Below are 50,776 nucleotides of genomic sequence, written 5' to 3'. Positions count from 1 at the left end.
AGATGGGAACTGCAAATACTACACGACTGGAGTGAAGGGTGAGTTTGTGGAAGGGGCAGGAAATGAGGCTAATGAGAGGTAGACAGGGACCAGAAAGTACAGAGCTTTACGTGCTAATATAAAGAATTTTCATTGTGAAAGTTATTGGAGGATTTTCAGGTTCAGGATGGAGTGTCATGATTAGGTTTGTATTTTAGAAAGATCACACTACAAAGAGTACAGAATGACTTTGAAGGTTTCTGACTGGACGGTGGTGTCATTCGCTAAGGGAACACGCAAACAGCAGATTGGAGGGAAAGATTTTAAGTCCAATTTTTTTTCTTACAGATTTTATTTGACAGAGACAGCGAGAGAGGGAACACAAGCAAGGGGAGTGTGAGAGGGAGAAGCAGGCTTCCCACCAAGCAGGGAGCCCGATGTGGGACTCGATCCCAGGACTCTGGGATCATGACCTGAGCCGAAGGCAGATGCCTAACGGCTGAGCCACCCAGGCACCCCAATTTTAAGTCCAATTTTTTGATGTGTAGGGCTTGAAGTGTGTGTTAGTTTCCTAAGGGCTACTCTAACAAATTTGATGACTTAAAACAACAGAAATTTATTTTCTCACAGTTCTGGGGGTTAGAATTCAGAAAATCAGCAGAGCTGGTTCCTTCTGGAAGCTCTGAGGGAGAATCTGATCCATGCCTCTCTCCTAGCTTCTGGTAACAGGTCTTGGCATTTCTTGTCTTACAGAAACATTACTCCAAACCCTGCCTCTGTCTTTACATTGTCTTCTCCTCTGTGTGTTTCTTTGTCCTCTCCTCCTCTTTTAAGGACACCAGTCACGAGATTTAGAGCCCAACCCAAATCCAGGGTGATCTCTCTTGAGATCCTTAACTTATTTATATCTGCAAAGGCCCTATTTCCAAATAACATCACATTCACAGGTACTGGTGATTAGGACTTGGATATATTTTTGTCGGGGGACACTATTCAATGTATTATAAAGTGAAAGAAGGGATAACTGTCTTCATAATCTGACTAGTCCTCTAGCCTTTGTTTGCACTTCTATAGGCAAAAGGAAATACAGAATTAAAGACCGTGTTATGTTGTAGAAAGAGCAAAAACTTTAGTCAGAAGGATCTAGGTTCAATCCAGGCTTTATATTAGTTGAAAACTTGGTTAGCCTTTTAACCTCTATGAGTCTTGATTTCTTTATTTGTAAAATGGGGATAATATGACCTATTATAAAAGTGGCAGGGAAGTTAAAGACATTCCCAGGCATATGGTAGACTCTATTATTTCAAAAAAAAAATAGGGGTGAAGATAACAGATTTGGGAATAACCCACATTAAAGATGGGGTTATGTGAGTATACTGGGTGTTTAGACTATAGCAACTGGCATCAAGAAGAATTGAGAGGCGTCCTGTCAGAGAGATGGAGGTCAGCAATGAGGACGCCAAGAGAAGGTGACTTTTCAGACAGTCAAAGGGGCACTTGGCATCAAGAAAATTAACTACCAAGTATCTTACCACCTAAGTCAAAGAGAAGTTAACAAAATAAAGGCAAGGCTTCTAGTCTTAAAAACTGGGGTATCAGGCAGATTTCTAAGACATTTATGAAGTTTCTGTGCTATGCTAGGCATTCCAGGTAAAAGGATGAGTAAGACAAGGACCTTCCAGACAGAGCTCACCATCTTTCAGGTGACATCAGACAGGTAAACAAGAGAAAATACAATGCAACGTGATGTGCTACAAAAGAGAGCAGAGTTAAGAGACAGACCAGCCAAAAACTGCCTGTGGGAGCCTGGGAAGGCTTTAGAGAGAATGTGACATTTGGATGGATTCTAGGAGGATGAATAAGAGTGTGCTCGCCAGAGAGAAAAAGAGAAGCTCTTCCCAAGCAGAGGAAAAAGAGGCAAAGCATAGGAAGGAAGGACTATGGCACCAGAACTGGAGACGGGAACTGAGGATCCATCAAAAGCCTAGTTATCTGAGCTGATAAATGGAACCACAGTCAGGCTATTAACAGACTTACTGCTGACTCCCAACGCTTTGGGCTACAACTTACAGTTGTCCTGGTTAAGACGCAGGTTTGTCCTAGAGATCCTAGCAGGACTGGGCATAGAGATGTGAGTCAGTGGTTCTAGCATCTGGGGAAGAAAATATAGAGATTGATGACCAGGGAGCTACGGACATTAGCCAAAATCAGAGAGAAGGGAAAAGTTGGTGAGGGATTTCTTATGCACCAGATGATCTTAATTTACACTTTACAGCAATGTTCCCATGTAAAGCAGGCAGAGCAGTGAAATAACAGCTCCAGTCACCAAAAAGCAAAATTGACCTGGTTCCTAGAGAAAGCAAGCTTGTGCCAGCTGGTCTCTTTGCTGTTTCCTGCTGTGAGGCAGCCCTGGGGCCCAAAGATGCTTTCTGGAAGTGGTTTCAGCTACTTGAGGAACAGTGCTTCCACCTCGGTTTCACTGCACTGAAAGCAAAAAACAAAAAGCTAAGAGGAGCGTTGGATTCTACTGACAACGAGGAACAAGGAATGCGTGCTCACATTACTTTTACCTTTGGTGGCACATTCCCAGTGTGCAGTGAGTATCTGTTAGGTTGGGTTCCCCCACCATGTATATCAACAACACTGTCTCCAATACTAAATGGAAAATCCACCCCCAATGCCATCAGACTTCACAGGCCCTCCAAAGTTAAGAAGCATCCCTAAAGGAGGAGTTAAGATGGCGGAGGAGTAGGAGACACCGTTTTCAGCCGGTCCTCCGAGTCGAGCTGGATAGGTACCAGACCAGCCTAAACAACCACGGAACCAGCCTGAGACGCAGGAAGACGCATCTGGATCTCTACAAATGAACATCTCCAGCGCTGAGTATTAAGGTACGAAGCGGGGAGCCATGAAACCGTGCACAGATATCGGAAGATAAACGGAAGGGGGAGGGAGCCGCCGCGTTCGGGCGCCGGGAAGCGGTAGCCACCTGCACGGGAGAGCGGGCGGGGCTCACGGTCGGCACCCGCAAAACAGCAGACTGAGACCGTGAGCTGGGTGCGCGCCACCAGGCATCTCGCGGAACCCCGGAATCCCGGTGCGCTCACTGGATCCAGACTGAGACCGGGAGATCCGGGAGCACGCGCGGGGCGGCTGGCGGCGTTAGAAACACAAAGGACAGAGACGCGCCGGCCCTGGAAGTGAGGGCTGGGACGCCGGGTGTGGGGCGCACATCCTGGGACGCTGCAGGGTTGAGCAGCACCAACAGAAACAGAGTTAAAGTGGCCAGAACATTAGTAGAGAACAGGCCGCAATCCCTCTGTTCTGTGACAGAGGCTGAAATTTGGCCGCTGCTGCTCTGACTCTCAGAAGAGGCACAGCAAACCGCCAGGGAAAGCCGCCAGAGAACAAAAGCCTGGAAATACTGGCTCAGGGAGTGCCCATCCCCATCCCCCTCGCAGGGGACACGGAGACTCTACCCAAACAGGGCTGCCTGAGTATCGGCGCGGCAGGCCCCTCCCCCAGAAGGCAGGCTGAAAAATCAAGAAGCCCACAACCCGGGCGCCTGGGTGGCGCAGTCATTGAGCGCCTGCCTTCGGCTTAGGGCGTGATCCCAGCGTTCCGGAAAGGAGTCCCTCATCGGGCTCCTCCGCTGGGAGCCTGCTTCTTCCTCTCCCACTCCCCTGCTTCTGTTCCCTCTCTCGCTGGTTGGCTGCCACATAAATAAATAAAATCTTTAAAGAAGAAGCCCACATCCCTAAGATCCCTATAAAACAAGGGGCACGGCCTGGGACCCAGTCAATAATTTGGGCTCTGGAAACCCCGCAACCTCTCTTCATCAGAATGACAAGAAGGAGAAGCCCCCCCCAGCAAAGAAAAGACAGTGAGACTGTGGCCTCTGCCACAGAAATAATGGATATGGATGTAACCAAATTATCAGAAATGGAATTCAGAGTAACGATGGTCAAAATGATGAGTAGAATTGAAAAAAGTATAAACGAAAAGGTTACTGAGAATATAGAATCCCTAAGGACAGAAATGAGAGCGAATCTGACAGAAATTAAAAATTCTATGAGCCAAATGCAGGCAAAACTAGAGGCTCTGACAGCCAGGGTCGCAGAAGCAGAGGAACGGGTTAGTGAATTGGAGGATGGGTTAATAGAGGAAAAAATGAAAATAGAAGATGGTCTTAAAAAAATCCACGCCCACGAATGTAGGTTACGGGAGATTACTGAGTCAATGAAACGATCCAATGTTAGAATCATCGGCATCCCGAGGGGGTGGAGAAAAACAGAGGTCTAGAAGAGATATTTGAACAAATTGTAGCTGAAAACTTCCCTAATCTAGCAAGGGAAACAAACATTCGTGTCCAAGAGGCAGAGAGGACCCCTCCCAAGCTCAACCACGACAAACCTACGCCACGTCACGTCATAGTGCATTTCGCAAATATTAGATGCAAGGATACAGTATTGAAAGCGGCCAGGGCAAAGAAATTTCTCACGTACCAAGGCAAAAGCATCAGAATTACGTCAGACCTGTCTACACAGACCTGGAATGAGAGAAAGGGTTGGGGGAGCATATTTAAAGCTCTTTCAGAGAAAAACATGCAGCCAAGGATCCTTTATCCAGCAAGACTGTCATTCAGAATTGATGGAGAAATAAAGACATTTCAGAATCGCCAGTCACTAACCAATTTTGTAACTACGAAACCAGCCCTACAGGAGATATTACGGGGGGTTCTATAAAACTAAAAAGGCCCCAAGAGTGATACAGAACAGAAAGTCACAGCCAATACAAAAAAAGACTTTACTGGCAACATGGCAACATTAAAATCATATCTATCAGTAATCAGTCTTAATGTAAATGGTTTGAACCATCCCATAAATGCCACAGGGTTGCAGATTGGATAAAAAGAAATGACCCATCCATTTGCTGTCTACAAGAGACTCATTTCAAACCCAAAGATGCATTCAGACTGAGAGTAAGGGGATGGAGTACCATCTTTCACGCAAATGGTCCTCAAAAGAAAGCTGGGGTAGCAATTCTCATATCAGATAAATTGGATTTTAAACTACAGACTATAGTTAGAGACGCAGAAGGGCACTATATTATTCTTAAGGGAAGTATTCAACAAGTGGATATGACAATTATAAATATATATGCCCCCAACAGGGGAGCAGCAAGATACACAAGCCAACTCTTATCCAGAATAAAGAGACATATAAATGAAAATACATTAATAGTAGGGGACCTCAACACTCCACTATCAGAAATAGACAGAACACCCTGGCAAAAACTAAGCAAAGAATCAAAGGCTTTGAATGCCATACTCGACGAGTTGGACCTCATAGATATATATAGAACACTACACCCCAGAACCAAAGAATACTCATTCTATTCTAATGCCCATGGAACATTCTCAAGAATAGACCATGTTCTGGGACACAAAACAGGTCTCAACCGATACCAAAAGATTGAAATTATCCCCTGCATATTCTCAGACCACAACGCTCTGAAATTGGAACTCAACCACAAGGAAAAATTTGGAAGAAACTCAAACACTTGGAGACTAAGAACCATCCTGCTCAGGAATGACTCGATAAACCAGGAAATCAAAAATCAAATTAAACAATTTATGGAGACCAATGAGAATGAAAATACAACAGTCCAAAACCTATGGGATACTGCAAAGGCAGTCCTAAGGGGGAAATACATAGCCATCCAAGCCACACTCAAAAGAATAGAAAAATCTAAAATGCAGTTTTTATATTCTCACCTCAAGAAGCTGGAACAGCAACAGAGGGACAGGCCTAATCCACGCACGAGGAAGCAGTTGACCAAAATTAGAGCTGAAATCAATCAAGCAGAAACCAGAAGTACAGTAGAGCAGATCAACAGGACTAGAAGCTGGTTCTTTGAGAGAATCAATAAAATTGACAGACCACTGGCAAGACTTATCCAAAAGAAAAGAGAAAGGACCCAGATTATTAAAATTATGAATGAAAAAGGAGAGGTCACGACGAGCACCATTGAAATTGGAAGGATTATTAGAAATTTTTATCAACAGCTATATGCCAATAAACTAAGCAATCTGGAAGAGATGGAATCCTTCCTGGAAACCTATAAACTACCAAGATTGAAACCGGAAGAAATTGATTCCTTAAACAGGCCAATTAATTATGAAGAAATTGAGTCAGTGATAAACAACCTTCCAAATAACAAAACTCCAGGCCCGGACGGTTTTCCTGGGGAATTCTACCAAACATTCAAAGAAGAAATAATACCTATTCTCCTAAAGCTATTTCAAAAAATAGAAACAGAAGGAAAGCTACCAAACTCATTCTATGAGGCCAATATTACCTTGATCCCCAAACCAGGCAAAGACCCCCTCAAAAAGGAGAATTACAGACCGATTTCCCTAATGAATATGGACGCCAAAATCCTCAACAAGATACTTGCTAATAGAATCCAACAGTACATTAAAAGGATTATCCATCACGATCAAGTGGGATTCATACCTGGGATGCAAGCGTGGTTCAATATTCGCAAATCAATCAGCGTGATACATCATATCAACAAGAAAAGACTCAGGAACCATATGATCCTCTCAATCGATGCCGAAAAAGCATTTGACAAAATACAGCATCCTTTCCTGATTAAAACCCTTCAGAGTGTAGGAATAGAAGGTACATTTCTCAATCTCATAAAAGCCATCTATGAAAAGCCTACTGCAAATATTATTCTCAATGGAGAAAAGCTGGAAGCCTTTCCCTTAAGATCAGGAACTCGACAAGGATGCCCACTCTCGCCACTATTATTCAACATAGTACTAGAAGTCCTTGCAACAGCAATCAGACAACAAAAAGGGATCAAAGGTATTCAAATTGGCAAAGAAGAAGTCAAAATGTCTCTCTTTGCAGATGACATGATACTCTATATGGAAAACCCAAAAGAAGCCACTCCCAAATTATTAGAAGTTATAGAGCAATTCAGTAACGTGGCAGGATACAAAATAAATGCTCAGAAATCAGTTGCATTTCTATACACGAATAATGAGACCGAAGAAAGAGAAATTAGGGAATCCATCCCATTTACAATAGCACCAAAAACCATACATTACCTTGGAATTAACTTAACCAGAGACGTAAAGGACCTATATTCTAGAAACTATAAATCACTCTTGAAAGACATTGAGGAAGACATAAAAAGATGGAAAGATATTCCATGCTCATGGATCGGAAGAATTAACATAGTTAAAATGTCCATGCTACCCAGAGCAATCTACACTTTCAATGCTATCCCGATCAAAATACCAAGGACATTTTTCAAAGAACTGGAACAAACAGTCCTTAAATTTGTATGGAAACAGAAAAGGCCCCGAATCTCCAAGGAACTGTTGAAAAGGAAAAACAAAGCTGGGGGCATCACAATGCTGGATTTCGAGCTGTACTACAAAGCTGTGATCACAAAGACAGCATGGTACTGGCACAAAAACAGACACATAGACCAATGGAACAGAATAGAGAGCCCAGAAATGGACCCTCAGCTCTTTGGGCAACTAATATTTGATAAAGCAGGAAAAAACATCCGGTGGGAAAAAGACAGTCTCTTCAATAAATGGTGCTGGGAAAATTGGACAGCTACATGCAAAAGAATGAAACTTGACCACTATCTCACACCATACACAAAAATAAACTCCAAATGGATGAAAGACCTCGATGTGAGACAGGAATCCATCAAAATTCTAGAGGAGAACATAGGCAGCAACCTCTACGACATCGGCCAAAGCAACCTTTTTCATGATACATCCCCAAAGGCAAGAGAAACAAAAGACAAAATGAATTTATGGGACTTCATCAAGATTAAAAGTTTCTGCACAGCCAAGGAAACAGTCAGAAAAACTAAGAGGCAGCCCACGGAATGGGAGAATATATTTGCAAATGACACTACAGATAAAGGACTGGTATCCAAGATCTACAAAGAACTTCTCAAACTCAATACACGAGAAACAAATAAACAAATCAAAAAATGGGCAGAAGATATGAACAGACACTTTTCCAATGAAGACATACAAATGGCTAACAGACACATGAAAAAATGTTCAAAATCATTAGCCATCAAGGAAATTAAAATCAAAACCACACTGAGATACCACCTTACGCCAGTTAGAATGGCAAAAATAGACAAGGCAAGAAACAACAATTGTTGGAGAGGATGTGGAGAAAGGGGATCCCTCCTACATTGTTGGTGGGAATGCAAGTTGGTACAGCCACTCTGGAAAACAGTGTGGAGGTCCCTTAAAAAGTTAAAAATTGAGCTACCCTATGATCCAGCCATTGCACTACTGGGTATTTACCCCAAAGATACAGACGTAGTGAAGAGAAGGGCCATATGCACCCCAATGTTCATAGCAGCAATGTCCACAATAGCTAAATCGTGGAAGGAGCCGAGATGCCCTTCAACAGATGACTGGATTAAGAAGTTGTGGTCCATATATACAATGGAATATTACTCAGCTATCAGAAAGAACGAGTTCTCAACATTTGCTACAACATGGACAGCACTGGAGGAGATAATGCTAAGTGAAATAAGTCAAGCAGAGAAAGACAACTATCATATGATTTCTCTCATCTATGGAACATAAGAACTAGGATGATCAGTAGGGGAAGAAAGGGATAAAGAAAGGGGGGGTAATCAGAAGGGGGAATGAAACATGAGAGACTATGGACTATGAGAAACAAACTGAGGACTTCAGAGGGGAGGGGGGTGGGGGAATGGGATAGACCGGTGATGGGTAGTAAGGAGGGCACGTATTGCATGGTGCACTGGGTGTTATACACAACTAATGAATCATCGAGCCTTACATCGGAAACCGGGGATGTACTGTATGGTGACTAACATAATATAATAAAAAATCATTAAAAAAAAAAAAAAAAAAAAAAGAAGCATCCCTAAAGCGCTTTTACGTCCTCCTTGACGCCTCTCAAGTTTCCAAGATTTTAGCTGGCTAATCGGCAACTTGTTAACGTCCATGCACACTGTCACAACTCCTCCCTCCCCGTCCCTATGTGCTCCCCAAAACGCCCCTCCCCACCTTGGCCAGGGAGACCCCGGCCCATGATGCAAGAGAGACGTCACAGCTCGGGACCGCACCAGCCCACCGTGATGGGAACGGAGGGCGAAGGGAGAGGCGAAATCCTCTTTTGAAGCGCCCTTTCGGCAAAGTCCAGAGGCTGCCCGAGTTCGCGTGAACACCCGTGCGCGGGAAGGCGCGCCCCGAGGCCAAAGCGCTGGATACAGGGGCGGCGAACCTCCCTCCCACCGGGCGGGGCTGCAGCGCGCGGCGCCCCCCACCCCCTCAGCCAGGGCGCAGGCGCGGGCGTGCGGGGTGCGGCCGCGGTGCGGAGGGCGGTGGCGCTGGGCGTGGGAAGATGGCGGCAGCGGCGGCGGCAGCGGCGGCCGAGCAGGTCTGGGAGCCCCGCCGCGGCCCGGGGCAGGAGGGGCCGGGGAGGACGGGGTCCTGCCGGTGGGGTCCGTCGTGGGGCCGGCCGGCAGAGACCGAGACGCGAGGGCGTGCGGGGGGCGCGGGCCGGGCTCCGGGGGGCGGAGCGAGCGGGAGGAGCTGTCCGCAGCCCGCGATGCTGGCGAGGGCCGGGCGGGACTGCGGGCTTGGGCGCCGGGTCGCTGAGGGGAAGCAGGGGGGCGGCCCTTGGCCTGGCCGGCTGCTCTTTGGCCGGGCTGAGGAGGGGTTGCCGGCTGAGGGGCGGGGAGGCGGCCGTGGCAGCCGGGAGCCTGCGCCAGGACGTGCCGGGGACGTGCCCGGTTAGGTAGCCAGCGAAGATGCGGGTAAAAATAGCCTCAGCCCCTGAGCGGGGAGGCTCCCCTGACACCAGCCAAGAACCAGTCAGCTGTTGCCTGGATGTCTGCTTGGGGCCAGTGCTTGTGTCTGCCATCCCCGGTATGCAGGCATCAGGTTTCTCCTCCCGCTTTGGTTTTGGAGATGTGGTCACCAGTTTAAAACTGCCTCCTGTCCAGTTGGTTTAAAATTATTTTTTTAGTGCTTTATCAAGTATTTACTGATCTGCATTGTAAAGTTGTACCTTAGAGTAGTTTAAAAGACTATTCCCCCCCAAAGCAAGCTATACATATGCGTACACATACATGCGTGGATGTGTTACATATACATACCTACAGTTGCTAGGATATTTTTTGTAATAAAAATAATTTTCATAGTCACTTTTTTCCTTAACTGTTATTTCCCTTTACAAAACTATGATACGATAGTTTCCTTTGAAAAAGTCTCATTCTCCAACATTATTGAAAAAATAAATGCAAGTCAAGTTGCCAGCATTCTGTTCTCAGAAAAGACTTTAACTACTTAACTGATTTTGGAGAACTGTTAGATATATATCACTGGAACAGTCATTCTGAAGGACATAAAAAAATAGAAAACATGAATCCACCTTCAAGGAGCTTAAAGTCAAACTGCCAAATAAATGCAGAAAAATCAGCTAAGTGGGCAAGCTACAGACCAAAACAGTAAAATAAAATCTAAAGGAATGAGTGAAAGTAAAAGGAGACAAAGCTTCTTGGATTTGTTAAGATTAAAATTGTTCTTTGGCTTTCCTGATTTCCCTTCTGACTTATCAGCTCTTGTTTTAGATGGTTCTTTTTTTCATCCACATTACCTACTGATGCTCTGGAGGTTCCAACAAGGTTCTGTTCTTGCTTTACACATAAACTGGGCAGTCTGGTCCATTCCTTAGTTTCCACTTCAGAGTTAAACATTTATGTCTCCAGCCTGAACTGAATTTTCCACAGGCACCCCAAACTCAAAAATGTACAAAATTGGATTGCATCCTGTTTACCATTAAAAGGGCTACAACCATCCATTCACTTGATTATCCTAGCTAGAAACTTGACAGTCGGACCAGCCTAAGGGAGCTCAGAAGGGACACACATGTGGTTTCATGCTCTCCCGTCCTAGGTGTGATATTTGAACACAGGACCCCACGTTTTCTTTTTCCTTCAGACTCCACATATTATGTACCAGGTCTCTACATGAGAGTCATCTTAGATTCCCCAATCAATCACCAGGTTCTGTGGTTCTTCCTCTTCATCTAAGGCTCAGTCAAGCCCTCCTTTGGACTAATATCAACAGTGTTTATCTAACAGTTGATATCTTCATCTCTAAACTCTTCTGTTCCAGCTTATCTCTTTTTGGTACATGACTTTGATTTTGCTGTAATGCAAATCTGATTGTATCACTAACCCATTTTACATTTTTAGTAGTTCCCCATCACCTTCGGGATAAAGTCCATTGTTCTTGACACAGTACTTATGTCCATTCATTTGCTGGCCCCTAACCATACATCTGACCCTATTTTTTGCCCCATTTCTATACTCATCCTTTTACCATCCACAGAAACTACCAAAATTAGTTCACCCTGAGATGACTTGTATTCAAAGTTTCCATGCTGCTCCCTCTGACTGGAATGCCTTTCTCTGTGCTCTTGCCTGGCTAACTCCTATTTATCCTTCCAAGATTCAAATGAAATCTCAGCCTTTCTTAAAAACCTTCCCCTTGATGCACCTGCTTGCTGGTAGAGCTACCTTCCTCTTCTGTACCTTTCAATATCCTTGCTACCACTGCATTTGCCACATTGAATTGCCATTGTTAGTGACCCGGTCTGTCTACTCTCCTGGCTGGTAAGCAAGTTTATTGAGGGTAGGTGCTATGTCTGGCTTGTCTTAGTGATCTGCAACATTTGGCATATAGTAACTCTTCAAAAAATCGTAAATGTATCAAATTGAATATAATAATATGCGTGAACTGGCAGAAAAGAGTAAAGAATGCATCCCAGGAGGGATTAGTTTTGTCTTCTCTTTTATGTAGACCTTTATTCAAGCCCTGACTTTTAAATTGCTGTGTCTGTGAAAATTAGAAGAAAGCATACCTCCTTTAAGGTATTCTATGCGTTCAGCCAAAAAGTATCAAAATGCTTATTCCACTCTAAGATGTCTGCAGTATCCTTGTACCCTCATAGATGTTGTACCCCATGCAGACACACCACCCACACAATACTCAACCGCCTGTCCTGTGAAGAAATCTGGTGAGTAGATTATCTTCTATAGAGCCTTCCTTACTGCTTTGTGGAATTACAAAAATTATATCTGCTGCATTACTCACATGATTATTCCCGTCTTTTTCTATTTTCCATAAGCCCTTAACCAGCCTGCTACCTCTGCCGCCATGCTAAGATTCCAGTAGCCTTCTCCACTCTTTCTTGGCAGATGACCTTGCCTTTCACATCCCCAAGAAAACAAAGAATGCTTTCTCTCCTGGGTGTGAACTGCTTCATCTAAGTGGGAGCCTATCCTTTTCTCATGTACTCTGTATCACTTTCTTTCCTGCCTCCTAGAGGGTTTCGTTTCCTGCATTATCCTGCCCTGCTGTGAGAGCTTTGGTCTTTGCCCCTCTTGGCTTCTTTCCCTCTGCCATCAAACATACAGGTCTTTCCCCAAATTGGGGGGGGGGGGGGGGTTACTAACAGCAATAACAAAAGCACAGTTTTCCTCTGATAGTACATAATTCTTTAGCTAGAATCTTCTCTTTTTCCTCTTTTCTCTTTCTGGACTGGAAAATACATGTATACATGTGGCATCTTTTCAGACTGTGTCCAGCTTGCCAGTTTGCTACTCCAAGTTCACCTTTGAAGATTATAGAAGCACTTCTTGACAAAGCAAGTTCAGCAACACTGCACATTCTTGGTTTTCTTACTATTCATTGTATTTCTCATTTTCTACTACAGCTGCACATTTAAATTTTCCCAAGACTGTGTCCTTGGCCCTTTGTTCTCTTTCCTGTATGCTGTTTTTCAAGTAAACTGATGCACTCTGGTGGATTTAATTTACCTCAAGGCTAGGACTCTCTCAGATCTGTATCTCTAGTCCTGACTGATCTAATACCCGGTTGCATCCTTCCCCTTGCCTTTGAGTCCTGTGGCTATTTCTCATTTAGTTTAAGTGCAACATATGCAGAATCTTCTCCCTCCTCCATTCCCCATATTTAGCTAGTCACCATTCAGTAAACATGAGATTCTTTGAAGTTGGCTGCAAATTCAGTCAGCTCCTCTCACGAAGTATGTTTTTAATCTATCCTTTTTCGTCCCACCTTAGTTTAGGCCCTCATTACCTCATTCCTTCAAACCTCCATTACAACAACATCCCCAACAGCCTACTCACTGGTAGTCCTGTGTCCTCTCTACCCTACAAACACCCACATATTTAGCATCCTGAAATATATGTCATTCGTGCTCAGAAACCTCCAGGGACTCCTAGTTAAACAGACAGAAAGACCAGAATTTGTACCCAGCAGCCCAAGAATTTTCTCAACATGCCCTACTTTTCAACTTTATTCTCCCTACTCTGCCAGCTCTAACCCACCTGCTTTCTGTTTCCTTGAAAACAAATGCAGAGCCGTTCTGTGTCTCCACCCATTGAACTCCATAGCATGAATTAGCCACACTATTGATTCTGGCACCTGAACATACAGAATATTTTGTTGCACTGCTAACTACTTTATACCCAAATCACATTTGTAATATCTAGAGAATAAGGGTCCTGCCCTATATTTCTTTAGTATTCCTATTTGTGGTATTAGTGTTTAAACATAAAATATTTAATAAATGCCTATTCAATAAATAAGTTTTCTCAGAGCTCTAAAATATATGTAAGTTGGGCAGTATCCATTTCTACCCATTTTGTGTTCATGATGTGTTACCAAAAATGTTATTCAACCATAGTCTAAGTTAGAGGTTCTCAAACTTTTCAGTCTCAAGTTATTTTTATGCCCTTAAAAGTTACTGAGGATCCCAAAGAACTTTTGTTTATGTGGGTTATATTCATTGATATTTACCATATTAAAAATTAAACCTGAGAAAATTTGAAACACAGGAATACGCAAGCACACATTCCATTAGCTGTTAAAGCATTGATGTCATCACATAGTCATTTAACCTCTGGAAAAGTCCACTGAACATTCATGAGAAAAGGAGAGTAAAAAAGGTAAATAACGTTTGGTGTTATTTTGAACATAGTTTTTATGCTCTGGGCTCCTGTAAGAATTCAGGGGACTCCTCCCAGTCTCCCCTGCCCATACTTTTGAAAACTGCTGATCTAGGATAATGTTAGCTTTAGCCAATTGGGGTGATAAATAGCAAAGTATCTCAGCCTTTCCAAATTCTTTTCTTATACGTGAAAAAAATATATATATGTGTATATATATATATATATATATATATATATATATGTAAAATGAAACAAATCACTATAAATCATTAGCTTAAAAAAGTTGACCCACTGTGGAATGTATATATCAATTCTTCCCCCAGATGAGCTAGCTGTGCACTTTAGGGACACTAGGTCTATTCAAAGCAGAGGGTAGAAACATGTTTTCAAAGAGTCATACTAAAGGTTCTTCTCTGCTACCCCTCTAAGCATAGGAACGTCCTGACTTGGAGCCTGCAATTCAACATGACTTAAAGTTTATTCATGGAAAATATATCACTAACCAGTTCAGCTTTCTTTCGTTAGGAATTTGCACTTCATAAATTCATTGAAAAGAATGAGTATGGCTGTTCCATTGTGTTGTATTTTGTTTTTAGCAAAGTTCCAATGGTCCTGTAAAGAAGTCCATGCGTGAGAAGGCTGTCGAGAGAAGGAATGTCAATAAGGAGCACAATAGTAATTTCAAAGCCGGTTATATTCCAATCGATGAAGATCGTCTCCATAAAACGGGACTGAGAGGGAGAAAGGGCAATTTAGCCATCTGTGTCATTATCCTCTTGTTTATCCTGGCTGTCATCAATTTAATTGTAAGTATGTGGTACAGAATTTTCTTTTTTTAATTACCATGGGGAACATTTTAGTGAAATCATGGACTTTGTTTCTATAATTTCTTTTGAAGCCCTCTTTCTCCTTTTCTATATGTGTTTTATCTCTTATTAAGTTTTTTTAGATGCACAATTACCCTTCATAGTGTATACAAAGAGCCCCTGACTTGCTTATTCTCCAAAATATTGTCTAACAGAATCCTGTCTTCCTAATTTCACAACCAAGAGTACATTTTATCAAATGTTTTTTTCTCCTGATACAGACTTTGAAAAACAACAGGAGATTCCAGCTTTTACACACGTACAGAAAAGAACCACTGGCATTTTTTAAATGTATTATTAAAGTGTAGTTAACTTATGATGTTATGTTAGTTTCACATGTACAACATGGGCATTGGACAGTTCTATACATTACTCAGTGCTCCTTAAGTGTAGTCACCGTCTGGCACCATACAACATTACTACAGTGTTATTGACTATATTCTCTATGCTGTACTTTTCATCTCTGTGGCTTACTTATTTTATAACTGTAAGTCTGTACTTCTTATTGAGTTGTCATTAATATGTTACATATTTTAAAAAACTAGTATGCTAATATTGCCATGTATTATTTTTATTTAGAAGAAAGTATGCATGGAATATTCCCTTTAAAGGACTTAACTTTTGGAAGGATAAAGTCAACTCGGTAGAAGAGACCTTTGCCGTCATGACTTTACTGCCTTCACCTCTCCTAAAAAATATAATCCTTTCTGTTTTCATTCAGCTTTTCCTAAATTTAGTCTTACCTCCTCAACCAGATTTTAAAATTGTAAACCTTGTTTGACAGCAGAGGATTATATTTTGAGGTCTTAAGTCTCTGTTGTCAAAGAATGAAAGGATCTGGTAGACCAGTTTACATTAACGTGCTGAAGACCTAGTATGTTGTCTTTTCCAAAGATACTTGCTTTTCTAAAGAAGACTTAATCCAAGGTTGTAAGTACCTGAGGGTTAAACTTGAACCCCTCTAGCACACATATAGATGACGTATTCAGAGGATGGTTACTGGTCTACCAATGACTGATGTACATGGGCTACAGTTGTTCTAAAGTGATTCCATTTATCTTTATTTTTGACTTCTAGTGCTTTCAAGCCAGTCCTTTATATTTTATGTATATCCAAAACGTTCGTGTCTAATTCTTCCCTTACATTGGTAAGAGCTGGTACTGTAAATAGCTTTACTAGGAGCACATGTTCTGAATTTATTTTATCTAAAAAAATTTTTTGTTGGAAACTTCTGGTTAAGATGGCAGAATGAAGACATTTTCATCTCCTTCCTCTTTAAAAAGCTCATCCCAAGGTGACAATGTCAAGAAACCGAAATATCTTGAAAGAACATGGGAAGCAACCGAAATCCTAAACCATAATATATGAAGACAAAAAAGCAGGAGGAGAAATGGCAGATAACTTACCAGAGAAGAGAAACTGCTCCTGTGTGTTGGAGAAAATGCCTCACAGAATCATCAGAAATTGGAAATACAAGTACCGTGAAAAGCAGGAGTGAGGCAGGAACTGAAGACAGCTTTTTGAAAACCCTGTAGAAAGAGCCATGAGATCCCTCGCCTTCCTCTCCCTTCCAGCCAACAGTTAGGCAGCCTCGCCTCTCAACCCCACACAGCATGTTATGGAAGGGAGAGGATTCTTCCTGAGGATACTGCGCAGAGGAGGGTAGGGATGGGTTTCCATGCTGCAGGTGGGGAAGTCTGAGTCCTGAGCACTGAGACTCCGTTTCTCAGCTCTCCAGCTCTCTTCTCAGTCTCTGTCCCAGCTCTCTGGCACCAGGCTTCTGCCCCACAGGCGAGAGACGAAATAGCCTGTTCTGGTGAAACCGAAGCCTCTGGAGAAAAATCCTCTAGATACTGACACTTGTCAGGTCCCCACGAAAAAGCCACCTAATCTCCTGCCGGGAAGCCTGTCTGTCACAAACCCTACCCCACTCAGAAAACTTTTCCATGCACTTTTTTAAACCTCGCTGTTAAATATGAACACGGAGCCACCAGGGGTCAAGGGAAAGCTTTTGGAAAGCTCCCAGAATTGAAAAATGATGGAGACTAAAAACACAAAACATGGGGAAAATAGGAATTCAGGGAGATAAAGAAAATAAAATGAATGACAGAAAACTTAAAAAACTAAAACCAGTATCTCCAGAGAAATGAGAGGATATTACATCCATGAAACAAGGATAACATGTGATTAAAGAATAAGGAAGAACTTGCAGAAGTACATAGGGATGGGTGGATGGACAGATGGGTAGAATGGAGAAAGAGATTAGAAGATAAAAGGAACCCTTCCAGAAAGCTCAACAAAATTAAAGAATCAATCCAGGAAGTGTAACATTCTGTTAATAGGAGTTTCAGAAAGAGATAAGAAAGAACACTGGGGAAGACGTTATCAAATAAATAAACCAAGAAAATTTCCTAGAACAGATTGAAAACTACCATTCTGGGTCCAGTGTCATGCATAAAAAAGACTCACACCAAGGCCATGACTGTGAAATTTAAGAAAACCAGGGATAAAGAGAAGATCCTAAAATCTTGAAGAAAAATAAAAACAGGTTATGTATGAAGAATACAAAATCAGAGGCATCAGACCTCTCAAATGCAGCCCTGCAAACCAGACAGCAAGACAGCAAAGGCCTTGAAAATTCAGAGAGAAAATAACACGAAATGTAGAAATGTCTGTCAAGCTAGACTATTAATCAAATGTGAGGGCTTATAAGGATGTTTTTTAACTATGCACACTCTCAAAATTTCCTTCACATATATTCTTTCTAAGGAGGCCACTGGAGGAAGTGCTCACTGCAAGAAGGCACTAACTGGCAGAGAGCTGGAGGGAGGGATGCAGGACACGGGGTGTCCAGCACCGGACAAAGACGGAAGGAAGTTCCAGCATGAGAGTGAATGGAAAGTTCGCAAGTTACGGCTGCGTTGCATACCCCAGGGGAATAGGCCAGATTGGAGCAAGAGGATCAGAGTTCCAGCAAGCTTTCCTGAGAGAGGAAAATAGGACTCCTAGAATAAATTCTCCAAGAGGTTTGGACTTCGAGAACCTTTGACTGACTGACGTTTTACAGAAACATTGGAGGTTTTGAAAAGATCCAGTCAGGTTTTCAAAGAAACGAAGCAAATGTGGTCCAGTGCTGGAGAAAGACAAATAGGAAATTCCAAGTGACACGGAGTACAAGAAAGGAACTGCTCTCTTAGCTACAGTGTTTGGCTTAGCAGTGAACAGTACTTACACTCTTACTTAAAATTTGTACTTACGGTACTAAAAATATGGAACCTGGGTCTAGCCAGCACTCGAAATGGGAGCAGGGGAAAAGAAATATAAATGAGATAAATTCCTATCTGCTAAAGTAGGATATTAATAGATAAAACTTCAAATTGATGAGTGAAGATAATGTATCCGTTAAAAATCTGGAATAAATTCTAGATGAAATACCTAGAATTGGTGAAAGTGACTGTTCTAGGCGAGATGTGGAGGGAGCAGAAGAAATAAGAAACTGCTCTTTTTTTTTTTTTTCTGAGATTTTATTTATTTATTTGACAGAGAGCACAAGCAGGGGGAGCGGCAGAGGGAGAGGGAGAAGCAGGCTTCCTGCTGAGCAAGGAGCCCAATGTGGGGCTCGATCCCAGAACCCCAGGATCATGACCTGAGCCGAAGGCAGACACTTAACCAACTGAGCCACCCAGGTGCCCCAAGAAACTGCTCTTTTAGCACTTTTTGACTTTTAGCTATTTGCCTGTAATACCTTGATAAAAATAAAATTGGTTTTGTTTATAAGTGGAAAACCAATTGATGTGTTCATTATCACTGGTGAGACATCTTAGGAAGTTTAATCCTTTGGCAATTACCTTTTCTGTTTGTTTTCTAATTATGTTAAATGTGTGCTGCCTATTAACAGGGGGCTTGTGTTCTGTTTTAGATAACACTTGTTATCTGGGCTGTGATTCGCATTGGACCAAATGGCTGTGACAGCATGGAGTTTCATGAGAGTGGCCTGCTCCGGTTTAAGCAAGTATCTGACATGGGAGTTATACATCCTCTTTATAAAAGCACAGTAGGAGGAAGACGAAATGAAAACTTGGTTATCACCGGCAACAACCAGCCTGTAAGTTACCATATCAGTTGAGGGACATTAGAGAAAAATTCTTTGTAAAAACCTAGAGTTGATTATTGGAAATGGATATTTTCCTCAAGAGAATATTCATAAGCATATTTAATAATATTGTTGGTCTTATAACCTGTTAATATTACATGCTTTCTTAATATCTTAATATGGTAGCGTTTTCTGTAATAGATTAATTACTCTAGGAATAGTGTGTTCTCTTTCTCCTCCATGCAAAGTAACCAGCAAACAAAGCACCTTCCCAGATTGGAATACTTTGTACTTTCTGGGAGTCTAGAAGGGAATATGCCAGTAGAGTCCATGGAAGCCCATGCCAAGTGGCTACTGTAACACAGGTTTTCAATGGAATAGAACCTCAAGGAGGTATTCTTACCACCCCCTGCGCATCTTAGGCCCAGATCCGTCTATATGCCCTGTGACCCATGGATTTGTGCAGAGCAGTGTAAGCAAACAAGCATATAAACCCTTATTTTAAAGAACTCTTTTCCCAAGTGGATAGAGACAGGACAGACAGATACAATTAAAATTATGTGAAGTTAGTCTGTTATTATCAAGTGTTTGATAATGTTCGTGATGAATTTTGGATGCAGTCTCCTTTGAAAACATATTCATGATAAAGTGTTTCTCTGAAGATTGTTTTTCAGCAAGGGACAACAAAGCTCAGTGTAGAAAAGAACAAAACTTCTATTACAAGTGACATTGGTATGCAGTTTTTTGACCCGAGGACTCAGAATATCTTATTCAGCACAGACTATGAAACACATGAGTTTCATTTGCCAAGTGGAGTGAAAAGTCTGAATGTTCAAAAAGCATCTACTGAAAGGGTATGATTTATTTTGTTTGCTTTATTAATGGAAGAGAATTACTGTCTAAAGTTACAAAGCGGGAGGGGAGTTTTGCTGTTTTATAGTGATGTGAAAGAATAAATTCTAGAACAGTGGGAAGGATTGGTTAGTTCTAGATTTGTCATCTGATCATTATCAAGTCACATCTCTCTCTCTCAACACCTATAAAACGTGACTGAAAACTCTTGCCTTTCATATTCCGTGGTTGAAACTCCTGTTCCTCTGTCTCTGATAATAATTCTCACTTTAATTTAGAAATGCTTTTTATTACTTTTTTTTTTATTTTATTTTCAGATTACCAGCAATGCTACTAGTGACTTAAATATAAAAGTTGACGGGCGTGCTATCGTGCGTGGAAATGAAGGTGTATTCATTATGGGCAAAACCATTGAATTTCACATGGGTGGTAATATGGAGTTAAAGGCAGTGAGTATTTCTTAAGAGTTTTAGAGAATTATTAGATTCTTGGGCACATAAATCTATTTGTGGAATAGTATACAATTATTAAAAATGGTAATGTAGTTGTATATTTTTTGACATGGAAGGATGTTCAAAATGCACTTTAAAGTGAAAGAAAGTTACAGTTTGTGAAATATCTCATTTTCATTTTTTAATACATATGTACATTTATAAAAACTTGGAAGGGTATGCCAAAATGTCAACAATGGTTGGCTATGGGTAGCAGGATAACAGACGACTTTACTTTTATTTTTCTTTCTGCTTGCCTCTTGTTTTCTAAAAAAAATTTTCACAACATGACACCTATATTACTTTAAAAGGTAAAAATAAACTTCCAAAATTCTGAAAGAATTCTCAAAGTAAGAATTATCATAGTAAGTATCCATTCCCTGAAGTTGTTGGGTATTTTTTTAATTAAAGATATTTCATGCCCTTTCCTGAGTTTCATATCCAGTGGTGTGAAAATCAGTTAGCAAATGTACAAAATGTATTTTATTTACCCATCTATTATTAACTGCAAAGGAAAGAGATTTTGCCTTTATTATAGCTATTGAAAAGTGAAGTTTTGTCCTTCACAGATTATATCTGAACTTCAGCGGGTAACATATCTCATATAAGGGAGCCAGAAGTCCAAAAACGGTTTACCTGCTTTGATCAAAGCATATTTATTCAAAATGTCTTTGGCCACCTGCTGTATGCTACTTAACCAAAGCTAATTAAATTTATTTTACCAAGCATCATATATGACAAAAATAAACTTAAACCTAAGGACACATAAAATAATTATTTCCTTTTATTTAAATTTAATTTAGAAAAAATAAGCTCTAAAAAATTAAGTTTTCCATTTTCATAAATAGCTTTCTCCTCTAAAACACATACTACAATTTCTAAATAATAAAGATAAACATAAATGTGTTTCTTGCTAGAAACTCAATAGCAATACTGAGTGTTTTTTGCATGTGCTGTAGTAAGAAGCCATTCCTCTAAGAGAATAGTGTTGAAGAACGGTCACAGTGGGACTGTTATTGTCAGCACTGGAAATTCAAAGAAGCAAGAGGTGTGATAGATCTGCATATAGCCATTAGCAAGTTATCTAAATCTTTTCTTTTTTTCTACCTGAAAAGTCTTTGTGTTGTTGATATGGGAAATATTAAGATACTTTGAAATACATATATATACATACCAGTTTCTCCACAGTTAAAGAAAAACAAGCCCCCAGTACTGAAAAGATAATTAGCTTTATAATCCAGTTAATATCAGTGGTTAGTTTTTAAGTGTATAGCTAATTATAAGGAAAAATTTTTTTAAAAAAAAAAGAATTTTATCAATTAAACTGCGTTTAAAGAAATAACTGCTCTCGCAATTTAAAGAAGGTAAAATTAAATGACCACAAGATGGCAACATTGGAACAAAATTTCAAAATTAATCATTTCAGGCTTCCGTTTATTCCATATGCATACTAACACTACATAGTCAATTAGCTATTTCCATTTCTTCAAACACAACTTTGTCTTATTGCTTCGAATGCCGTCTATGACCTGATGACTCTCAAATCTGGAACTCCTGCTTTAATCTCTCCTCCGATCTAAGACTCACACACCCAGCTGACTTCTTACCATCTCACTCCAGTGCATAATCGCCATCTCAAATTCAACAAGTCTAAAATCTTCATACCCTCCCTCTCTCCCCAAATATGCCTTTCTTTCAGTGTTCCCATCTTGTTAAATGGTGCCCATCGGTCCATCAGCAAAGCCTTCTGGCTCTGCCTTCAAAAACGAGAGTCTGGCTGCTTCTCATTGCCTCCACCACCTCCACCCCCACCCCCCATGGAATGAACTGCCACCACCTCCTGCTGCACTGTTGGAACGGCCTCCTAAATGGTCTGGCCGCTTTCTCAGTCACCCTGTGGTCAGCTGTCTGTACAGCAGCCACAGTGATCCTTCCTCAGAGATCACATAACTTTCACGTCCACATCCCTCCAAATGGCTTCTCATCTAACTCGGGATACAGCTCAAAGTCCATTCCCTTCCCTAACGTGTCTGGCCCCAAGTTATTTCTTTGACTCATCTCCTACCAGTTGACTCTCTTGTGCTGTCTGCTTTAGCCACACTGGCTTCCACCTGTTCCTCGAACACCTAGCACATCTTCACACTGGGGCCTTTGCATGTATTGGGTCCTCTGCCTGAAGGGCCCTTCCCCCATTGCCCACATGGCTTATGCATGTCACCCAGTTTCTGCTGCTTTTGTGACCTTATCAGAGAGGCCTTCCCTGACCACCCTTTGTAAACAGAGCCCCTGCTTGGTCTCTCTCTGCTTACCTTTTTTCCTCCAGTGATGTTTTATTTATTTTACCTGTTCACATGTTTATTGTCTGCCCCTCCTCGTTAAAATGTCAGCTGCATGAGAACTTGGCTGTCTGTTGATTGCTGTATGGTTAGCACCTAGAATAATATCTAACTCATAGTAGACACTTAATAATTATTTGTTGAATGAATGAAAAGAAGGAAAGAGGGAGGAAAAAGGGAGAGAGAGGCTTAGGAGTTCCCAAAAAGAAAGGGCCTACAGTACAAGAATGTTTCTGAAACAGTAGGCTTGAAGAAGAGAACCTCGAGGCAGTTTTCTTTGAGTGCCTGGTCTTCAAAATTATCGGGTTTGAACTTTCATATGTGGTGTTGCAAAAACATTAGAAATTAAAATAATTTTCTGTAGGAGAAAAAGTGTTTTTCTTCTCATCATCAGAAACGTACCAGTCAGTAACTTTGTAAAAACTCTCTTAGGAAATAAAAAATGAAAATTACCTGTATCAGTCTTATGCACTTAGGAATTTTGATATAATTTTAATAACGTGTGTTATAACTGTATTGTTACGCATTATGAACTAAAGAGGTCACTAGTTGAATCTTGACATTGGTTTTGTTTTCTTTGTTGTTGTGTTGGTCATGACTTTACTGTTTTTTACTACCTCTTTTTCTTGTTAATACTCTAAGTTTTGTTTATTAATTTTGTCCTGTCACCACTTGTGGAGGTAAATAAATCATACTGTTGTTCTCCTAATAGGAAAACAGCATCATCCTAAATGGAACTGTGATGGTTAGCACGACTCGCCTACCTAGTTCCTCCAGTGGAGACCAGTTTGGGACTGGCGACTGGGTGCGCTACAAGCTCTGTATGTGTGCGGACGGAACGCTCTTCAAAGTACAAGTAACGGGCCGGAACATGGGCTGCCAGATCTCAGACAACCCCTGCGGAAACACTCACTAGAAGAACCTGAGAGGTCACCCACGTGTTCATATCTCGACTCGATTTTTTTTAAGAGTGTGCATGCAAGTCATGTTTTTAGAGAGTTTGCGATAACTCTTCTTTCATCTACAGAGCACTACTGTATCTATTATGTAATCTCCATATTTAAAAGATTGTCTCAGAGAGCCTAAATTTTAATACAGTTCATTAAGTTGCACTGATCTTCAAATTACAGTTCTAAAGTAATTATCAGAAGTGAATACAAGCAAAATTAATCTTTAAAGAAGTGTTTTTAAAATCCCACTGTTCCTTGTTTAAAGGATAAAGGGCTGAAGCAACTGTTTAGACTCACTGTAAGTAAATTTTGGTAACTAATGGGGATACACCATGAATAAATGTTACATGCTCTGTCTTTTGGCCTCTAAGAGAAAAGACAGATTTTTAGTGCGTTAATTTTCAGCCGTATTCTCAATGCAAGTGAAGTCATTAAAGAACTTCACATATGTGAGCTGGTAAGAAACTGTGGTTTCTTAGTTTTGCACTAGGATGAAAATACTCTGTAATAGAATGTTTACTTTTTAAATATTGATGAGGACGAAGTGTTCACAATGTGGTAGAAATGGAAACACCATCTCAGCTTTAACTGTTAAATCCTGATGACAGCTGTCATTTACTGAGCATCTAACACATGCTAGGCACTGTCCCAGGCACTGCATCTGTAACATCGCTCATTCTCACCACAGCTCTGGATGTCGGTGTTATCATCCCAGTTTTATCCATCAGGAAACTGAGGATCAGAGAAGTTAAGAAACTTAAGAAATGTCACATAAGAAATAGCCGGCCAGGTTGGGATTGGAACTCGCATGTGATTCAAATCTAAATGTACCTGCTTCCAAATACCGTGTTCTTTTCACTATCTTCATTGAAGGCTTAATATTTAAAACTCTAGAAAAATGAAGACAGATTAATTCAAACTTACCTAAGCAGATAAGAATCAAATAAAACAGCCATGCTTACTCTAGTTTGAAAAGAAAAATAAATAAATCTCGTGTCAAAAAAAAAAAAAAAGGCCAACTGCTATCAGGTTTTAAACTAGCTTAAGCCAATTCCAAAATAGTATACTATAGGGAAGTCAGATTAGCCTAGTTGTAGGTTACTGCAGTTTCCTAACTGATGGGCCTGGGCACCTGGTAGTACCTGAATTGGGTAAAAGGGTTACTAAGATATTTATACCCTCAGGCCTCAGGGCAACACAGTGAGAAGTGGGAGGCCGTGGCCCCAGGCAAGTCCGAGGGGCTGGGAATGGCTGGTGAGTTCACCCCGGTGTGGCATTCAGATAGCACCCAGTGCAATGTGCACTAGGCCTTGAACAAGATCGGGCCGCACTGGTGTAAAGGGTGCGAATACAGAAAATGAATCTTTAAGTAACTTTTGAGTAAGTATGAGAACTGATCTCTGCTCCTCATATCACAATCCCATTGTAATGATTTACAACCCTCAAGGCAGTTGATTTTTAATGTATTTTATATTTGACTTAAAAGGAACTCTCTGTTATTATTAATCACATACACAGCATCAGGGGCCTAGTTTTCAGAATAGTTTGCTGTGCAATAAGCAGTAGAGATAAATCCTAAGCCCTGCACTGCATTCAAGTATAACAGTATTCTGTCATGGTCACTTTGAACTGTGTAGATAAGAAAATCAATACAAAAAACAATTTGCATTCAGTATAGTCACAGTTCTCTCTGATAGAACAACCAAATGCCTTAGAGATTATGAATAGTCATTAAAATGTACTAAAAGAGATTGACTTACTATATAATACTGAGTGCAGTTTTTAAATGAAGGAAAAAGTGAACTTTATTTTTTTTATTTAAATTCAATTAGCCAACTTATAGTACATCATTAGTTTCTGATGTAGTGTTCAATAAAATTTATAACACCCAGTGCTCATCACATCACGTGCCCTCCTTAATGCCCATCACCCAAAACGTGAACTTTATGACCTCTGAGTGTTATTAATTGTTGTGATATTCAGATCTTTGAATATATTCAGTGTCATTTCATATTTGAATGATGTTCAGAAGAATCCATTGGAATTTTCATTCAGATGCTTAGTATATTTTAAATTTTACATTCTTTACTTGTCTGCTCTATTTAGATTTGTTTTGAAAGTCTCTTTAAATATTTTTGCAAAAACCACAAAACACTACGTTACAAAGTATTTATTGAGTATAATTCACGAAGCAATCTATTTTTACTCCTCTTTGAGAAATACTTGTGTTTTTGATACATTTCCATTAAGTGCTTTTAACATGAGAGGATATTTTGATGTTTTTATAGAACTGATTGTAAAGGTAACAGGTATATAGTATTTTAGGACACTTTGCAGGTAGCCCTTGCCTTTTCACTGAGATGTAGACCTGGAAAGCTCACTGGAAATGAGATCAAGAACAAACCGTCCATTTCACTTGTGATCTACTTTGCGTAAGGGTAAAGCTTCAGCTCCTCATTCTCACCACCAGATGGTATTTTTCAAAAACTGAAATGTTAACTTTGCCTGTTTCTGCTAGTTGTTCGTCCACTGCATTGAGCACTGATACGAAAAGCAGCAGACTCGGGGAAAGTAGACCGACAGACAGGATCCCAGAAAAGGGGCGTAGATACATGCTTGTTTAAATAACTGCAGTACTTCAGAGATAGGTTGCAATGACAAGGGAGACAAACGAAATAAAAGCAAAGTATTTCAGAAACCATCCAGTGGGCAGCTAGGAAAATGCAAAACAACACAAGTGTCTGCCTATATATGGTCTGCAATATTTTAAAATATCCTTATTTGTATTCTTTTTGCATTACGAAAAGTAATAAATTTTGTGCGATAGTTTTAATGATGAAAGGTGGAAGTTTTATTTAGCTTTGAGCGAATTTTTTTTAAGAGGAAAGTAATGTTACGGTGCTAAACTTGACAAAAAAGAGACCACTGAAATGCTGATAATTTTAGTAGTCTTTTAAAAAGTGTTGAGGGGGCAAAGACTACAAATTATACCATACAAAAATAAACCTATAACTCTGTTTCGGATTGCTAACCTGAGTTTCAGTTAATTCAGTTTGTAATAACTATTAATGATCTCTATTTACAATAAAGATTCTGTAAATTGTTTGCTGTTGATTTTTTAATGGTTAAAATTCTGGCAGGTTTCTACTTAATCATACAAACATGATGGATTGAACTATAGCTTGATAATACTTAAATACATTAGTGTTTATGTAATCTCTCTGGAATCCTGGAGCTCATAGCTCCAAGCTGTACAGTTCCTGTTCGGATAGACCTACCCTCTGTGCATTGCAGACTGTCTCTCTCTAGTGGCTCCTCCCTCCGTGTCCCAGGGGAATGTGCACACTGTCACTGTGGCAAGAGGCCAGAGCCTGGAAGACGAAAGGGCGAAGGTTTGCCAGGGCCAGGCAGGCTCCACGCGTGGATGGGTGGAGCCTCAAAGGCTCAGGTCTAAATCCCCACCTGGCTAGATCCAGACAGAGACCCGTTTGACCACTTAAGGACCATAAGGTATGCCTTAGAAACTGTTACTGTTGTTGTGTTCTTCCTACATCTTACCAAACATACTTTCTTCTGCGTTCTTCTAATTGTTTTAACTTCTCTTTTATATAAGAATGGCCTCTTGGTTTCCGTTGTCCTTTGTTTCCTTCTCCCTATGTCTCCCACTCTCTGACACACACACCTCTAACTGCTTCCTCATACTTAGGCTTGAACGTGTCCATTTAAAGACTGACATTTTACTTGTTTCCAATTCCCTTAGAAAGTTTTCAGGGGTTCTTTACCTCATAAATAAAAGTCTCTATGTAGTATACATAATTTTTCTTTACAAATCGGTGTCTTTCATTTTAAGATGTAAAATTATCCTTATCTAGCTTTTTGAACTCAAATAATCTCTTCAACTTAAAAAGAGCAAGGTCAATGAAAATCTTTAACTTCTGCCCCCGTAAGTATTTTCCAATCATATGTTTCTCTTCAATACTGCAAAGTAACGTCCCTGTGAATGACTATATTTTTTGGTTGTCACATTGTTACATTAACTTGGTATACAGTTGTATTTATAATGATTGCAGCTTTGAATACAGAAACAAATATCTTTCTGGCTGGACAAATTAATTCATTCAACTTTTGGTATTTGGTAAGAGGCACGCTTTAAAAACAAATCACTCCTCCATGCTGTAGGGCACCTTTACTGTTCATGGCCATGTGTACCTGGATTTAGGTGCCCTGCAAAATGTGGAGTATTGACCTTGTATAAAACCACAGTTTAAAAGTTGCATGTTAAATTTCATTCACTCCATGCATTTAGTCATCCAAACAGCATAGCCCTGGGACAGACTGCAGACTATTGAAAATAGAAAACATGGGGAGGAGGGGGAGGAATTATATATGTATTTTATTACATGTATATGTGTGTATATATACATATATATATATACACACACACATATATGGTTCTAGTCATTAAAAACAAGCAAGAGTCTCTTGTGACTGGAACTCTCTCTCTCCCTCTGTCTATATGTATCTATAGATATATAGATATTTGGAAAACATGGCCCTTCTGGGAGCTTACAGTCTTTTGGGGAGTTTAGTATCCACTTTCTTTTAAATTTTATGTGTATACATTTAGCCATTGTAGATAATTATTTAAAAATTTTTAATTGCTTCTCAATCTTTGATGAAAAGATACTTGATGTTTATGTATCTTATTACATCTTCATGGGGCTGATGCAGAGCATCCTTTTATAACCCAGTTTGTGTATGTTGTATATATCTCAATAATTTCAAAATTTAAAGTCACAAAAAAATGTAAATTTAATTTAATTTTAAAAAATCAAGAGTCTCCTGTGTGAGTTGAACTTTCCCTTCACATAGTTCACGGTTTAGTGTAACTGGATGGCTTGTCACTCACATAATAAACCGCGTAGCTGATTACCGGTTGTAGATAAGCATAATAGACTTTGCTCAGTACTAATGACCAGCAAGAAAACTTACATCTTTAATCTTGGTAGGTTTCCCTCCGAAGCAGACTGCATGGTGAGTGTTCCCGGAACAACAGACACAGAGGTGAGGCCCAAGTGAATATGTATTTTCTGAAAAATCAGGGGAGTTATTTCTTTAAAATGTAACATAAGTGTAACTGTATACTATAGCTTTGCCACTTTTTAAAAGACTTTGTCTGAGAGAGAGAGAAAGAGAGAGCACGTGTGGGGTGGCGGGCAGAGGGAGAGGGAGAAGCAGACTCCCGGCTGGGATCAGGACCTGAGCCGAAGGCAGACACAACCGACTGAGCCACCCAGACGCCCCATAGCTTTACCATTTTCAGCTACATTTTAATGCCCCAACTTCTAAGAAATCAAACACGCACTTAAACTGACAATCAAGGCAAGATAATTTTCTTAAATCTTAAATTGAAATTTGAATTTTCTGCTTATTTGCTGTTAATTTTCACATACGTTATTTTGAATAAGTCCATTTTTCTTTCTCTAGGCATTATGGAAAACCTACATTTCCGAGTCCTAACAATGCTAATAGGTCTTTATTTTACTGGAACAATGACAAACCCATCCAGAAAAGGCAGGATTTTATTCAATTCTGGGTGCCAATGGAATGGGTATCTTCTGACAAACTGTTCTTTTCCTGGAAAGCACGATGCCCGTGTGGACGTACCACAGTCAGCAGCCACCGCGGATCCAGGCGCCAGTTTCCTTAGGGACCTATTAAAGTCTCACGTGCAAAAAGAAGACTGGAATATAAAACATCTGGACCTCAGCAACCATCGCATTTCGAACATCACCTTAAGCCCTCTTGCACACTTCCACGCTTTGCAAGTACTAAACCTCAGCAACAATTCCATCTGCTCCATCTCACTGGATCTACCCAGTGCTAAGTCCTCGTGGGGCGAACGCCGCAGAAGCAGCTTGAGGCGCGGGCTTCCATTTCTAAAGGTGTTGATTCTTCAAAGAAACAAGCTCGCTGACATTCCCAAGGGTAAGTACAATTTTAACACACGGACTAGACCAAGAAACAATGAGATGTTTTATGCCCGGAAGAATTCCATGTTTGTTTTCAGTTTTGAGGAAGTCGCTGAAAGTAAAGCAATTTTATCAGGACAAATAAATGAGTTTCTTAGTGGACTTTCAAGTTAACAATATATGGCATTCATAGCCAATGCAATTTAATCTCCCATTACTATAACTTACATTAATGTAATATAGATTTGTCGAGAGACACTAGGAAGTATTTAAGTGCTAAATAATAATGCATGATGTCCGATTACCTACTTTGATTATCATATATTTGTTACTAAATATAGAAAGCACTAAGAACTAATTAGTTCGTGTACTTTCAATGTGTAGCACAATTCAAATTAAGTATGTTGCCATATTTATAATTTTTGCTTCCTTAGAATACATTTTGCATCTGCTTGTCGAGTTGTCCTCCAAACGTAGACTAGAGATACGCTAGTGTTGCAGCATCAATATGTAAACTTTCTTGTTATCAAATCAAAATCAGAACTCTTTATCCTGGTTTCTAACAGGATACTCTACATATCCTGTTGTTCAACAAATTCTCATCTCTTCAGTAATCTACATGTCGGAGCTCCTTAACTAATCACCAATATTTTATTAAGAAAATAGATTCATAATCCACAACACTTCCTTTGCCTTTTTTAATATTCAGGAGTGCTAGACAATTTCCTTTCCTTGTTTGTTTTTAGTTTAGGTCACTATTTGCTAAGTACTTACTTTACATAAGACAGTCTGCTAAAAAAGAAAATGTAAGAATATTGTCTTTTTTTCCTCCATCCCAAATTATGCATATTTAGTTTTTCTTCTTTTCCATTCTTTCTTTTCATATTTTTATCATTTGGCTTTTTCTCCAGCTTTTGGTTTTGTTTTAAGCATCATTTTGACATATCCTACCAGGTGAAGGAATGACTATCCCAGTCATCAAATCAACAGAATTGTGTGAGAAGGGGAGGAGTCTTCTCTCCCTAAGCTTTTCCATAAAAGCAATGAGCAGGATTTTCAGTGTAAAGTATAAACTAGTTGCATCTTCTTTTATAATTTTTTATTGTATTATTCTTATTTTTTTAAACCTGTTATTTGTAGAACATTAGTAATTTTTAAAAATTTAAAGCAAAAAACTGAAGTCCCTCATGTACTACAGTTGACCGCGGTACATGTCTACTTATATATGGATTTCTTTTCATAAATACCGTAGAGCACTGTAAATATATTTTCTCTTCCTTATGAGTTTCTTAATAACATCTTTTCTCTAGCTTATTTTGTTGTAGGAATACAGTATATAATACATATAACATACAACGTATTTGTTCATTGACTTTCTGCTATGGGTAAGGCTTCCAGTCAACAGTAGGCTTTTGGTAGTTAAGTTTTGGGGAACCTAAAGTTTTCCTAAATTTTTTACCACGTGGGGGATCAGCACCCCTCAACCCTGTGTTGTTCAAGGATCAATGTATATATTCTTGAAGTTTATTCCTCATGCCTATGTACATATTTTTCTTTCAAAACTGGATCATACTTTCCGTGATATTTCATAATTTGTATTTTCATATCACAGTATATTTTGAACATCTTTATATAATTAAGCAATCTCATAAATAATATTTTAAATAGTTGAATAGCTTTTATATAGACATATAACTGGGTTAATCAAACATTTAGACTATTGCCATTTTGTTTGCTATAACTCTATATAACTCTATATAATGATCATCATTATAGCTACATGTATCCATATGATACATTTTTTAACTAGTATGGTAGATGTGAATTTCAACCCATAAATTCAAGTGTACTAGAGATATAACCTTCTATTGTCTCTAACTCAACATAATTTCTGATTCTGAGCCCCCATTCTAGTAGGATCAGTTGGGGTTGGGGTGCAGAGATACTTGCACTTAACATTAGTCTTTCATGGGCTTTCTTCTGCTTTTCCCCAAATTCATACCACAGCTCTGGAACCGTATACCCTAACAAGACATCAAAGTGTGTGTGTGTGTGCGTGTGTGTGTGTGTGTGTGTGTGTCCCTTACCCCAGCCAGCCGGAGAATATTTCTTTTCAGTTTTTTCAGTTTGGAGAAAATTCTTCCCATTTTTTTGTTTCTTCAAAACCCTCTGTCTAGATCTAGAAATTCCTTTCCTCCAAAGCTTTAGGCCTTTGGAAAACAAAAGCCAGAAAGACTTGCAGACTCCTCTGTTTTCCGCCTTGTACTGTGCCTCCCTTGCGGTAATTAACGCAGAGCCTACTTTCCGGTTGAACGGGGAGAAATGGAAGGAGAGACATAGAGTTTTAAGATTAATATGTCAAAATATTATCCCACCACTGAACATGTCTCCTTAAGACAGATGAATTCCCCAGAGCTAACTGGGGGTCAAAGGGGATGTCCATTTAAGGACCAAACACCGCTATAAAATGCACATCCAACCCCACCTTTCTTTTCTGAGTTGAACTTCTGCCTCCCCAAAATATCAGGAACAATGTTAAACTTACAAAGGAGAAGAAAAAGTGAAACGAGCAAATCATGTATCTGAAATTCTATTAGAACTCTAGCAGATGAAACCATAGAGAGATGAATGAAACCAGTCGATGATGGAAGGCCAATGTAAGCCCTGAATCTAATTGGATATAATTCAGAGTTCTTTTATCCATAGCATTTTGTGATTTGAGTTATTTTCCTCTAATCATCACTCATTTCATTCGAGCCCCCTGTAACATCCCTTTGCCATTCTATGATTCTGCGACCGGGGCTCAGTCACTCTGACTTTGAAATCCCATTTCGGAGGGAAAAAGCTGGTAAAGGGGAGAGGCTGCCTGGAGTACCATTCTATTTCTGACTTTCCCTTTGTTCTTTGATTCCTTTGTACTCAGCCTGTTTAAAGGTGGCATCTGGGGGCGCCTGGCTGGCTCAGTCAGTAGAGCGTGCTGTTCTGGATCTGGGGGTTGTGAGTTTGAGCCCCACTTTGGGGACAGAGTTTACTTTAAAAAATTTCTTAAAAAGGTAACATCTTGATAACGTAATATTTACTCATAGAAATGTTGTGAGGATTAAAGGAAAAATGTATTTCAAGAACCTAATGTAACGTGGCATTTGGCATAATAAATGGTAGCTATTAAAATATGTGAAAAGTACTTCGTATGCTTGTAAAGTACTTTGCAAATATTAGTTATTTTTACTCTCTTGGCACACATTGAGAATAGCAGTCTATTTAGAAACAAATTATAAATTCAGTTTTGTCTAAATCTCAAGTTATCTTTTTAAAATGTTAAATAACTATTGCAGTAGATGGAACTCCTGGCCCACTATAATTCATGAGCAGAGAATCATTTGTGTCTACCTATTTACATAAGTGCTTGCACTCATCTAAAATAATAATAAATCAGAGATTCTCACAAAGTAGCAATCAAGCAACTGGCCTTATAACACGTGTACTCTTATAAATCATGTCCCATGTCTTCAAATGGCGACAGCTTATAGAAGCAATGAAAAGTTGCTTTCACTCACGAAAGCCCATCTTTGTAAGAGTAAAAGATTACACTGACTAACCCAGAGTCAACTGATCCCATATCGTCAGTCAGCTGTGATGTCACCAACACGCTCCAGGGTGGCAAAACACCCAGAGGAGGCGCCAGCCAATGCAATTTACAAACAGTTAGCTAGCTATGAATTAAGCTTACTGATGACTCCACCTTTCTCTCAGATCTCTGGAGTACAGCGTTAATAAGAGAAAAATCAGTTTTAAAATATTTAAAACAAATGGGATCCATCTCCAGTTAAACTATCCCACCTTCGTCAAACAGTATTTTTGGAGTGCCCATAGTGTACCTGGAAATGTAGAAGGACCAGCATCTTACTGGGACTCCAATGAGGCTGACAGACCAGATTTGATGCCTGACATTTAACATACTAAATTACAGAACCCAAGAGATAAATGTGTTACAAATGAGATGAAATAATACCGGACTTGTGAAACTGGTGGAAGAAACAAAAATAACCAATGTTCGGTAAAAAACAAAAGTATGTTATATTCTATTTATTTTAGATTTCTTCCTGATTGCTACTGGATTAAGGAAATACCAATAACCTGTGTTCTCCAAACCAGGTCAGGTTCTAAAATGACAACATGAATGTACGTCAGTAAGCTAAGAGGGCAAGGTCTTCGCCTCACCTGTATAAAATTGACCACCTTAAGGGCTGACCTTATGAATCAAATATCTTGTCTAGGACCATTCCAGACTCTTCCAATTCTTAACACTCTTTGAACTTGAAGCTGTAGCCTCCTGAATATCATTGTTTTATGTTATCAGATTATCACTTTTAGGACAGCACTGAAGAAGTTCATAGTCCAAAGGAACATTCCTAAGGCAATTTAGTGTCTGGGGCGTACCCTCTATGGCCTTTCTTCTAATAGACACTGAGACAATTTCTTGGAAATAATAAAACACCTCTGGCCACTTAAATGCAAAAGCTAATCAGATTCCTGCCTCCCCTGGTTTATGTGATCATCAGAAAGCAGTTCAATAAATAATTCCTTCTCCACAAAAGTGCCTCCATATTTTCCTCCCAATGTTCAACTCCCCTCTCTTGAAACATGGAATCTACCCTCTGATGTCCATGCCCTAGCCGTGAATGCCCCTCCCAACTTCTTTTGTTCAGCTGCATACCCCCTCAACGTTGATTCACGATACAAAATTTTTAAAAGAACACATTCCCCCACTGAAACACGGCCAAGTATTGTAGAAGACTTCACTCAAACTTCCCAACTCCATCCTGGGAGACCCTAAACAATGTCATTTATAGGACCCCACCAGTTCTCTTGAGACAATTAGACCTTAATTCTCTAAAATTGGAAGTAGATGGAAATTTTTCATGTAGGAGGTGTAACTGAACTTAACAGTCTTCTCATCTGCAGAAGTTTACCTTCCTCTTGGGGATCTTAGCTTGATATTATGAAGGGAGTCAAATAAGGGGGTATCCTTGTTACTCTCTGCCTTCAAAAAGTCCCTACCCCCACCCCCATGCTTAGGATGTTCTGGTCCCATCCTTATTTACTCTTATACTCTTCTTCTATTCTCTTATACTTCTTGTGTTATCCTATTTACCTGTTAATTGACCTTAAACAAGACACTTAAACTATAAAAAGCTGCCTGGTTCTTATTTTTAACTGAGGATAATGGCCCATACAGGGAGGATATGAGGGTTAGAGATAGTATTTGTAAAAACTTTCACACACACAGTGATGCTACATGTGAAACATTTCTCACAGCATCTGGTACATAACAGGTGCTCAAAAATGTCAGTTCCCCTCTAGTGCCTTTTGATAATCCTGAGTCTCTAATTCTGTTCCCCATCCCAGTCGGCTATGATGGTCACTTCTGTGATCTGAGGTACAATGGGTAACTGTAGGTGATTTCCATCCTCTTTCTGCAAAGGTTCAGAGTTCACATGAAATTCAGAGTACCCATCAACAATCTTGTTGTTACTGCTCAGACTTTTGTCTCTACATTGTTGGAGGTCTCTGCTCCTCTGTCTTCTGAGCACTCTTTGATCTGTCCTTTGACTCACTGAACCACACTGACCCATGAGACCATCACCACTATCAAGATAATGAACTATCTGGGGCACCTGGGTGGCACAGCGGTTAAGCGTCTGCCGTCGGCTCAGGGTGTGGTCCCGGCGTTATGGGATCCAGCCCCACATCAGGCTCCTCCGCTAGGAGCCTGCTTCTTCCTCTCCCACTCCCCCTGCTTGTGTTCCCTCTCTCGCTGGCTGTCTCTATCTCTGTCAAATGAATAAATAAAATCTTAAAAAAAAAAAAAAAAAGCTAATGAACTATCTGCACCCCCAAAAGTTCCTCATCCCCCTTATAATCTATCTTTCCCACCCACCCTCTCCCTTCTGTTCAAGTAAGGAGGAGATCCACTGATCTCCTTTCTGACACTATAGATTTGTTTGTATTTTCCATAATTTTATATTCATGCAATCCTATGATGTGTACTTTCATTTTTGGTACAGCTCCTTGCATTCTGCCTAATTATTCTGAGATTCATCCATGGTGTTGTATGTATTAAAAGTCCATTCCTTTTCATTGCCAGAATTCATTGTATGGATATGTGTTTATCTGTTAGTGGACACTTAGGCTGTCTTTTTTGGCTATTATAAATAAAGCTGCTAGCTAAAGGGATGGAGAAAGATAAACCATTAGGGGCGCCTGGGTGGCTCAGTCGGTTAAGGGTCTGCCTTCGGCTCAGATCATGATCCTGGGGTCCTGGGATCGAGCCCTGCATTAGACTCCCGCACAGCTGAGAGCCTGCTTCTCCCTCTCCCTCTGCTGCTCCCCCTGCTTGTGCTCCCACTCTCTCTGTCAAATAAATAAATAAAATCTTAAAAAAAAAAAAAAGAAAAGAAAGAAAGAAAGATAAACCATTAGATAAACACTAGTCAAAAGAAAAGTGGAGTGACTATATTAATTTCAGACAAAGGAGACTTTAGAAAGAGGAAACTATCAGGGATAAATAAAGCATGATATAAAGGGGATAAAGGGGCCACTTCCTGAAGATAATAATTTCAAATGTGAATGCGCCTAACAACAGAGTGTCAAAATATGTGAGGAAAAACTGACAACTAAAAAGAGAATTAGAAAAATCCACTGTAGGGGGCGCCTGGTTGGCTCAGTCCTTAAGCGGCTGCCTTCGGCTCAGGGCGTGATCCCAGAGTCCTGAGATTGAGCCCCACATCAGGCTCCTCCGCTGGGAGCTTGCTTCTTCCTCTCCCACTCCCCTCTGCTTGTGTTCCCTCTCTCCCTGGCTGTCTCTCTCTGTCAAATAAATAAATAAAATCTTAAAAAAAAATTTTTTTTAATTAAAAAAAAAAAAGAAAAATCCACTGTAGTTGGAAACTTCCAGCACTCCCCTGACAATTGATAGATTAAGCAGGCAGTAGTCAATAAGGATGTCGTTGACTTGAATATCACTATCAATCAACTTGATCTAATTGGCACGTGTGGGATACTCCCTACAACAACAGTAGAATACATATTTTTTTCAAGCTTAAATGAAACATTTACCAAGACAGACCACATTCTGGGCCATAAAACACATCTTAACAAACTTGAATAACAAACAGAAATCATGCAAAGTATGTTCTCAGATTACAATGGAATTAAACTGGAAATCAGCAACGGAAAGCTGCTGCAAACCCCTCAAATCTCTGGAAATTGAACAACATATTTCTAGATAATCCATGTGTCGCAGAAGAAGTCTGAAGGAATCTGAAAATAGTTTAAGTTAAGTGAAAATGAAAATTCAATTTATCAAAATTTGTAGGATATGGCAAAAGCAGTGGTTAGAGGGAAATGTATAGCATTAAAGTCAACCACTGGAAGAAAAGTCGAAAATCGATAACAGAAGTTTCCACCTTGGGAAATTAAAAGAAGTTAAGAGCAATGTAAGCCTGAAGCAAGCAGAAGAAAAGGAATAATAGAAATTGCTGAAATTTAAAAGAGGAAAAACAATAGATAAAATCAACAAAACCAGAATGTGTTTCTTCGAAAAAAAACAATAAAATTGATAATCCTCTAGCCAAAGTAACCAAGAAAAAAAATAAGAAGACACAAATTGCCAGTATCAGAGATGAAAGAGGGATCATCGCTACTGTTCCTATCAACATTAAAAGAATAATGAAACAACGTCTTTGGGGTGATATATGCTTTCTTTTCTCTTGAGTAAATAACCTGGGTGTAGGATGGCTGAGTTGTATGTCAAGTAGATGTTTAACTTTTGAAGAAATGGCCAGTGTTGTATGCAGTGGTTGTATCACTTTAAATTCCCACCAGCATTGTGTAAGAATTTCAGTTTTCCTACATCCTTACCCATACTGGGTATAGGCCATCTTTTTAATTTTAGCCATACTAATAGATGCATAGTGGTATAGCATTGTGGTTTTAATTTGGATTTCCCTAATGACTAATGATATTGAATATCTTTCTGTGTGCTTATTTGCCATCTGTATGTCTTGATGATGTATATAAATCTTTGGCCAATTTCTAATTTTTTTAAATTATTGAGTTTTGATGTTCTTTATTTCTTCCGGATACAAGACTTTTCACAGATATGTGATGTGTAAATATTTTCTCCCTGTCTGTGGCTTGAGTATTTTTTTTAATTTTAACAATGTCTTTCAAAGAGCAGAATTTTAAATTTTTGTGAAGTATAGTTAATCACTCTGTTAGTTTAGAAATTGTGTTTTAGTGTCATATCTAAGAACTCTTTTCCTAATCCAAAGTCACAAAGATTTTTCTCCTATGTTTTCTTCTAGAAGTTTTATAACTTTACTTTTTTACATTTGATATTTTATGTTTATGATCTATTTATATTTAGGTTTAAATTTAGGTTTTACATTTAGGTTTATGATAGTTTTAAAATAGTTTGAGTTAATTTTTTGTACACGGCATGAATAACATGTTGAAGTTTTAAATATATGCAATTATTCCAACACCATTTGTAGAAAAGACTATTTTTTCCATCCTCTTACATGTATCCTACTCATTTCTATATTTAAAGTGGGTTTCTTGTAGGAATTATATAGCTGACTCTTGAATTTTTATCCAAACTTGGAATCTTTGCCTCTTATTTGGTGTTTTTAGACTATTATTTCTATCTATCATCTTGATATTTTTTCTATTTGTTCCTTCTATTCTTTGTTCACCCTTTTATCTTTTTCTACCATTTTTGCATTAATTGTGTATCTTTAAAATTTATCCTCTTTATCTCCTTTGTAGGCTTACTAGCCATAATTCTTTGCTGTTGTATCGTTTTAGTGGTTGCTTTGGGATTTCCAATATACATCCCAATATCATAGTCTGTTTTACATGGTGTTATACTACTTGCCTGTAACTCAAGAAACTTACAACAATATTCTTCCACCTCTCTTCTCCTGGCTAGCATTGTCATATACTTTATATACATATATATGTGTGTGTGTGTGTGTGTGTGTGTGTGTGTATAATAAGTCCTACAATACATGTTTACTGTTTTTGTTTTTTTGTGGGGTTTTTTGTATGAAATCTTCTTGGCTAGACAGTAATGGTTAAGAGATCTGAGTTTCCATTCCAGTTCCACAGCTCCACCTACTATGACATGGGGCAAGTTCTTCACTGCACCAAGGTTTTGTCATTTACAAGATGGTAACAACGCCCAAGGCTTTGTGAGGGTTAAAAGGAGATGTTTGTGAAGTGCTTAGAGCATAAAGACTATACAATTAAACAGGAGTTTTAAAATGATTTCTTCCCTCCATTGCACTCCAGGGGTCTGAGTTCCATTCAATTAAGCAACGAGATATTACAGGAACTATGAGGTCACATCCATACACAGGCCAGGCAAGGGCCATGACAATGTTAAGGAAACTATCGCTTCTTTTATATTGGTGCCTTCTGCTGCATTTTTTTTCACAGAGCTGTATGTTTGCATATTAAAATATGTAGGAATATCCTTCACTCCATGAAGAAACATGTTTTCTCTAGGGGTTATATTCAAAATACTTAACAACTGGCCTGTTAGCCTGGGCTTTCCAGCTGGGCACCTAGGGCCGAGCGGCAGCACACGAGGGCCCAGCAGTGGTTATTTACAAACCGATAGGGAAGTATTTCTTACAGGCCTATGCCAGCTCAATATCAGCCTTGGTTCTCTCCCATTTTTTTTTTAAACATGCAGCTTCTTGGCCTGTCCTTTGTTTTCCTGTTTTTGATAGAGGCATGAATACCAAGAAATCATCATCTTCTGTAAGGGCCTGCCCCAGCTGAAGCAGGCAGCCCTCATTCAGCTCTAACCAAGCATTAACTTGTGCCAGTTGAACTTCTACTTTTTCAAGAGAAGCTAGAAATGCAAATTTTTGTGCTGAATCTTTATTGTTAGCGCAATAATTTTTAAATCTATGTGCAGGTCAAATGCTGTGACCTCTGGCTTACTGAATACATATTATATTCCAGGCATTACAAGAGTTAACAAAGATGTGAATTCCTCCCGGAGGGGACTAAATCATCTGATGGAAAGGCTGACAGGCAAACAACAGTTAATTTTATAGTAAGATGGTAGGATGATGTGGGGGTGTAGCTGCTTGTATAACTAGTAACTTTTTCTTGTGTGTATGTCTTATCACTCACTCAGACACAAAGATGCTATGCTCTATTTGTCCTCAGCACTAAGTGCCTGGCTCATGATGTTTTGATTGAGTTGTCCTAATGATCTCTTAATTTGTGTAGCTGATGTGAACATATGATAACATCGATGTATAGCTATCTCTATTAAGTCATCATCTCTGCATCATCGGTCTCATAATGAGTACCTTGCAGACAGCAGACAAGGAATAAACCCTTCTGGAATTGAACCAACCTGATCTGCTAAGTAGTAGTTGGTTCAAGACACAAACCACACGTGGGGGACGCCTGGGTGGCCCAGTGGGTTAAGTGTCTGCCTTGGGCTGGGGTCATGATCACCGGGTCCTGGGATCCAGCCCCACTTCGGGCTCCCTGGGGAGTCTGTTTCTCCCTCTCCCTCTGACCCTCCCCCCAGCTCGTGCTCTCTCTCTTTTGCTTGCTCTCTCTCAAATAAATAAAATCTAAAAAAAAAAAAAAAAAAGACACAGACTATATGTGAGAACAGAGCAGAAGGGAAATGTGAAAATGCAGGGCATCCTTAGGAGCCTTATACGGGAAATCAGATTTGGAAGTCTGCTATGACTGGCACCTCCTTCCCAGCTTTTATGTTCTGTGCCAAATGGACCTCCTGGTTACTCTCTGGAATCAAGTGAAATAATACAAAGACAGAGACCAAAACCCAATCAGATTCTTTTGTCAGAAAATAAAACCTTGCTACAACTTATTACCTCTGAAAAATAAGCGAATGCCTAGAAATGTTACAGGACCAACAAGAACTCGGGAGTGTTACTACTCTGATCGTTTCGTTCATCTCCTTCCTGGCCTTTTTCCTGCGCTTGCTCAGAGCACATGTATCTGTTTGCATGTGGCTCTCTTTCCCCCAAGAATCCTACTCTAGGCTGTCCTGCCACGGAACGTTTTCCTTCCTGGCGGTGGGCCGTGCGCAGTATCCCCGGAGCCTCGGCCGTTGGGCCCGCCCTCCGCAGACAGCCCCGCAGGGTGTCTGCACAGTCGCACCATGACAAACAGTGCTCCAGTAGGATCACCCATGTATATCGTAATGTGCTGTTTCATTTTAACAGGACTGTGGAAACTGAAGTCATTACAGAGTCTGGATCTGTCATTCAATGGGATAGCACAGATCGGGCCGTCTGACCTGCGCAACTGCCTGCGGCTGGAGAACCTCTACTTAAAGAGCAACAGAATATTCAGGATTCATCCAGAAGCCTTCAAGGACCTCAAGAAGTTACAGGTTATAAAGTGACTTTTAGAGTATTTCAAATACACAGACATCCGGGCAATTACATTAGAAGACTATTTCAATGGAAGAGTTTCTCCACACCCAGGAGTACGGGCTATTAGTCAAAAACTCTAACATTATTTTAAGACTGCTAAAACTGCCAAAGCCTCTCTCTTGCCTCAAAAATCAAACGCCTCAGTAACGGCCATGAATTTTACTCGAGCATAATACTGAGCCGCAAGAATTGGCGCATTATTTTTCTAAATCAAATTAAACCCAACTCCAAGTTGCCACTTACCAGTTGGCAGGAAATTCAATCTGGGTTATAGCGGAGGCTCCCTCCCTAACTGCGAGGTGGTCCAGGTCCCCTGGGTTTTGTGTAATCTGCAGCACTTGAGGAGGCCCCCCTGAGCCACCCCGGGCCATGAAGAGCTGTGGGCAACTGGGACCTTAGGGGGCTCTGAAGTCCTGTGACACTGTTGCTTCCAAACCCAAACGGGGCCCTAAATAATAAAAATGATCATAATAACAGCCCATACTGACCGCACTCCACTTCCTGTTCTGAGCAAACACGGGACGCAACGTGGGGGCTCTGTGTCACAGTTTGGAGCTCAGGCACCTTGCAGTTAATCTCACTGAAGAGCTGACAGATGTGAAGGGGAGGACCACCCCCAACCCCCCCATGCCCAGCCAAAGCGCTGCTCCCAGCTTGGCCGCTTCAGCCCTGCCCTAAGCACTTTCCTCCACCCTCCCCACTCTTCACTCCCCAGATAATTTCCAATCTCCTCGAAGTGCTCCTTTTGAAAGGCCGAGGGGCTTCCAGTGGGACATCTAGCAAGGTCTTAGGGAAGGATTCCGCTGTCCCCCACATGCTCTGTCACAGACCCTCACTCTTTATACAGGCCCGCAGCATTAAGCAGAAACAAACTGCGAGCCTCATATGCAATTTTAGACGCTCTAGTAACTAGATTCAGAAAATAAAAATAAGCAGGTGAATTTGGTTTAGTAATATATTTTTTAACTCAGTATACCCAAATATTACCTTTTACCCATATAACGAATATACAAGTTATTAATGCGATATTTTACATTGTTTTTCATGCTAAGACTTCAAAGCCACATCCCAATGTGACAAGTCACATTTCAATGCTTGAAAGGCACGTGTGGCTAAGGGCCATCATATTAGACAGCATCGATGTAGACAGCTGCTTTTCCCGTTTTATGAAAAGTGTTATTCAAGTATAGGTGGGAGACAAATTTCCAACTGCCACCTGTCAGCCAGGGCCCCCCAAGTCCCTCCTCTATCGAAGGGAGGAGAGTGAAGCAGTGGTAAGGTGGTGGGCTCTGGGCTCAGCTGCCTGGGTTGAGACCCTGGCTCTGCCACTTTGCAGCCACACAATGTTGGGCAAGTCACCACGTCTCTCTGTGCCTCAGTTTTCTCATCTGAAAAATGGAGGTAACTTCATTCCTTTCTCATGAATTTTGTGAGAATTAAATGTCTTAATGCATATAAAGTGCTTCGAATAGTACTTGAAATATAGCAAGCTCTTTCTAAATGTAGACTACATACGGAAATTCTGAAGTGGCCACAGTACCCCACTCTCTGAACATTCAAATCTGATTGTACCACTTCTTGTTAAAAATCCTTCTACACTTTCCCAACAAGGGCCTGGCCCCTGCCTGCCTCTCTGGTCTCATTGCAAACCACTCTCCCTTGCTCACTACACTACTGTTTCTATCTTCACACCAAGGCTAAAGTATCCCATGCTGATGCTGTGCCTGGGAGAGCTAACTCTTCTGAATCCTCAAGGAAGCCTTCGTGGGGCCTCCAGATTGAATTTGTTGCCCTTTTATATACACTTATAACGTGCCATGCTTTTTCCTCATTGCGTTTATCACAACTGAAATTATTTAGTTTTAGGTATGGTTAGTTATTAATGCCTGTATTGCCATAATCTCTTTGAGGACATACATCATAATCTATTTTGTTTTCTAGTGCTTAGCATATGTCTATTTTGTAATACATATTTAAAAACACTTGCTGAACAAAGGAATGAATAAATGGATAATGATCACGATTAGGTATATCACAAATTCCACTAATTTAGCAGTCTAAAACCACACCCGTATTATCCATGATTTGGAGGGTCAGGAGCCAGGCAAGGCCCTGGGTCCTCTGCTAAGGGTATTTTCAAGAGGCTGCAGTCAAGGTGTTGGCCAGGGTTGGAGACCCACCTGAAGGCCCAGCTGGAGATGGACCTGCTGCCAGGCCCACATGGTTGTTGACAACACGCAGGTCCTTGCGGGCTGTGGGACTGAGGGCTCAGTTCCTCATTGGCTCCTTACTGGCTGTCAGCCTCAGCCTGACCTCAGTCCTGTGCCACGTGGGCCTCTCCGTAGGGCAGCTCACAGCATGGCGGCTTGCTTTAGAGCCTGAAGGAGCACCTGCTAGCAAGAGAAACATTACAAGCTAACATAGTGTCATCATGGGAGTGACATCACGTTGCTTCTGCTATAATCAACTGCTTAGACCCAACTCACAGGCCCTGCCTGCGCTCCAGGGGAGGAGATTCCTCAAGGGCGTGAATATCAGGAGGCAGGACCACTGGGGACCACCTTTGCCACAGTTCTTATCAGAGCAGAGGAGAAAGGCCGCTTAACTTGGCAGCGCTCCCCAGCTCCCCACAAAGAGGTTCTCGGATTGCCTGGGAACGTCATTTAACGTCATTTAGCATCCTGTATACTGATCATAAGTGTATTCGTGTGTGTTATCGCCCCATGTCTGTTCTTACTTCCTATGCATTTTTACTGTGCCTCATAAGTGTTCAGTAGCTCACAGGTAAGAGAAGCTACAGGCAAACTAAAAATGTTTGTAGCATAAAACATTTAGCTCCAAGAATGTTTTAAATCATCTAATTCTCCCTTCACCTGAACTGCCCAGAATCATACAATTTCTCTCTCTCCATTATCCTTTCTACATGTTTGCCAATAACTCTAAAAACTGGTTTTGGAACTTGATGGAACTGTTTGGTACCAGAAAGCTGAATATCAAAATAGATGTTGGGTTTTTTTCTTTTTCGGGAGATATATTTAATACTTGTACTGTGCTATGTCTTCCCGTGTGGAAATCTTTTGCGAAGCCAGATAGATTTTTCAAAGCATGAATTCATCCTCGTGTTTAGATGGAACGAAATAAGTTTCACTGACATTTCAAATTAGCATTCCTTTTCTTCATCTTTCCCATTCTTCTTGGATGCAGTGATTTGTGCAGCAAGATTTCGTTGCCTCTCCCAATCTTTCTATAATGTGCACCCCTCTCAAATGATGGTGGATGGCTTTCTCTTTAGGCAAATTAGACTGTTCTGCTTTAATCTTTCCTCAGAAATTATTCCTCCTGAATCATTTTATTAGTTTTCTGTCCTTGCTCCAGTTTTGTTTTCAGTTCCATGATTTGTAATATAATAAGACGCTGGGATGAAGAAAATGCAGATATGCACTAAAAGGAAGATAACTTCCCGAAACACATCGGAGTATTCCACTCTGTTGCTGAGGAGGGGCACGTAAGAAAGCTGTGCATCGCAGGCAAGGCCTGGCCGAGCAAAGTGGCTTTTTCTCCCCCTAACCCCTGAGTCTCCCCCTAACCCCCAAGCCCCCTCCTTCCTGTTTTTGACAGCCTTCCTTTGGGAGTCAAGACTACGTCGTTACTCAGCACTGGAAAGGTCACCCTCACTACCTGCGTTCGGGGGGAATTCTGATTCTACACGTAGCGGTCTTGGTCATGGTGCTGTTTGATTGTTTGAATCAGCTCTTCTTAAGAATTTATATAACCCAAGATGCCAATGCTGTTTTTTCCCTGATGTTTATAAAACAATTGACCTGGATAACATTCAGCCTCTCTGGCTTTCATTCATGGCCCACTTTTCTTTTTTTTTTTTTTTTTCTTCCTTCCAGCAAGGTTTACATTTTCTCTTTTACGATTTTCTGTTCTTCTAACTACCACCCGCCCCTCCCTAAGCCCCACGACCCCACCCTGCTGCCTCCTGCCACAGGCCTCCTCCACCCAGCCCTTCCCTCCCGGGCAGTGGGAGCCCAGGCTCCGAGAGAGCGTGTTGCAGAGTGGAAGGCAGCTGTGGAGCTGGATCAGATCTCAGCTGTGCCACTCCATTCATTCATTCCTTTCTCCATTATTTACTGAGCCCCCTCTCTGTACCAGGCCCTGGTACTAGGGCCTTTGTGGTATGTACCGTGTGCCCTAGCCCAGTTTCCTCCTCTGTGAAAAGGGGGAGGGGAAGACTGAGGTACCCCGTAGAATGCCAGGCACACAGCAGCACTCTGCAAACGGTAGCGAGAGCTCCACCCAACTGCCTTCCCTGCTGCGTCACGTCACGGCCATACCCAACTTCCACAGATCCTGCTCTGTGTTTCTAGAGCCACTGAAGCCTTTTTGTTCCCCAGGTTCCCCTTCGTTTCTGATTAGACTAGAAAATTAGTCATCTTGTGTATACCAGGTGGCCAGATGCAGGGAACTCTACTACTACCCTTGAGATAGTTGTTGATGCAAAAGATCTCTCTTTGCTACTTCTGGTCAACCACAATTCTTCTGTGTTCTGTGTTCTCATGGTCCAGTATCTCTGGTCACTTTCAAGATCACAGTGCTTCCAGAAATTCTAGAACTGATATCTAATTCTAGACCTTGATAAGAACCGGGAGTCTCGGTTTTATCTGAAAGTACAACTTACAACTCATAGGAAAGACGGAAGGGGAAAAGACTGGACATCTAATATAGGCACCATAGTTAAAGCTTTCACGTACATTTAATCCTTACAACAACCCTAGGAGGGAGGCTCTTAAAAAGTGAACAGTTCGCTGAGGCTCACAGAGTTGTTAGGGGCAGAGCAGAAATTTACACCTAGTATTCTCTGACTCTCAAATCAGAGCTAAATTCGTATTGCCTCCATAGCAATGGAAACAATATCTGTAACTATTATTTATTTTGTCTCTCAATGTCTTTCTTCACAGACTGCCTTAAATTTGTTTCTTGTCAAACAGGTCGTAGACCTCAGCAGCAATGTTCTGACCACCATCCTACCCATGATGGTCATTGCTCTGGAACGTCCCCATCTGGACGTGGACTTGGCTGATAACCGATGGCAGTGTGACTATAGCGTGGCAGCCTTCCAAAATGTCATTTCTGAATCCTGGAGGAAAACCTGGAACGGCATCTGCAGCAAGTCTGTAGGTAAGTCAGTGGTGCCTCTTCTTTCTGAAAGTTTCCAGCTGAACTGGGGAAAGCACATGAAAAATGTAACCTCATTGGAAATCACGACAGTCCCCCTGAAAGCGAGAGTGTTGATGAGGGCATTAAGTCAGCCACAGGCTGCTATAATCACTGGTACCGAACTCTTACCCTCAGTTCGTGAATGATTTTTTTCACATGGTCAAAGAAACCCAGTTCAGACAGCTCAGAAACAATTGGATTTCGTCAAAAACAGTAACTTCACAGGGAGAGAAAGCCCCCACAAAGTCACATTCTTATCCCAATTCTTTTTTTAAAAGATTTTATTTATTTATTTATTTATTTATTTGAGAGAGAGAGTACGTGCAGGGGGAGGGGCAGAGAGAGGGGCAGAAGCGGACTCCCTGCTGAGAGCAGGGAGCCTGAGACAGGGCTCCATCCCAGGACCCCAAGATCGCGACCTGAGCTCAAGTCAAATGCTTAACCAACTGAACCACCAGGTGCCCTAGTTTCCCAATTCTTAACAAATAATTGATCAAAGAAAGAACTTTTAAAATGTGAAATATGATTTAAAGTGTTTGCCTCTGAAAGTAACACTGTATGTTAATTATACTGGAATTAAAATAAAATAAAATGTGTGCTAACCCTATGAAAGTATAATCCTATTTTCATATATATATATATATTCCTATTTTCATATATATATATATGTGTGTGTGTGTGTGTGTGTGTTCTGTGTGTATGTGTGTGTGTGTACACACAAAACACACATATTTCAAAACTATACTTTTCTTTGTTCCCTGACATTCTCCCAAAATGCTAGACTATGTTACTAGAGTTGAACATTCCAGAAAACTTTTTTTGCCATTAACTATCTCGGCTAAATCTCAAACTCCTAACTGGATATGGGGGCAGTGGGTGGGTAAGGTTTTTCATAATGAGTCCTGGACTCTGTTCTTTTCATGACTTATGACTGCCACCAAAGTAGAAACAAGGCCATGCTTACCAGGTTCAGAAGAAATCTATGAAGAACACAGAGAAGTCTTTTTTTTTTAAGATTTATTTATTTATTTATTTGAGAGAGAGAGAGAGAGAGAGAGAGAGAGAAAGCGAGTGGGCAGAGCAGCAGAGGGAGAGAATCTTCAAGCAGACTCCCCGCTGAGCATGAAGCCCCACTCGGGGCTCAGTTTCCCCACCCATGAAATCATGACCTGAGCAGAAACCAAGAGTCATATGCTTACCAACTGAGCCACCCAGGCACCCCGATCACAGATAAGTCTTAATGTCAGCAACCCCGTTTCATTCCTCTGTAAAAGCCACCACTGGCATTCTGGGTATGGAAGGCAGAATGTCAGGAACCAGTGAGAAACCTGAATATTTGTTTACCAGCCCTGGGGCATCGTGAGAAAATGATATCATGCACATAGGTAGAGCCACGGGCAGGGTGTGCAGGTGGCTGATGGAATAATCTTGGAAATGTGCCGTCGGTGGAGGAGTTGGAGGAGAGAGAAGCAATGTAGCTGTCCCCCTGTCTGTCTGCTTTCCTCCCATGAGCAGCAGTCAGGAAAGAAGCCTAAGAAATGTACAGCCTCCAGGGCCTCTGAGTAGCAGTCTGAAGCCTAACAGCCAAGTGTAAAAGCACAGGGGGCCGGAAACATACTACTGGCTACAACCAATTGATCAGTCAGTAACACTGCTTACCGTCATGCAATGCACACTTTAGACATCGCCAGGTAAGGACTGAGGGGGACCTACAGAGCCTTATTTCCATGTCGACTCACTGTTTGTTTCCCCCCACCCCGCTTCCAGGGGACGAGGAGGCATACTGGTGGACCCTCCGAAGCAGAATTTCCAGGGAGACCCACCTCCCTCGTGGTCCTGTGAAGCCTGTGAAAAGCCTCCCACTGGGCCAAGCCGAGAGGCCCCAGGCAGGCCGGTCTGAGCACCCTGGCACCTTCCAGAGGAAGGGGCCTACGGGTGCCCATGCCAGCAAGAGGCTGCACCGGCTGCCCAGATGGGCTAGGAGCCCCAGGGATGTGCCAGCGGCTGGCAGAAACACAAACGTGTCCCAGGACCTCACCCTGGCCGTCTGTATCACATTCTTAGTGGCTTTCTGCCTGGGGGCTTTCGCCAGGCCCTTCCTTGACAGACTGTGGCACCAGAGATGCGGACGCAAGAGGCCCAGCTCGGACAACGCGGATAACGCGGATAACGTGTACTCAAACGCAGGCTTCTCTGGTGACGGTGAAGCTGCAGGGAACACCCAGCACCTGAGGACAGACTGGCCCCTCCAAGAGCCCGCCAGCCGCGCTGCTGTCATCCTCAATGGACCCTTGGGAGAGGGCAGAAGGGAACCCGGCAGCCGGCAGAGTGGGGGACCGCATGGGGACAGCAGAGGGCGGGGAGCTGGGAAGGATTACGTACTTCTGAGTGACAGTGCAGCCCGTTCCACTCTCCGAGGACAGCTGAATGTTGATCGTAACCAACAAATTCCAGCAGGACAGGATCACATCCGCAAGAAAGATGTTCTTGAGGAAGGAAATTATGCAACTCTGGCCCAGGAAGGTTCTCCCAGCGCGCATCCAGCAGGCGCCCCTGTGCTAGCTGGCAGACTGCAGACTGTCTCTGGCTCCATTCATAATGACCCAAGCGAATTAAACGCACAGCTCTCAGGAGAAATGGCAGCTTCTCTCTCTAAAATGCAAATGCACACGAAAGCACCGGGGGCTGGAGAGAATGAGCGGTTACCTTCGCAGTTTTCCAAGGAAATGCAAGCGGGCACTTACCTGACCTTGTGGGACATACAGCAGCACAGGCTGCAGGGGGCCAGAGCTGAGGACGGGCTTCCCGCCTGCCACGGTGCGGTCCCTCTCAGGGACCCGGGAGAGCTGAGCCCAGCCCCGCAGCTCTTTCCCCCCGGAGGGGGCCGTGGCCCGCACGGCAGTCCCGCTAACGCAGAACCAGCGCAGAAGCCGGCCCCTCCTGCCCCTCGGCGCGCGCCGGACAGCAGCTCCGAGTCGGAGTCCGACGAAGGGTCTTTATTCACTCTAAGTTCAGTAAGTTCAGAGGATGCAAGAAACGTGACCGAAGAAGAGGCACAAGGCGAGGACAGCCACAGAGCCAGCGAGCCCCCGAGGGACGAGGACGAAGACTCAGGGCTGCGGAGGGACAATGTGACATCATCGGAGGATCCTGCGGACAGCACCCCCTGCCAGAAGATTCTAGAGAAATGTGAGAACCGGGAGGATTGTTTGGAAAAACCCCTCATTTCCGGTCCAGACTCAGGTTTGTGGGAGACTCTTCTGGAAGGTGGCTCTACCACCGACACAGCTGAGGGTCCGCTGAGCTCGCCTGGGTCACTGGGCAGCAGCAGTCCGGCCAGCGCGGCGCTCCCGGGCGCCGCCCTCTGTGGTTGCGCCGCGGCTCTCCTGTCTGAGGCGGCAGAGTGGCAATACTCGCTCAGAGACTTGGAATTCTTTAATGTGGATGTCGCACCGCCACCACCACCACGGTCTGCCGACGTCCCCTCCGATCCTGAGCGGAGCGACTGTCGTGAAAGAGACTCTGACATTTATAAATCTGAACCCTGCCTTCAGGAAAGAAACACGGCTCCAAAGGACACTCCTCTCAAGGTCACCGCGGGTGAGAACCTCAGACCCTCACAACAAAATTCTGAAGGGGGCAACATGAACTCCCACCCGACGGACACTGATGCGAATGAGGGGTCTGTACGCCCTCCCGAGGACTCTGACTCCAGAGAGGTCAGAAGCCAAACACGATTGTTAGGATCCCGCAGTGACGAAGCGGCTCTCGGGTGTGAGCGGGGAGAGGGGGCTTACGCGGGCACCAGCGCCCGGAGCCGGCCGCCGATCCCACAAGAGCGCCCAAACGAAACCAGTTCGCGGGGGCCGCAGGAGGACTGGGGTACATGCTCGGGAGGGAATCTGTTACAGTCCGAAGAAGACGATGGTAACTTCTATATTCAAATGCAGACCCATGGCCGCCTGTTGGGAGGTGACTTTCTGTACGAGGACCTGCTCTACTGCGATGTGGAACTTGAAAATCAACAGGAATTCAAGTAACATCTTGAGTACAGATTGAAGCCCTTAGACAGAACCGCTGAACAGTCTGCAGAAAGAACAGCACAGCTTTCTGGAGGGTGATCGTGAAACCACAAAGTTGGGGGGGATTCAGAGCAACTCTAAATATTTGTTCATAAGTGATGTTAAAAAAAGAAACCATTTTGTAGACCAAACTGTAAATTAAAAATCAGTCTTCAAGAGAAGTGATATTTTTTGTAAAAAGGAAAAGCTACCCTGCCACTCTCCTCATTTAGCCTTTCCTTGGACTGACTCTCTAGTCTGGGCCGTCAGGAGCCGTGTTCTTCCGTGTATCCTCCTGCTTCTCTGGCATTTTCTCCTTTTCCTTCCTGACACCCCTCCTCACCTCCGCGTGCCCTCTCGGAGAGCATTCCTCAAAGCTCTG

The 50,776-nt window shown here is 41.6% G+C and overlaps 2 protein-coding genes across 5 annotated transcripts; both read left to right on the top strand.

Moving 5' to 3' along the window:
- The first annotated feature begins 9,340 nt into the window (after positions 1 to 9,340).
- SGCB (sarcoglycan beta) lies at positions 9,341 to 26,741 on the top strand. Of its 2 annotated transcripts, XM_057309636.1 has the most exons (7): positions 9,395 to 9,446; positions 12,045 to 12,092; positions 14,646 to 14,855; positions 18,835 to 19,020; positions 19,671 to 19,862; positions 20,178 to 20,309; positions 23,400 to 26,741. In XM_057309636.1, the coding sequence occupies exons 3-7, from the start codon at positions 14,676 to 14,678 to the stop codon at positions 23,601 to 23,603; spliced, it is 894 nt and encodes a 297-aa protein (XP_057165619.1). In that variant the 5' UTR covers positions 9,395 to 9,446; positions 12,045 to 12,092; positions 14,646 to 14,675; the 3' UTR covers positions 23,604 to 26,741. The 2 variants fall into 2 exon arrangements, with proteins under 2 accessions (XP_026364659.1, XP_057165619.1); XM_026508874.4 differs by lacking the exon at positions 12,045 to 12,092 and having other exon boundaries at positions 9,341 to 9,446.
- Positions 26,742 to 26,905: 164 nt separating this feature from the next.
- On the top strand, positions 26,906 to 50,573 carry LRRC66 (leucine rich repeat containing 66). Of its 3 annotated transcripts, none has more exons than XM_048211875.2 (6): positions 26,906 to 27,147; positions 28,647 to 28,701; positions 29,283 to 29,625; positions 40,898 to 41,067; positions 46,105 to 46,294; positions 48,101 to 50,573. In XM_048211875.2, exons 2-6 carry the CDS (start codon positions 28,669 to 28,671, stop codon positions 50,371 to 50,373), a joined length of 3,009 nt encoding a protein of 1,002 aa, XP_048067832.1. In that variant the 5' UTR covers positions 26,906 to 27,147; positions 28,647 to 28,668; the 3' UTR covers positions 50,374 to 50,573. The 3 variants fall into 3 exon arrangements, with proteins under 3 accessions (XP_048067832.1, XP_026364657.2, XP_048067831.1); XM_026508872.4 differs by having other exon boundaries at positions 29,125 to 29,625; XM_048211874.2 differs by lacking the exon at positions 26,906 to 27,147 and having other exon boundaries at positions 28,421 to 28,701.
- Positions 50,574 to 50,776: the final 203 nt, after the last annotated feature.

This window comes from Ursus arctos, unplaced genomic scaffold (genome assembly GCF_023065955.2).
Source record: "Ursus arctos isolate Adak ecotype North America unplaced genomic scaffold, UrsArc2.0 scaffold_9, whole genome shotgun sequence".
NCBI lineage: Eukaryota > Metazoa > Chordata > Mammalia > Carnivora > Ursidae > Ursus > Ursus arctos.
Note: the sequence above shows the minus strand (reverse complement) of the source record. Positions and strands in the feature narration are given on the sequence as shown.

Bases quoted from the DNA above. Each gene is read 5' to 3' on its own strand.
- SGCB (XM_026508874.4), top strand. From the start codon at position 9,411: ATGGCGGCAGCGGCGGCGGCAGCGGCGGCCGAGCAG. The intron at 19,021-19,670 runs GTAAGTTACCAT...GTTTCTCTGAAG, and splicing joins TCACCGGCAACAACCAGCCT to ATTGTTTTTCAGCAAGGGAC. The intron at 20,310-23,399 runs GTGAGTATTTCT...TTCTCCTAATAG, and splicing joins GTAATATGGAGTTAAAGGCA to GAAAACAGCATCATCCTAAA.
- LRRC66 (XM_026508872.4), top strand. From the start codon at position 29,130: ATGGAAAACCTACATTTCCGAGTCCTAACAATGCTAATAGGTCTTTAT. The intron at 29,626-40,897 runs GTAAGTACAATT...TCATTTTAACAG, and splicing joins GCTCGCTGACATTCCCAAGG to GACTGTGGAAACTGAAGTCA. The intron at 46,295-48,100 runs GTAAGTCAGTGG...CCCCGCTTCCAG, and splicing joins CATCTGCAGCAAGTCTGTAG to GGGACGAGGAGGCATACTGG.